The 72,089-nt window shown below is 38.0% G+C and overlaps 1 pseudogene; it reads left to right on the top strand.

Annotated features, from left to right (window-relative positions):
• Positions 1 to 11,610: 11,610 nt before the first annotated feature.
• LOC149197423 (uncharacterized) lies at positions 11,611 to 69,456 on the top strand (annotated as a pseudogene).
• The last annotated feature ends 2,633 nt before the right edge of the window (positions 69,457 to 72,089 follow it).

Genomic DNA, 72,089 nt, shown 5'->3' with positions numbered 1-72,089 from the left:
AAACCATCAGGGAATTTGTACAAGGATAAATCAGGAGGAGGCCTTAAATTTTGTGGAATTGAGTTATATACATTGTTAAATCTTGCACAATACTCCAAAACAGTCTCTTGGGGACCTCTTTTGATAGTATCATATTCCCCAAGTATGTGCAGAGGATCTTTCTTCTTCTCCCATCTACTAGTAAAGGCTTGATACAGTTCAGCAGGAGTTGTAATGGAGTTTGCATTCAGGGATCTAAACCAAGTTCTTACATCCCCAGTTAGGCTTTGAACAAACATCCTCATCCTGACACTGTCATCATCTATTTCATAGGTCTCAAAATGGTCTTGCATCCTCTTGGCATGCTGGGCAGCTGTCAGAGGGCCATTGGAGTCAAAATATGAAATTTTGGTTTGGTAATCTTGGGGTAGAGCTGCAGCATTAGCTGGTATCTGCAATGGTGCATATCTGTTAGCCATATTTACAGGGTTTAGAGGATTAACAGGGGCAGCTGGGATAATAGGAACAGTGGGTATCACAGGGGTAACAAGCAGGGGTGAACCTATAAGGTTGGTCAAGGGGATATGTGCAGTGGATGAAGATATGAGAGGGGGACTTTGAGATGTGTATGGTGAACTAGGGGAACTAGGGGTAGAAATGAAAAGGACCTTGCATGGAGTAGGTATAAGGCTAGGATGATCTGGCTCTGAAGTCAAATCAGCAGGCTGCTCCTGCTTTTGCTGCCTCCTAATGTTTCTTGGGATGGTATTTGGATTATCAACAATGGTAGGTGGATTTGGGTCAGGATTTGCCCTAGTATGCCGTGGATTTTTCTTAGGAGCCAGTTTCTAACTGTTTTTTAGGATTTTACAAGAAATTTTATATCTAAAAGGACTGGATGAAGATTTTGGAATGGCAATATATTCTCAGAGCTAAGATGAAGATTCCCTAAACAAGCTCCTCCCTAAACTGTTAATGTGATACAGAAACAGATTAAAGGCCTCTTGACTTATTTCAGGCTTGATAGTAGCTTATGGAAGATATAGTAATTTAAAACCTCAAACATCCCCAGCGGAGTCGCCAATTATGTTAACACCCAGGTTGTTCCCTATGACTCCCAATGGAATACAGCCGGGGTAACCACTAACCAATCTTTGGATCACAGTTTCTAGCCAAACTGTAATCAGAGAGGGCTCTCTCTTTATGATTTATCTCTGTTATGATGGGGTTTTAGGCTAGCTATTATGCTCAGGTTTTGGTTTATGTTTTTGGTTGAAGGATTTCTTTCAGGTCTTATGATATATTGTTTAGAGAGAAAAATACCATTGGGCAATGGAGTCTGGAGTTGTGAAATGATTTGATATGCAGGATTGGTGGTGTTCAAACTGCAGGGCCTATTGTGTATTTTAGACAAACAAAGTTAGCTTAAATGGTGATGTATGTCAACCAACAGAAAGCAATTAAGAATTTTCTATTAAGCTGGTGAGGTGAAAGTGAACACGCTGCACAGGAGAAAACTTGAATTCCTGTGACAAAGGCCACTGTGAAAGGTGTATTCTGAAAGTGCAGCAATTAAGAATTACACTTATCTAGATTACAGATGAAGAAAACATTCATTAACAACTCAGATTGAACTCAGGGTACTCAGTGAATAAATCCTGAAAGTTATTCTTTTTCCTTGTTGCTTAGTATTGAAAATCAGATAACATATATGGAATTTAACAAAACAAACAAATAACAGAGAGAGTTACAGAGACTTATTGTATGGTGAAATACACAGGAATCCAGCAGTTATCAACAGACACCAGAACGCATTCAACACTTCAGAAATCCGAGAAATTCCATCACTTTCTTTATTAAACTTCTGAAAGGATTACAGCACAAGAATTTCTTGAGGAGAAATCAACAACAACCCTTGCAAGCTCATGCGAAGGGGACTTTATAGGAAAGCTTATACAAAATATCTCAGGTATTGAGTCATCTGAGAAAGAAAATATCTTTATAAATTCGTACAGAAAGTAGAAAAGAAGTTATTGCAACTTTGAATACAGCATAAATGCTCTTTATGTCTGTCAGAGGATAATTTGACCTTTGGAGGTCATTGAGTCGGTTGAGCCGTTTTGCTTTAACGCTGAATAATGCGTCTTTATCTCTTGCTGCGCTGTATTTTCTCGGCCCTGCCACCTGTAGTTTTCTATTTCTGCTTTGTTGGCCGATACATCTGCTGAGTTGGCTCAGCTTTAATCTACAATGCATGCTGATTTTGTTAAACTGTGCTCTGCATGACAACTGATATTTTTTAAGAAACAAAAATTGGTGAGTGGCTCCCTGTTTACAAAATCTTTTGTATTGCATTTGTCCACCAGTCTTGCGTAGGGAGTTGATGCCTGAGAATGGCATCCATTGTCTCCTCTGCCTCTGTATACTTGAAGAAATTAGGAGCTACCCCAAACAGGTGATTGATCTCATTCATTATAAAAAATAGATTCTCTACTCTGTTATAGAGAGTCTGTCCTGTGGCTGGCCCTGTTTCCTCTGAGGTGTTGGGCTTCTCATTGATCTGACTGGTGGCAAATGTGTTGACCCTTTTAGCATATTGGTCATGTGTGAACAATCTCCCTGCGATGTTCAGCAAGCCAGGGAGTCCTCTGTTTTCTAACACCTGGAACTTTTCCAAAAACCTGTTCACCTCAGTCTGCATATCCTGGGTTCTTCTTTCCAATGTCTGCACTAAGTTTCTCAGTGTGAGAACCCTTTTGACCATTTGGATAGTCTCAGTTCTGTTTGTGATTCCCATGGTAGCTAACTGAGAACTTTTTCTATGGTTAAGTACATTGATCATTCTGGTGGCCACTTCAGGCATATTGCTCAATAAAGCTCTTGATCTGTGAACCTCTTTCTGTGCCTTTGGGATGAGCTCTAGTTGCTCATGGATAGTTTCGATATATTGCCATTGCTCATTGATAGATTGGCCAATGTTAGCCCACAGTACTATTTTAAGTTTAGCCACCACTTTATCTAACTTGAGCTCATTCTCTAGCTCTTTGATCTTGTCTTTAAGGGCTTTGATTTCCCTGCTCTTTTCTGCCACTTCTCTCTTTGATTTATCATGCCTGTCATTGATTTTGGCTAACTTTTCCTTGGTCTCATTTAACTCTGTCATTTGAGCTTCCAGGATTTGGATTTCATTCTTCAGCTTTTGCATATCCAGGCTTTGGGCCTGCTCTGTAGTTGTTGGCGCTGCTGAAGTAGATGTTGCTGTCTGTTCAGTTTGTTGAGGAGGAGGAGCAGTGATAGGAGCAGTTTCCTCAAGATTGATGATCTGAGGAGGAGGCTGAGAGGTCTGACCCTCTTCTCTTTGTTTCAATGCTGCTTGCAGGGCCGCTTGTGTAGCCTCAGATTCTCCCAATTTCTCTTGAGCTGAACAAGCTGTTTATAAATGGAGATCAACAAATCTGTGGTGTCCTGCTCATGCCTTTGTTGGGCTACCTCATCTGTCTGAGGGTGAATGGTAGCTGGGAGTTTGATTTTCTTCCTCAAGGCAGCCATGTCAGCATCCCTCAACTTCAAGATTTCCTGTATTCCTGAAATATCTTTGGGATCATGCCCAATTTCAATGATTATGTCCTCCAAGGACCTTATTCTGTTGTCCTTCGCCTGGGATGATGCCTTCTCCAATTCTAGTTGAGAGGCTGTGGCATTAAGGCTGCTCTTTAGTTTGTAATTTTCTAATGTTTCATCTGCCAAGGAGGCATACACCATCTCACCAGTCTGTTTGTGCAGTTCAATTTTATCCATTGGGTGTATGTCTTTGGCCAGGACCTCCAGGTTGGTCCTGAGGTAATCTGAGGCAGATTGGGGATGCAGTGCTGTGGGCATAAAATGACTCATGATCATTTTGCCTTCACTTACATCAAAGGCAGACATGAGTCTTTGCTGATTGGTAGGAGCCATGTTTAGCAGATGATTGTACAGCTGTATTTTGATGGGATCACTCCTCCTTTTGATGTCTATAAATTGTTGTTTGATGCTTATTTGTCCTCCTTTTTGCTGGCTGGAGGAGCTGACCTCCCCTCCCATAGTCCTGTCCTGTTCCTGCTGGAAGGAACTTGCTGAAGCTTCTCTGCTGGGTGGGCCCATGCCCAATGCTTGTCTTATTGCTATGTCATCCTCTGAAAAATCATTCAATCTTTGTCTTTTCTCTCCCTGGTTGATAGATGAAGTCAGGGGAGTTTCTCTATCCTTTTTTCTGCTTAAGTCCTCCTTTTGTGGAGTTTGGAGGACCGAGGCATCAGTGGTGACTTCTGGCCTAGGAGGCACTATGTTCTGAGCCTATTGGTCAGTGGAAGTTGGAGTATCAATTACTCTTTCCTGTTGTAAGGGCTGTTGTCTGTCATGTTGCCCTTCTTCTTGCTGCAAATCTTGTTGTTGTTGTTGCTCTGCCTGCTGCTGCCTTTCTTTATCTGCCTGCTCTTGAGTCACTGGAGGTGACTGCTCCTTCTCTTGATGTGGTTGCTCTGTCTCCATTTCCCTTTCTTTGCCTCTGCTGGATATATTTTCAGTGGCCTTGGTAGTTTGTTGTTTGGCAGTTGAGGAGGATGCAGCTGCTCCCGTTTGTGTGCTTGGAAGTGTGAATACCTGTGAACAAAGTTCAAGGTCAGCCATCTTCCTTAGATTCCTTAGTGCCCTCTTGTTTAGCTCTTCTTGTGACATGGGCTCTTCTAAGGTCCCTCTCCTCCATTTGTCTTGGTTTGCATATTTTTCAATGTGAGGGATAGTATGGTGATCATAGGCAGATAGCTTATATTTGAGCCTCCTCATAGATATGAAATGATTAGGGTCATAGGGGGCCCATAGGAAACTGGTTTGTAGGCCAAGGGCCTCAAGCATTCTCTCTGCTTCCCTCCATCCTTGCTCCCTCTCGTTATAGATAAAATGGCCAAGTTGTCTTTTCACCTTCAACTGTGCTTTTTTGCCTTTTCCTGAAAAGTGAAGCACATCAACTCTGCCAAATTGCCTAAAGTACTCTAGAGCGAATAGCCTCATAGGCACATACTTAGGTAATTTGAATGGAGGTAGATCACACCCATAGATCCTGATGACAGTGTGGTTTTGGTAGAAGTACCAATCCCCAATGCTGTAAGCTTTGGACAGCTGAAGAATTCTCTGCATGTCATCAGTGAGTCTCGGAGGAGGTGAGCTCATCAGCATTGCCATAGCTAGATGGATGAACAGATCCATGAATTCACAGTAAGTGTATGGAGACTCAGGTCTAATGTGGAAGACAGAAGACCAGTAGACCACTGATCTGGGATTGCCTTGGGCATCCATTCTTTTGATTGAAAAATGAAATTTCTCATGTTGATGGTACCAGATCAAATGGTAAATGTAGGAGGTGTATCTGAACATCCTATCTCTCCTCAAATTCATCAATTGCTCATGAATCTTGTCTGATATGTAGGTGGCATAGTCATAGCAGATTGGTGACTTGCCAGGAGCAAACATAAGCATCATTACCAGCACAGTTGCATCAATATGCTCAATTGAACTATATCCCAAGATGGGAGAAATCATATCTGCAAGGTCTCTGCCCAGCTCATTGAGATATACATGAAGAATTGGAGGGTACATCACAATGTCAGTTTTAATGTATAATTGATTAAATTTGATGATTTGGGCATCTGTCAGTTTATCCCCTTGTTTTATCAGGTTCACTAGTGACAAAGGGACCAACTTCTTCTGAGGGTTGAAGCAAAGCATGTCTCTGATAGCTTGAGGGGTAACATAGAAAAGTACTGAACCAGATGGGTCAACAACAACCCTCTGAGAAACATTATTGTTCAGGGATTTTCAGGGAACTGGTTGACCTGAGGGAGCTTGAAAATAGGGAGAGTCCCATAAGCCCAATATATCTGTCCCATTTTCATGCTTGGCCTTCAACTCATTCAACAGATGAATGTGGAATTTGCTGCTCATAAGCTTTTCTTCTGTAATTTGGTAATCCATATCTGCCAAGGTCTGCCATTTCAAGTTCTTTTGAGGGGCATTCAGAGGCTGAACATTTAGTACTACAGGTGTCTCCATTGCACAAGAGGACTTTGAAGTGAGTGCAAAATGGTTTTAATTTGAGCAGAGCAGTACAGAGGAATGCCTCTGTACCAGGGAGGTGAAATTATCAGGAACAGAGGGTAGTTCTAGTAAATAGCAATTGAAATACTATTTGCAGTGCAAAATAGGACAGATGTTTGGCCTCACTCTGTCTCTCTCAGTAGTTAAATTTGGTTTGAATGAGTCTGCCGCGATTGCGCAGTCAGAGCTTAGTTTTTTCAATGAAAATGCAGGTAAAACAAGGCTCGGCTAGTAGTTTTCGAGTTCACAACTGTCAAAGGGGCAGGTGCAGGGATTTCTGCCGGTGAATTCAAGAGTTTTCTCTGTTCTAAGCTCTTTCGAGGGACATAACAGATAAAGCAGGTACGTGAAGGATTTATGGCGGAAAATACCTGGTGAGGAGTAGGCAATGGTCACGGATGACTGTGGAAATGGCGCGCCTCCGGTCTCCTGGTCGGGTTCTGCAGGTTGGTGGACTTTGGACGTGAAAATCGCATGCAGGAGCAACAATGTCTTTTGCGAGAAAAATGTGAAAAAACGCGAAATTTCACCATATTATTGGCTTTTTGGACTTTTGGCACGTTTTTTTGCTGACGTCAGCATGATGTCATAAGTGGGGTCAGGGCCGGCTGACGTCATAGGTGAGGTGGCGAGCTCTGATTGGTCCACGGGGATGGTGAAGTGGCATGACAGGTCGGCAGACGGTCGGGCGCAAGGGTTGACGTGACGGCATGGTGGCAGTGACGTGGGATGATGTGGAGGTGACGTAATATAGGCGGAATAGCCGAAACCGGAAACAGCCAGCGGTTTCATATCGCACCGCTTATGGTACGGGGGGGAATCTGTCAGACGTACCTCCGACGAGCTGTGGCGAGGACGCGTGGCTGCCGCGTGACGTAACCTTTTTACGGACATCGGACGATATCTGTCGGACGTGAGACCCGCTCCGATATCAACGCTGACCGTCGGATCTGGAGGGCTCGATCCAACGGCTGTCGGGGAAGTGATGTGATGGGTAGATACGGCGGGTAAACGGCGGACGTCAGAGCTGCTCCGATGTGATAAGAGCCGTTGGATGCTCAAGATCCGATCGGACGGCTGTCGGGTCAATGACATGATAGGTGGATACGGCCGCGGGCGGAGGAATAAATATATTTTTTTTAATGTCTTTTCAATATATTCCGAAAAATCGAATATATGCGCCAACTTTGGTTAAGCAGCGGAAAGTGGGTTTTTTCGGGGTTTTTTGGTAGTTTCAAAGGGGTTTCATGGGTAAAGGGGTTTTGAAAGGTTTTTCCGATGCGCAATAAGACAACCTCAATACTTTGGATAATAGAACAAAATGGGTATTTAGGGGTTATTTTGTAAATGAAGTGGGTATAGGCAAAACCAGGTCATTTGTGAGACTCTTTTTAGCAAATGAAGCTTTTCAAGGGGCCAAATGAATTCAGAGGAGGGGAGGGGGTTAGGGTTAGGTTCATCAAAGTGACCAGATGCCATTTGATCCCTGACAGAGAACTTATTGGCTATAATGCCAAAAGGAGGGATATTTATACAAATTTTGGGGTTTATACACCATGGTGTTTAATATTAGTAGGGGAGAGGTGATATAGGGATTTATATAGTAAAGTTAGAGTTAATATGGATGGGGGGGATGAAGGGGGAAAACACTGAGTTTGTTTGTGGAACACTTGGTTTAAAGAGTAGATCAAAATGAAAAGATTTTTACACAAGAAATGTGGCTTTTGAATGAACAAGAACCACCATGAAACCATGATCTTCTTCCATGAATCTCAGCTGATGAGGGGATGTTAGTAATGAAATGGAAGGGGGAAGGAGGGAGGTTAGTCATGCTCCTTGATGTAACTTGATGAAGATGAACACCTTGTCAATTGATTGACTTTGCTTTGGTAAACCCAGTTAACACATCTGCAATGGTAAAGATAACCTTTCTGCAACCCAAACTACTTACCCAGCTACTTACCTAGCATTTTTTATTTCTTCTTGGAGGGTGCACTTGGACTTGCAGACCCTTACTTGCCTTTTCTTTTCTTTGGCTTTTTCTTTGTTTTTTCTATCTACTTCTACCCTTATATCTTCCAAGGTCCCAGATTAAGCCGTTGGGAGCCTTTTCTTCTCTACCTGAACTACTTGTCTGCCAAGATTAAACAGTTTGGACAGACTCCTTTCTCTATTCTACAACTGCAAATTTAAACCATGGAATGATCCAGATTAGACTGTTGGACCATCCATCAAAATTTTAAGTCCATACCAAGTTATAAGCATAGATTGGGTTCTCTTGGAAATATGTGATCCTTGAGTCATCAAAGCAGAGCATATTTGGTCCTTTCATAGCCAATCATGAAATATGAAACCTATTGGTATAGGTAGCTAACAGTGTGAAATCTATCAAATAGGAGGGAAGCACACAACAGATAATTGTCATTTGTTGCAGAAATATACACAAACACCCCAACAATTGTTTTGTAATTTCTGCAGGTCGGTAGGCCACGATGAGTGCACTTGCTGCAGTTACGAGCTAATGATGGATCGTACCCCTACCTATATGATGTAGATCAAAATGATAGCCCTCGACCCAGATGCAGGGATTGCACGTGTTGAATTTCAGGAGTGAGGTCAAGGAAGAGGTGGAATGGGACTAGGAAGGGGCCGCAGATAATTAATTTGTTATAATTATGGAGGACCAGGGCACTATGCCTGTGATTGTACCAATTTGACGAGGATATCCTGTTCGTATTGTGCTCAGTTTGATCATGAAACAATAGATTGTCCTACGTTGATCACAAGGATGTGCGAAAAAGGGGTCTCCCAGCGTCCCCCGACTCAGAATATACAAATGATGAGGTCTGAGCTGCGCGAAGAGGACCTGAATGTAAACATGATTCTCAAAAGTGGTATGCCCACGAGAGAGGATACGGGGAAGCATCCAGAGGAAAGTATTTGGGTTCAAAAGGCTCCTGCAAAGGAACCCGAGTTTGACTTAGGATGCGTAAAGGAGACATTCATGGAAGCTAAGAAGAGATTCATACAAGCCTCCACTTCAGGTAGTAAGGATCAACGAGAGCCAGGAATGGATCCTTCAATGCTCACTACCTTTCTAGAGACATGCATGAAATTTTTGCGGAATAGAAAGGTAGTTAAAGGACTACAGGAGTTGATTATTAGGTGCGTGGGGTTAGGAGAACCACACATAGTTCAGAAATTGGGGAAGCATGCATTGCCCACTGGAAAGGAAATGAGGTTGACTGCAAAGATTGGTGAGTATGAAATGGATCAAGTAATCCTACATCTGGGTTCGGATACGAAGGTATTACCAAAGAAAACATTGGAATGCATGGGCAGGCCCATGTTACAATGCTCCCCTATTCAATTACGAATGGTGAACCAACAAAAGATTTTTCCCACGGGGAGGTTGCAAGGGGTAACAATTGATATTGAAGGTGTGGGCGTGTAGGTGGTTTTGAAGTAATAGAGATTGTCGATGATAGCAATCCCTATCCTGCATTGTTAGGAATAGACTGGGCCACCAATAAGAATGGAGTCATCAACCTGAAGAAGCGTGAAATGATCTTCGATAAAAAGCATTATGCTTAGTAGTCCTGCTGGACCTAGCTGAAGGAGCGCACTACACTGAACTAGTGCGTGATGATGATAGCGACGATGATATTGATTGTATTTACAAGATAACTGCACGAGACCAAAATTGGGTGAATCCAACTGCATATGGGATAATCTCATGGGAGTGCGAAAGCTCTTGCACTTCGGATTCACACAAAGAAGTAGAGCGATGGCAGAATTGGTTGCATGAAGTGATGACGCTGAATTGCAACATGATGGTTAGATCACTACGTTGCGTGACAACAGAGGCAAGAGAACTGCCAACATATGATAGATTGATAGCGATGGATGAATTCCTAAGCAAATTTGAAAGTGCAGTACTAGAACAACAACGACTCTATGCGTTGAAATGGCACTACACACAACACCCGCATGATGGTGGGGTACATATCAAGGAAATTTTTAGGATTGGCACAGATGTAGAAGGATGATGTGCCTACGGTTTGGAAGCCCCTAGCTTCGAACAAGAGTTGGTCAGCAAGGACGGAGCAACTTGCGCGCCCACCTGTCTCGATGGGTACAGACATGTGCTGTGTAGCCCGCACAAGCACACCCTAAACTGAGGATCGAAAATCGGAACAGGATGTAGCAACAGCAAAGGCGACGAGCACCGTAAATGTTCCATGTGGAATCATTCAATAAGGTGTGCGGAGTTCTAAACAAGGCTCACCAGGCAAGAAGAACTAATTGGGACTTGTGCGTGCCAACGGTTCGATGGGCTTATAGGACCATGTGCAAAAACCTGAGCGCGGAGACGATTCCAAAACTAAGGAGTAGAGTCAAGACCAAATTTTTGGAGGAAAGGAATCCTCATGCAATAGCTCCCACAGTTGGGATAGTACGCGAGGCCCAGGACAAAGGAATTATGCAGCTATGCGAGGGCGAACATGTGTGGATTCAGGAAGCCATTCGGCGAGGGAACCTTAATCTTAGCGAACTCGAAGAAGATCAGGTACCACGGAGGAAGAAAATCATGTTAATGGATGTGGAGATCACAAGTATGTCTCGTTGATAAACTAAGAATGACAAGACAAGATACGGACAACCTTACTACTGCATTAGAAGATTGTCACCGACACTTTCTGACTCTGCTACCATGGCTGCAACCACACCTTACCAAACAAAGTAAGCAGGGTAGTGCACCACATAAGGAAGAACGTGTAGCGCCGAATGTCACGAGGGTAATTGAGGAGTGCCCATGGACTACACTGGAAGGTGAATTGAAGTCTTGCACAGGTGGTGCGACCACCTGACTAGCCATAGGGAGCACAATCTCAGCGCTCCAAGCAGTTGAAAGAGAGTGTGGGACTATAAAACAGTCTGTGGGGGAGTTGCGCAATAAGGAGGTTGCGCGCAGGATCAACATCTCACAAGGGTCGCGCCCGCACAGAGGGGGCTATGCTGCTGCACAGGTAGGCTTGGAAGTGACCATTGGTGCTTGGAGGCAGGAAATTAAAACATGAATTAAGAGCTAGATTTGGGATGATCTGTAGCCAAAAATGCATTAATGACTCAAAAATGGGGGGAACAGTCAAACTCAAAGTCGGAAGATGCTATAAAACTACCAAGGCTGGCCACGAGACAACACCTGTTTGTTTGAGATTTGTGGTGTTACAAAGAGCACAGAGTGTTGAGTGCCAAGCAGTGTTTGAGCCCCCAAAGTCATGAACAACTATAGATAGCTCGAACAATATGACAACTACCAGGAGAGGTGTGGATTTTGTTGAAAGTACCACCGAGGAAGGCACGCAAAGCCCTACGATGCTGGTGCAGGATGCACCAGAAATCCCCAAATCACCTCGGACGCTGAGGCCCAAGAAGGACAAGTAGATAGTGGCACTAATCCACATTTCCCCACAAAATCCGCGGTTTGGTAAACTTTCCATGGAGGAAAAGGGCAAGGCTATCAACCTTGAAACAGATGATGAGGAGGAGGATCTACAGGCCCTCATAGATGAGATAAAGGAAGATGAAGAGATGACAAAAGACATCCAGCCGGTGCGCACTGCAGCAAAACTTCTCGAATACGTTCCCCAATGGAAAGGGAAAGTTAAGGTACCCAAGGATATGGATGCCACTAGGAGCACACTCCAAACCCCGCTCCTCCCAGATGGAGTTCTATTTGAAGGCTTGGCCCTGGGCCAAGATCCCACAATGAAATTTGAAGACTGGGACCTCGCGGGCGGCAAAAAGTTCCCTCATTTACAGACTAAGAACCTCATGAAACAAATCAAGGAGGGGTTCGTTACAATGCTAGAACCGCAAAAATGGCTGCGCGGTGTGGAGAAGACCAGGCTACTCCACCTCCTATGGATTTCGCATTTTCACGGCACCAATTACGATCTTTGTCATCAAGCAGTTGCTTTGCCTAGTACACGATGGGTACTTGTGGTTGGAGGAGCCCATTCCCATCATGGCGAAGCTTATCCATAGGATTTCTTGGCTTCCCTGTAAGGGAAAGGACCCTGCATAGATAGCTGGCAAAAGCAGAGTTTTGGCGCTCGCAAAGGCCATGAAAAGGAAGTATAAATTGGAAAAGAATAAGAGAGGTTATGTAATTAGTAGCATTAAAGACAAGGGGGTGCGCGTAGCCACCCAACTGATGAGCAAAAAGTTGATGAGAAAATGTCGCGGCAATGAGGTACCAGCGCCTGTGATTGCATTGGCTGAACAATAAGTGCAGGGGGTCCAGTTCAACTAGGCTAAGTTCCTCTGTGAGCCGTTTTTGACCAAGTGTAAGGAAGATTAGGATCAGGGCAAGACCTTCCACTACACGTGGTTACTCTTGTCCATATTACTGGTGATAGGGGAATTGCCAGAGGACAGTCAGTTTCCTCATATTGAACAGGACTTGCCGAAGGCTGCCAAATATGCATCGCTCTAGACTACGAAGGAAGCCATGCAAATCTGCAATACTAAGATCTACTGGGTGCTCATGGAGGTGAGCATTTAGATGTGGATTAACAAAAGGCTGCGCCTATCCCCCACAGTGTACAACAGTCTGCAAACCTTTGCAGACTTCAAGGTGGATATGCACAATGTGTATATTAAGTTGTGTAAGGATGTGGCATAGAACTGGACCAAACTTTTCTTCATCGTGATTGATGATGCCATTTTTGTCTTGCTTGACTCATGGCCTCCTGAGTGGCATGCCTCGGATCTAGCCGATCGCGATAAGACAATGGTGCAAAAATAGAAGGATGCCACCAAGCTGTTGGCTCAGCAGAAGCATAAGGAGCAGTTGGCTGAGGAGGTAAGGGTTGTCCGCGAGGCAGCGAAGGCCGCCGCAGAGAAGACCAAGGCCATCAAAAAAGTAGCAACAACACAAGCAACAAGGGCCACCATGATGTAGGAGGAAGGAGGCCTCGACTTGACCAAGGGGTGAAAGGCACGGTCCCAGGCATGACATCTACAGCACTGAAACACAGTACAGAATGAGCAAGCCCACAGAAGAAGACAAAGGCTTCCAAACTGGATAGTGAACCTATCACACTGACAGAGGGTGACCTCTACGACATCGGCAACACAGTTCATGATGTCACCAAGGAAGCGCTCCAGGAAGCGATGACAGAGCAGTAGAATGTGTTGGGGGGCCTCAGGGCCCAGCTGCAAGAACTTTTAGTGCGGCCCCTATAGGCGGGAACAGTAGCTGCCTATGGTGCCGCTGGTACATCAGCAACAGAGCAGTTGCTGCAGGCCAAAATGGCTAACACCATCATGCTGCTGGAAGGAGCACTAATAGTAGAAATCACAAAGGAGAGAGCCGCGGTGAGTCAGATCAACGGACTTGGTCTAAACTTGGTTTCCCTTCTACAGGATACATTATACTAGCTATAGGACGAAGCGACAAAAGAACTTCGTGCTAGGGAAGGATGCACAGTACAAATTCTCAGCGAACAGAGAATCAACATCGAGTAGCTTAGTCTACAACGTGATGAAGTGTTGGCGTAGAATCAAAAACTAGAGCAAATGGTAGAGGAAGCATGTCGCCGCATTCTAGAGCTAGAAATTGCGACAGACCTCCTAGTTGGAGCGTGAATTCACAAATTGGCCAGTGGATTCCGCGGGGCAAAGGAGGAAGCAATGAGGATACAGCTGGACCTCAACCTTCAGATTTTCAAACTGTAATTAAAGGCACAGTCATCCATGCCATGGAAGTTAGGGAACAGTGCATTGGCACTATCCAAAAATGCCTAGGGGAAATAGGATAGGCAGTGCAGACCTACACTACTATGTTGGAAGAATCCTTCATGGTCCTCACTTCCTTACAAGAGGACCCCACCATATAGCTCCTAGAAATAGAGGCGCGGGAGCTTCAAGTGCAGTATGACAATGTGCATGGAACGACGCAGACAGTTATCCTGACCCAATGCCTGGCAAAGCTACAATAGGTGAAGGCATTGAAGGAACAGGTGGGTGCCGCGTGACAAAAAGAGGCAGTAATTAAAGCACGCATTGAGCCTTGGATTGATGAGGCCTTCCTCATCACTACCAACATCAAAGGAAATCTCACACAGATGAAAGTGATTCATGCCTTAAGATAGGGATTTTCCCTTGACAGCAAGCATTTGGCTGAAAGAGTAGAGCAGATCTAGCAGACGACAGAATAGTATGCTGCGGACCTTCGCATAGCATAGGCACAGTTGGAGGGGCTCCATGCCAAGATCGCTGCACCAGCAGAGTGACTCGGGACGAGTCACGATGATTGTGTTGGGGGCCTATTGGGCATGGGATCCACAGCAACATGTTTTTGTGGCTCAAAGCACAAGTTTTTTCAAGTATATTGTAAGACTTCGTGAATTGCGAGCGCGAAGTGCAAAGTCTAGGATGAGTCATAGGGTTGTTCGCCCTAAAATATTGTAATTTAATGTAAAGTAGTGTCGGCCTACCCATGGTCCGCGGACCATGGGATTTTATAAATAGAGCGAGGCTCTAAGTGTAAAGAGAAGTAATAATAGATAGAATAGCGAAGGCATGGTTTGAGGTTAGAGCTGAATCTGAAGTGTACTGGGTCATAGTAGTAAGAGGAGGCTCTGCAGCTAAGTGCACAGAGACCTATAGAGTCCGTAGCTAATTACGCAGACCCCTGTAGCTGAGTGCACAGTGCGGAGGCTTGTCTGTACTTGGGATTGAATGTTAATAAAGAGAAGTTTACTTTGTGCATCTCCTCTTGAATCCATATTTTGATGTTATGCATTACTTTACTCTGTTTACTTACTGCGCGAAATTGATAAATACTTGTATGAATGCTTATATATTAAAATAATCTAAGTAATCAGCTAACAGATCCTAATTAAGGAAGACTTGGGAAAATAACATGGGTCGCGCTGCGGCTAGAACTGTGCGAAGACATCATCGCAGGGCGCCGGGTGCCCGTTGATGCACGTAGCACAGTAAGTGTGAAGGTTGGACCGTGTACCAATCACCTCCTACTAGACATCCCCAAGGTGCGGAAACTTGGTTCTAGCACACTCCCATACTACTTTGGGTGAGACCTCAGTTTGTGCTCCACGGACTGTTGTCGAAAGGGCTAGTAGTATCGGGATTTGCTTGGCTAAATCACTTTTGAACCTGGGTTAGGCCCCACTAAGTCAATAGAAATTATAGTGAATTATTTAGGTAGAGAAATAAATATTCTAAAGAAATAAGTCGCAATACTCAAAGCGAAAATCGGCAGCATAGAACAAAAGAATCAAATAGATCTCTCGGTGAGACAAGAGATAAAAGAATTAAAAGAAAAAATCAAGCAACTTGGAAAAATGCAACCTCCATTAGAAGATCTTGATGAAAAGGAAAACATTAATATATTTGATACTCAACATATGTAAGGAATTAATCATGATAATTTCCATACAACGTCAAAAATATCACATCCTCATAAAAAACAATGATCAAGGGCCAAAGTTTTAAATTGAAAGATTTGATAGATTCGGGCTCTACACTGAAAAATTCTAAACAAAGAGATCATCCCCAGTATTTATTGGGTCCATACAAATCATTTTTCTATTGGGATAGGGAATAAGTTAATGCATATGGATTATAAAGTACCTAAAGAAACTCTATGCTTTGATCACTACTGTCTAGATATGAGATTTCTAATTGCAGATATGCTAATGCGCTGCATTTAGGAATGCCATTCCTTGTAGTAGTAGAAGCCCATGGATCTATGAGAATAGAAGATGGCAAAGTAGGGTATTTTATCACAGTCCCATCCTTCCCTAGAATCTGCAAGACCAAAATCAAACGTAGGATCACCCTTCCATTTTTATCCACTCCACAATTGTCCAAAATAGTCCAAGTAGTAGAAACTATAAAAAGAAAGCAGAAAAAAATCCAAGAGCTGGTTGAAGGGAAAGTACCCCTAGGGTCCTTTGGGCTAAGACTCTACCAGACTGAAAATTGCTTATTCAAAGAAACACACACACACAGCCATTTTTTTTACTTTTAAGCAAATCCTAATGTTTAGGGTACATACCTAAGGTCCTACGTTCGAGAAGACCGTTAGGGTGCAAACCCTTCTTGGAGTTCCCTTCTTCTTTCTTTGACCTGCAAGACAAACAAATCAAAGAACACAACAGTACATGTATAGAAGTTTATATATAAATCATCTTTATGCTATAAAGTTAGTTATAAAAAGTCTTTAAGTAACCACTTTCATAAGAATTCAACACAAGAATCTCATAAGCATAAAGAAAGATTATTCGGGAACAAAGACGTGTTTCTTTATATATAAAGGCAAATAAAGTACATATATCGGAAAGATATCACCTGAACACCTTCAGCAGGCTCCAAGCAAGCTTCCTCCCGGATTCGTTCCAGCCTCGAGCCTCCAACAAGAGCTCCTTCCAAGTCTTACTCAATGATGATGTCAAGGATGAATGATCACCAATACACATGGAAACAAGGGTTTCCTATGCAAAATGGGGGAAGTGCAGAATGCACCAAGGACTTCAGACCTGGTCTAAGGGAAAAATCTCAGCATAATAATCTTGCTCTCCTTTCTCTCTCTCCCCTTGGCCTTCCCTTTGATGTCTTTTTATACCCTCTCCAAAGTAGTTTTTTAGTTAGGAGTTGGTTGGGAACAGTTGGGCCACGGGCACTAACAGGTGATCCAGCAGGTAAACCCGCGATCACCGCCCGAAAAAGAGGAAATTATATTTTTTTAAAGTGTTTTAATAGATACACGCGGTTTGGGTATGACATACCCGCGTGTACACGCGTTTAACACAGGGCAAAGTCGCGTATAGGGAATAAAACACTGTTTTTTAAATTTTGGACCAGGTCTGGAAGGAGGGGTTGCCCTAGGCCATAAGTGCAGCATCACAAACCATAAGAGTGAGATTTGGAGCTATAACAGATGCCCCCTAATGTATGAGGTCAGAAGGGGAACATGATGGCCGAAATACATTAAGTAAGTACAAGGAAAGGAACTCTGCCGAAAAACCGAGGAGGACTTCACCAGAATTCAGCCTGCCAAGCCACCGAAAGGAGATCAGAAAGAAACACTGTCTGAGGCGGGCATACCCATGCTCAGGAAAAGTAAAGCATGTCCGCATATCAAGTACGAGCGGATCCACTAAGTATACAAGTATAAATGACTGTAAAATACATAATGGATCATCTGATCATAATGAGTAAGTACATGTCTGAATATCACATATAAAACTGTCAATGATGCTGAAAGATGCAACGGATCACTGAAATCAAAGACTGATCCCATAAGGTACCAACTGAACATGATGGAATAGGATGGTACTATACTGCAAACTCAGGTGCCAGCATATAGAATGTCGCTATGACTGACTGCAACATATAAGGTGGAGTGGTATCAACTAGCAGCAACAGGAGCAACTGTCAAGTGAACCAATGAATGCTGATACAACCTGAGGTCTTCACCGACCGCCGTGGTACATTTCTACACCATGGGAATAAATGATCTGAAGTCGACCATGTGAGAAATCGTTTGATTACCGGTCATTGATGTATACCGTTAACAAACGCGAGACTACTCACCGATAATGATAATGAGCGTCAAGGTACCCAGTACAATCAAACAAGTGTGAATAGATGAGCTGAAGTCGAACACCTGTAAGAATCTATCAATCAGGAGACAATGATGGTTTCCCACTGTCGATAGCGAGGAATCTGCCACTAATGACTGCAAACCCCAAGGTACTGCCAAATGGACTCTAGATCTTTGCCCCAGAGCAATGAGTCGGAGTCGATAGGGAAAGATCCGCTAGAAGGAAGGCATTAAGGCATCCTCCATCAATCTAGCGCGAGTGTAACCCATAGGCCAATAATGTGGAAGGAATCGGACGAAAAAGATGTAGTAACCCAACCGAAGTACGTTTCCGGCGTACACAAGATGTGGCTAGCGCACGGCAGAAACCCTCTGAACCAACCAATAATGAAAGCTGACACAGAGGCGAGGTATCCACCAATAGGGTCAAATGGAAACCAAGGTACTGCACGAATCCCAATGTGTGATAATGTATGCTGATGTCGAACACAAGGGAAACCACTCAGTCAAAGACCCATGATACTGATCGATGCTGAGCACAAGGTGACCTATCAATAATGAAAATAGGGCCAGGGTGCGGTCTCTAGGTCTGCCCTCAGAGCAATGTGTCGTCGTCGATAAGGACAAGACCCGCCAGCAAGAAGTCAATGGGGACCTTCTCAAACCGGCACGAGTGAAGGACCAATATAACTGATGTGATGATAGACATGACACTGACAACCAGGGATGGCCGACTGAAAAACGAGTCAAGAGACACCGCAGAAAGGCCGACTCAGGCTAACTTCCCTTCAACAAAAGCACGACTCAATATGACTATGTGGCAGCATAAAATGAATCTGTATAAGTCCGTCATGCAGGAGGCATGAACGAACCCTCCATATGATTGGAAGAGATAACCAATTGGGGGAGAACTGACTCGATAACAAGGTTATGGCTTACCTAAGTCAAACTAAATCCCACCCATGCGGAGGAGACTTTGCTTTGAGTGCTTTGTTCAAGGGCGACACGACTGACTCTAGCTGCCAACAATAAATGGAAATAACGTCCCTGTTCCCGCTCTTTTTGGAATATTTAATTTTTTTGTCTTTTTCTGATAAGCCGGAAAAAGAATAAAAGAATGTTATGGTACAGTGGAAAGAACGAGTGTCAGTGAAACAGATGATCTAGTTCCTGGGAAAGGAACGTTCCTATGCTCAATGCAGGGAGGTGAAAAACTGGTCAGTGACACTCAGAGGTATGTTCCTTCCACGGATCAAGGTATGTCAAGCTGCAGAAGTCAAAGGTATGCAAGGTTGATTTTGCAGACGTCATGGTCAAAAGTTGGCTTAAACACGAGTCCAAGTGAAGCCGTCTCTAGGCCAAAAGGTGCAAATAGTCAACATGCAATGCAAAAGTACAACTCAACACACATAGGAGCCTCTAGGGTATAAGGCCAGAACGAAGCGAGGAAGCAAAGAGGAATGAGTCTTCAACGCATAAGTCATGGCGGGACTACAGAGGACTCCCGAGCCTAGGGATGAAAAATCTGCATGAGTGCCAAGCGACAATAAGGTACTAACTAGGGCACCCATGATAAGGTAGGCTCTACCACACAAGTCATGATACTTCTAAGCAATGAGAAGGTTCCGCACCAGACCTTGGTGGGGTCGATCCTAAGACCAAATGGAAAAGGAAACTGATAAGTGCACAATGCAGGCGGAAGAACCTAACCTATATGCTAGTTTCGAGAACCAATACCTGTCAGAACGGACCAATCATAAACTTCCAAAGGAGAAATCTTCCAAGTTCTGAGAACATAAATAGGAACACTAGACACGAAGTTAATACATCCCACATATAAACTCCATATAAAATCTTTGTGTTATAGGATACAAAACTTGAAAATGCGTACCTCATATATACAATATGGTACAGGGAACAACGCAGCCTTGTGGCTTATGCATAATAGTTCTGCTGAACAACCCCTTTGCAGGGATCGGACCAAGGACTCCTTTGGTAGTCATAACTCATGGCTTCAAAGAATTCCTCCTGTGAAGGCAAAACAAGATCTGAGAAATCATGAGAACTACAAGGATCAAAAGAGGGAATTAAAGGGTCCCATGTCCCTATAGGAAGAATCTCTCGGTCAACTGCCGGGACCAAGTCCCAAGAAGGAGAATAATAAGTCAAAGGATCCTTCTTAGAAGCAATTGAACATTGAGGCTTCAATGCCACATAATTGACCCGTGGCGGGGTAGAGTCTACTTGAACACTTGGAACAAACCAAGGGGCATTCTGCAGTAAAGTCGAATTAGGGTGGTGATTGTCAGATGCAAGCTGATCAACAGTGACAATATTCCCATTATGAGGAAAGCACATTACTCGAAAGAGTGAAGACACCACAGCATTCATAGCATAGATATAATCACGCCCAAGTAGCATATTAAAGTCTAAAGGGCTATCAACCACCATCATATCGATTAAGACAGTCTTCCCACCTAAAGTGATAGGCAATTGAGGAAGAACACCCATAGATTCACCAGGCCTTCTATCATAGGCTAACAACTGACTCTGAGCTGTCAACAACTTTGGGGAACCCAAAGCTTTCCAAGTCAAAGAGGATATAATACTTGTAGAGGATCCTTCATCCACCATACATCGATAGACATTTGTGGAATTAACTCTGACCTTTATTTGAAAAGGTACAGCGGAAGGAAGACGAGGCTCAACAAGACTATCCCAATCAAAGGAAACACTCTTAGAACTTGGAGGGGGAACATTCGAAGAAACCGGAATGCCCCCTATACTAGAAGACTCTGTACTAGAGATCAAACAGACTCTTTTGTTAGGCACTTCACCCCCCAAAAGAGGAGTGTAATCGGCCAGCGATTGCACTGGCTTTACCACATTTTCAACTGATGGTTGATGGGATTGATGAGAAACCATATCAAGTGTAGGAGTAGAAGTACTTTCAGACTCGGACCATATCCTTTGAACCTCTGGAATACCAGGGCATAAATGAGTAAGATGGTCTCCCTTGCATATCTTACAAGGGAACTTAGGTTTAAAACTTCTACGTCCAGGTTTCTTATCAACCTCCATTCCGCCAACATGACTAGCAGTGGTTTGCGGAGAGTCCTGAACATGACTTGCAGAGGTCGGTGACTCTTTGCTAGTATGACTCGCAGTGACTAGACTCATGTCCCCAGCATGACTTGCAGCGGCTGAAGACTCATCTCCAACATGACTCGCAGAGGTTGAAGATGACAGGATAGAATTATTCTTCTTCTTTGACTTCCTTTTTCTCCTTTTTTTCGATTTCTTATTACAAGAAGGAGAAGAAGAAGGAATCCCAGATTTCTCTTTGAAAGAAGATGAACAATTAGCACCCATATGATGCCCCTGAAATAAAGCATTTATCTGAGAAGCTTCAAGAGCATTTGGAATATTCGGAGTGGACCACAACCAAACGGGTAGTCCAACATTCAACCCAGGAATATTCAAAGTGGCCATCAAGGGAGTACCAACGTTTCCAAAGAAAGGAAATGCACAAGGATCCCCTTTTGGAAGGGTACCTTGGTTGGTTTCCACAGGAATATTAGCCATATCTAAGTAATCCAAAGACCCTTTCCCTTGCGGGAATATAGAAATAACTCTTCAAAGAATATGGATAAGCAATCAAAACCTTTGCCCTTGAGGAGGCAACTCCACAACTTCTGAAAGAACAACCAAAAGCCTTTCAAGATCGGTAGAGTGGCAAGCCAGTCACTCAGACTACAAAGTCCAAAGGTGACTAGACAAAAATACCTAAAGCCAACTATATACAAGGAGCAAAGAGCACACACTATAAAGTCCCTAAAGAAACAGCCAGTCAAACAACTTTCAAGTATTTCCGCTCCGGGTGTTGAGGACCGGACACCAAAATACAAGAAAGTGGAGTCAAAGGGCCTTCCGAAGATAGTCTGGGATGATGAGGGCCCAGTCCTATCAGCGAAGGTATCAGAGGAAGTTACGCTGACCTCCTAACAACAGCCTGCGCCGGTGCAAGCCCCCAAGCTTCGCAAGGGTGCCCTCCAGAAGTACTGTCGAGAGTGATACAACGTCGACCTCAGGTGCCACGGGATTCCCCTCCGCAGCCACCTATGCAGATCCCTAGGAGAGGCAACTATGGGTACCAACTCGTCGCAGAAGCCAGGCGGAACAGTCGTGAGGTGAGTTCGGACAAGTAGGAGAGGGGGTATCTCTCTTCCCTGTCTTCACAGACCCTCGTGCTTAACTCCCAGATCCGGAGCTTTCCTGGTCTTCCTAACGCTGTTGGATTTACTCTCTTTAATCAGACTCTTATGTTTGACGTTTTGTGTGGCCTTGGAGAGTTAACTCTCCACTCGCCTAATCCAAGGCCCTAAAATCCTAAACTTGTTGGTGTAATAACTAAAACAAAAAGTTCTAGTGGATTTTAATTAAGCGCTTGATTTTATTAGGCTGTTCTTTAAGTCAAAGGTAACGAAAGTGAAACTTGTGGTGTTTTTAGGACGCAAAAAGAAACCATCCTAACTACATGCACATGCACTTTTTCGTTTCGATGAAGAGCAATTTCTATGAGGTTCAGATGTACTTCAAATTAAACAAAGTTTTTTGCTTTCTTTTCAAACTCCACACTCACAAAAGCTAACAAAACTATGCATGCCTAAAAGAGGATGCAAAGCTATGCTAATGCAAGAACTATATGTGAATGCAAGATTTTAAGACTACTTTGCAAACAAAGAAGGAAAGTTGTTGCTTTACCAAATTTTGTCTTGCCACTAAAATGCTTAGATAGAAGATGATGTGTTACCAATCATTTCGTCCAAACAATAAAAACAAGTTTTAAGATAAAAACAAAGCACTTTCACTTCGCTAAAAAGGAAATCAAATGAAAAGCAAGTTTAAGAAAGCGAAACTCAAAACTTTCAAAAGATTTTCTTTCAATCAAACCAAAAAGTCTTTTTCAAAGGAAAACTCTCAAAAATACTGACACCAATGATTGATAAACAAACAACCAAACACTTTTGTGAATTGACACCTTTCAAATGATGAGAACTCAACAAAAATAAAATGTGTTCGAAATCGCTTTTGACAATCAAAAGCAGCAATGAAAGTCCAAGAAATCAAAAGACAAGTTTCAAGAAAATGGTAACAAACAACTTTCCCGAAACGAAGGAGCAAATGGTCATAAAAATGATTTCGTTAAGCAAACAAAAATGTCATGAAAACAAAATGGACACAAAGATTGAACACAATCTTCCCACTCTGCCGAAACAGAGCAATCAAGATTCTTAAACAGAAATCTTGTGTGTCAAAAATCAATGACGCTTGCAATCAACGAAAAACAAGACTAGCACTCCTTATAACTAGAGAGAGTTCGAAACAAGATGCCCCCTGTTCAACAGAGAACTGTCACTGGGAATTGACTGTTTTAAACTGACCCAAACCACCAGACAGACATTCAGCAAAAGAAAAATTATAAATCTTGAAAATTATGTGATATACGCGCCTGCAATTATTTGCAGAATGCGTGTATACGCGACTGTAACTAAGGAAACCTGCGTATACGCGGGTTTACTTAGTGAAACTTGCGTATATACGCTTCTGTAATCTAGAAAAAGTGCGTATCTGAAGTCTTTCAAGAAAAATAAAAAAACACAAACTGAAAAACTGGAAAAGCTTGGAGTTCAAGAAAATATCAGACAGTCAGAACCAACAAACAGAGGGACTGAGCCTTGATTGGCTTGAGGACTACCCAAACTAGGAACAACAAGAGTGTTGTCCCCAGCGGAGTCGCCAATTCTGGTTGAAGGGAAAGTACCCCTAGGGTCCTTTGGGCTAAGACTCTACCAGACTGAAAATTGCTTATTCAAAGAAACACACACACACAGCCATTTTTTTTACTTTTAAGCAAATCCTAATGTTTAGGGTACATACCTAAGGTCCTACGTTCGAGAAGACCGTTAGGGTGCAAACCCTTCTTGGAGTTCCCTTCTTCTTTCTTTGACCTGCAAGACAAACAAATCAAAGAACACAACAGTACATGTATAGAAGTTTATATATAAATCATCTTTATGCTATAAAGTTAGTTATAAAAAGTCTTTAAGTAACCACTTTCATAAGAATTCAACACAAGAATCTCATAAGCATAAAGAAAGATTATTCGGGAACAAAGACGTGTTTCTTTATATATAAAGGCAAATAAAGTACATATATCGGAAAGATATCACCTGAACACCTTCAGCAGGCTCCAAGCAAGCTTCCTCCCGGATTCGTTCCAGCCTCGAGCCTCCAACAAGAGCTCCTTCCAAGTCTTACTCAATGATGATGTCAAGGATGAATGATCACCAATACACATGGAAACAAGGGTTTCCTATGCAAAATGGGGGAAGTGCAGAATGCACCAAGGACTTCAGACCTGGTCTAAGGGAAAAATCTCAGCATAATAATCTTGCTCTCCTTTCTCTCTCTCCCCTTGGCCTTCCCTTTGATGTCTTTTTATACCCTCTCCAAAGTAGTTTTTTAGTTAGGAGTTGGTTGGGAACAGTTGGGCCACGGGCACTAACAGGTGATCCAGCAGGTAAACCCGCGATCACCGCCCGAAAAAGAGGAAATTATATTTTTTTAAAGTGTTTTAATAGATACACGCGGTTTGGGTATGACATACCCGCGTGTACACGCGTTTAACACAGGGCAAAGTCGCGTATAGGGAATAAAACACTGTTTTTTAAATTTTGGACCAGGTCTGGAAGGAGGGGTTGCCCTAGGCCATAAGTGCAGTCACAAACCATAAGAGTGAGATTTGGAGCTATAACAAGAGCTCAAGCATATCAAGGCTAATCTGAAGATTGAAGAGAAGTTGTAGAGAAAATAAATCAAGGATAAGGTAAAAGAACTGTAGAAAAAATTTCAAGATTAGGTTTCTTCTGAAAATCCAACAACAATTTGGAAGAGAAAAATTCATTTTGTTGTAATTTTCATACAAGTCATCCTATGAAGGAAGACCTTGTAAAAGTAAAGCTATTCTGATGAATGCCAAATCCTTGAAAGGCCTATAGGAGATAAGTCTATAATGTTGTGCATGCTATCATAATGAAACGATGTTAAGGAAGGGGAATAAGAGATTTCAATGCAAAGATAGCTCGTCCAAGTGATAGTTTAAGAAATGATTTGAGTAGGATGATGAGATCATGTGGCATTATGGGAAATCCAGGGTTCATTCTCTTTAAAACCTACACCATCACTAAATATGTATGTTCATTCTCTTTATGCAAAAAATGTGGGCTCAACATAGGCACTTCATCCTCTATCAAATTATACCCTTCCCTATAAGGGCCACAACACATCACTAGAGAAATGCCATCAGAATGTTTGTCAACTTCCACTGTAGATTCTATATGGCAAGAAAATATGAGGTGGCTAGCATTGAGTATGTTTTCAAGTGAAAAACATAATAACTCTCCAATGAATATCTAAAGGTAAAGTTTAATGAATGGGCCCTGGACACTAGTTGCCAACAAGATATAGGGATCACGTTCTTATAACTAGTATGTTAAATGTTATTGAACCTTCTAATTATAAAGAAGCAAGTCAATATATTGAATGGATGGCAGCCATGGAAGAGGAATATGAGTCAATACTTAAAAATAAAACCTGGGATCTAGTTGAACTACCTATAGGCAAACAACCCATAGGTTGCAAATGGTTATACAAGCCAAAATTTAAAATAGATGGGAGCATTGACAAATATAAAGCTAGGCTGGTTACAAAGGGGTACTCGCAAAAGGAAGGCATAGACTATGAGGAAACCTTCGCCCCTGTAGCTAAATTAAATAAATTAGAACGCTAATTTCTTTAGCTACCAAACATCATTGGATGATACACTAGCTAGATGTGAAATCTGCATTCTTAAATGGGGAATTAAAAGAAGAAGTGTATCTAATGAAACTTGAAGGGTTTGTTAAATAGGGGGAGGAACACTTAGACTATAGATTGAAGAAAGCATTGCATGGACTAAAATAGACACCCAGGTCGTGGTATAATAAAATTGATTCATTTTTCCTACAACGTAGTTATAAAATAAGCAAGAATGACACTAATTTGTATACCGTGTTTAATGAAAACAGAAAAACTGTTTTGATTTCTTTATATGTAGATGATCTTATCATTACAAGAAATGATGATGAACTCATTAAAGAAATCAAAGAGCAGATGTCACTAGTTTTTGAGATGAAAGACCTCGGAGAGTTACACTATTGTTTGGGTCTTGAATTTTAGAGGGATTCTACCCAGTCTTTTTTGTCTTAGGGAAAGTATGTCAGGAGTTTATTGAAAAATTTCGGAATGGATCAGTGCAAAGCTTCATTAGTGCCTTTACAAAAGAATACCAAACTTCAGAATAATGATGGTTCTAAGGAGGTCGGTGCAACACTATATATACAACTAGTTGGGAGTCTAATTTACTTGACTACAACTAGGTTCGATTTGGCTTTTGTAGTCAGTGTATTGAGCCAATTCATGTCAAAGTCTCTTGAGAATCATTGGGTTGTAGCGAAAGACGTCGTAAGGTATCTTCAAAGAACCTTAGACTTTGGTATTAAAGATATTGATTCATTTGGTGTTAGATTGATAGGTTTCTCAGACTCAAATTGGGTCGGAAATCGAGATGACTGATGATCCATAACTGGATATGCATTCAACATTAGGTCCGGGGTCATTGCATGGAGCAGCAAGAAACAAAACATTGTATCCTTGTCTTCAGCAAAAGCAGAGTATCAAGCAATATGTGCAGCAACATTTAAGGTAGTTTGGTTGAGGAGACTTCCCCAGGATGCCGGAGCATAACAAAAAGATGCAATTTTTATCAGATGTGATAACCAGAGCTCAATCAAAATTGCAAATAATTCAGTGTTTCATAAAAGCACAAAGAATATTGATACACAGTTTCACTTTATTAGGGAGAAGGTTCAGTAAAAGGAAATCCATATTGAATATTGTAATACTTGTGACAATGTTGCAGATATTTTTACTAAGCCTCTTGGAAGAATTAAATTTGAATTATTTAGGGAGATGTTAGGAGTGCTGGTGAACCCTTTCTCCATTAAGGGGGAGTGTTAAAGTTAATGGAGAAATGTATTCTTGGAGTGAGTCAGTTCATTAGTTGCGTGTAACACTTCGATTAGGAATTTGTTCCTATTTTCTAGGTGGTTGTTCTAACCTCCCTATTTGTGTATAAATTATTTATTCATGGTGATTAATGTTGAATGAGTAGAGCGTTCTGCCAGAGAAAGTCTCAAGGTGAAGCCCTCACCTCATAGATGCTCAGTTTGATGAATAAATTATTTGTCTTCAGTTTTTAACAAATCATTGATGACTTGTCAACTACTTGGTGCGCTTTGATAAACTAACACATTTTCTAAACAATATATTAGCAGTAACTAAATGAGGTCACAATTTCCTTTTGACATAATAGAAATTTTAACTCAGATAAATTTTTGGAAATCTTGATCACTGTAATTAAAATTTAAAATTTTAAGTATTTTGAATATTTTAAAATATTTGATAATACTAAATCTTTACCATTTTTAAAATTTCAAACACTTTAAATTTTTTTAATTAGATTTTTTGAAAGAAAAAATCGCTAAATTCCAATCAAAATTATTTCCCAACGCCTATTTTTGATATTAATGTTGCCCGAAAAGCAAAGACCCAGGAATATCTCTGCATGTTTCTCTCCTCGATTCTCTCCTCGAGTGGCTTAAATGCTTTTGTATTTCTGTGACATTCGCCGCTTAAATGCTTTTGTATTTCTGTGACATTCGCCGCACTTATTTAATTGAAATTTGAAATGTATACTTTTGTTTCGTATTTTTTTGTTCTTTTGTATTAATTTGAGTTTATTCTATTTGTTGAGTTGGAAGAATAATTTTTCCGAAATAAAATGTTGACAAAAAAATATGTGTTCAGAGTCGAGTAAATTTGGAAAGCTTATAAAATTTTCAAATAGGAAATTGAATTGAATTATATATGTATATGCAATATTTTTTTTAATATAAATAATAGTATGTATTGATGTTTAATAATATTTTTATATGATTATTTATGGATTATACATTAATGAGTTTGTCTATGGTTTAGTCGGGGAAGAGAATGATGAAAAATAAAAATAAATTATTCCAAAAAATATATTTTATATTATTCTATAATAACATTTTATTAGCGAATATTTTTTTTTGAATGGCCAGATCTCTATCTCTCCTTCCAGTACAGTTGGAGGTCAAATATAGTTGTTTCCTGGTACAGTTTCTCGATCAAATATAGTTGTTTTTTAGTCAAATATAATCGTTTCCTGGTCAATTATAGTCGTTGGATGATCTGCTCTCCCTATTTAAACTGTTGCCATGATCTGGTTCCTCAACTTGTTCTGATGATGAATTACACTTGTTGGTTCGAAACGCGTCGACAAATGTATTATTATGTGATTTCCACGAAGACTCTGCTCAAAAAACATGGATCACAGAAGCCTTAATTCAACTAGTGAATAAATTATTTTTCTATTTAATATAAAAACCAATCTACACAAAATATAAAATTAACTTCCATATATATAGATAATAATGTATATTTAATATGTATCATCTTTATTAATTTTAAATTCACTACTTTACAAATTTATATAGCTTTTTAATGATACATTTTATTGTTTTGTTTTACACTAATTTTATATATGCCATTTTTTTTAAAATAAATAAATTATTCCAAACAAAAATAAATTTCATTTTAAGCTTTACACTAACTTTTTTGATAATATTTCATTAGTGAATAAATTATTTTTCTATTAACATGGAGACTAACCCCACACTCCTAACCTATTAAACATATTTTATGATGATGATGATGATAGTTAACGTCCGCTGAGACCAAACTTTGGTCTATCGGACCTAAAGAAACAAATTATTTAATTTGATTTAAGATTTTATTCCTATACTCAAAAAGCTTGGAGAGAAGCCTCCCGAGCTCACTATAATTTTGACATTGTAAAAGGCTAGGAAGGTCAGTATTGCAACAGAGATTATGAAATTGAGATCTAATGTGGTTGTCCGCAAGGCACTCTGAGAGGAAGTGATTTTCATCCTCGATGTTCCTATTCTCACATAGATGGCAGATCCTTTCCATCCATGGTGTTTTAGGAACTGTGCAATGACCTGTTTCACTATGGAGCTCATGAGATTTCGTTCTAATCTTTGCTATACTAATTTTCTTCTTTGAGCTAGTTAAAATAGAGAGATATTTTTGATCTTCTAGGGTGAGGTTGATGACATTCTTATAATAACTTAATTTTCTCTTAGCCGCTAAATCTTTCTCACACCTCATTTTTTCTTTGAACTTAGAAGTAACAATATTTTTAATGTTATTAATGTTTTGAAATGCATCACTTTCGTTGATCTCCCAATAGTGTAACCAAGCCCTCGTGTCTTTATACCACCCTCGTTTGAGCCTTAGGTGATTTTGGGTGGAATTTAAAGCTAACTTAGGAAGTCTATGATCTCCTATGTTATTGAGTTTGTGCTTGTACAACAGAAGTCTAATCATAACTAGGGTCTTGATAGGGGAAATATCTACTTCTATAAGGAGAATAGGATAGGGTGTATTACTTTTAATTTTTAGGTTATACGTTATAAAACACTTCTGGATTTGCTCAATCTTTCTCTAGAATTCTCTAGAGATGCTGCAACCCCAAACCTCACATCCATATAAGATAACAGGAGTGACTAAAGTTTCAAAGAAGAACTTCTTTTTATCCCATATTACAAGGTTTGTTGTTTTACAATTATTTTCAAGACCAAAATAAGCTTTCCACCCCCCATTAATCCTATTCTCAATGCTATAGTTCTAGTTGAGCTTATGATGAATATCAATTCCTACATACTCGTAAGAATACACTTCCTCCAATTTATTATTGTCATACATAAAATTAGCGTAAGTGTCCTTCTTGGATTTGATAATCATAACTTTTTTTTGTCAATGTTAACAATGATACCCATGGTAGAGCAGAAATCCTTACGAAGCCTGAGTTGCTTATCAAGATCAAATGGGCAACTTGCGAGAAGAAAAATATTGTCAGCATAGAGAAGAAGGATCATGACTATCCCAGCTAAGATCGTGCCAGCCCATCCTGCTTCCTCTAAATAGCCTTCGAGCTTGTCGATGTAAATGCCAAATAAAGTAGGGGAGAGAGGGCAACCTTGTTTAACTCCAATTATAAACATAATATCTTTTTTATTTTATATTTTTGTTAATAAAAAATATAAATATTTAATGAAATAACTTTATTTTTAAAACATCAAAAAAATATAAAAATATCATGTACAACTTTCACAGATCATTATATGTTTTATTTATTAAAAAAATATTTAATACAAAAGCTAGTCATGCTTATTAATTTTGATGCACTAATTTTATATATGCCATTTTTTTTAAATAAATAAATTATTCCAAACAAATATAAATTTCATTTTAAACTTTACACAAACTTTTTTGCTAATATTTCAATAGTGAATAATTATTTATTTATTTATGATAATATTTCATTAGTGAATAACTAAATTTTCTATTAACATGGAGACTAACCCCACACACCTAACCTATTAAACATATTTTATGATGATGATGGTTAACGTTGGCTGAGACCAAACTTTGGTCTATTGGACCTAAAGAAACAAATTATTTAGTTTGATTTAAGATTTTATTCCTATGCTCAAAAAGCTTGGAGAGAAGCCTCCTGAGCTCACTATAATTTTGACATTGTAAAAGGCTAGGAAGGTCAGTGTTGTGACAGAGATTATGAAACTGAGATCTAATGTGTTTGTACACTCGATGGCTCATTTCTTGACGACTCTTATCACGGAAGCCCTGACGAACCGAGTTGTCAATATCGTAATATTGCAAAGTTCATCAATGATGGTTAGAGGTGGTTACATTTAAATAGAGGTCAAGTGATAGCTAGAAGTTGTGGTGGTGAAAGAGCAGTGTTTGCGAGATTCTAAAGTGGATGTGAGTGCTAATGTAGAGTAGTCATACAAAGATTATCCTTGTTGTTGTAATATATATTAAATAATATATATTTGATATGTATTAGGTTTGTTATTTTTGATTGACATAAAAATATATTTATTATTTGAAATTTAATTTTCTTTCAATGATGTATTTAGATTTGAAACTTAGGCTACTCAAATGTTTACTATGGATGTAATTTTGGAAAATATCAATAATAAGGTTTGAGTTATATATATATATATATATATATATATATATATATATATATATATATATATATATATATATATATATATATATTATATACATATATATATATATATATATATATCTATATATATATCATAGTTATTATTTAACTTATAAACATGTAATCTATTTTTCTAGTATTATTGGAAGTAATGCGTCCATGTGTTGTGAGTTGTCATTGTGAATTATCAAGAGTAGGTCTATAAGATGTTGATTCCTATGTTATGAGTTGGAGTCGTGATCTAGATGTCTCAAATTGAGTGTGTTATGTCCTATATATTTGTAACTGTTGTGATGAATAAAGATATCAAGTGATTTGTGTGTGTCATAATGTGCTCTCTCTATTTTTCTAACATGGTATCAGAGCTAGTATTGGCTTGACTCCCTCAAGGGAGAGCCAGGAATATGTGACAGATCCTGAGTACTATTATTTCTATACATATTAGTATAGATTGTTGGCATTATGACACAGGTTTAGCGCTATGACACAGGTGTTTCCCTTGATGGCAACTCACTCAGATGAAAGCTCTCAGTTCAGGCTTTCAGAATGAAGGAAAAGGAGATATACGCAGGTGTCCCTTTACCAAGTTGCACATACACGCAGGTTCACCGACCAAAAGGTGTGTATGCGTATACATGCACTTTTACGCAAGGAAAGGCACATACATGTTGGAGAACTTGGTTTTGGTGCATGGTATTTGGTCCATGGTATTGATATCCATGGTATTGGTCCAAGGTATCTTGTCCAATGTTTTGACCCTAGGTATTTGGTCTAAGGTATTGGTTCTAAGTGGTTTTGGACCATGCTATTGAGTAAGGCCTAAGACTATAAAAGGAGAAGGAGATCATTAGGCAAAAGCACTCAAGTATTGAATGTCTAATGATGAGAAAGATCTAGAATACTAGTCATTGGGTTATGGTGCAAAGTTGTATCTGGATCAAGGAGGAACCTGAGCGCTTGAAGAAGGATAAGTTCTATTGATGGGTCAAGATCTTAATGCTTGAAGAGAAATATCTTTGCATGGTTTTGATATTTTATTGGCACATGTCATAATCTGTAAATTTGATGATCTGGGTATAACTGATGTCTAAACAATTGTAAAGGTTAAATCATCTTTTATGGATCTGTACGCAAGTTCAAGGTAGCAAAGGCACGTATACACGCTAGTTCGTCAATTCAAAACAACATATACGCAGCTTTGCCTTCATATAACAGCATATGAATGCAGGTTCGACACATTGAAGTAGCATACGTTAATGCAGATATATTTGATGTTTGATTGATGTTATTGATGGATCCAGTTTGAAAATTTATGAAATGTGGTCCCTGGAAGAAAAGAGAAGGTTGTAGCCTTCTGTAGGTCAGCACCTACGTACTAGTAAACACATCAGCTAGTACAAGAGCTAAGGGGATTGTAGCTCCCTTCCAGGAAAAGTTAGAGAATGAGAGAAGGTTGTAGCCTTTTGCAGGAAGAAGCATGCGTACTGGTATAAGTCTGCACCAGTGTAAAACTTGTAAAAAGAAGTTTCTTATTAAAGAAATATAGAGACGATTGTAGCAGGTGGTTTTCACCCACATTGGGATTCCACCTTATATCTTGTGTTCATGTGTTTGATTTCCTGTTCTGTTTACTACATTTGATTAATAGTTATATGGTTCTGATACATAGATTAAAGATAAACTAACTAAATTATAAGTTTGCAAGGTATACGTTGGTTGCTCTAAACACAGTTGTGTATGCATGCAAGTTTCATTAACAGAAGGAGCATATATGAATATGTTTATGGAAATGAAATATTGTTAAATTGCTAATACTAATTCACCCCCCCCCAAGTATTATTTCCAACAATTGGTATCGGAGCAGGTCCTTCAAAAGAAGTTTGATCGCCTGAAGGAAGATATATCATCATGGGCAGCTACGAAATAGAGGGATCCATTAGCCCACCAATCTTTGATGGGAGCAACTTTGTCTATTGGAAGGTAAGAACCACAGCCTATCTTCAATCTCTTGGAATAGATGTTTTGGAAATTGTGGAAGGAGGATATACATTTCCATCAGCAATTCCTACAGATACGGCAGGTAAAAAGTAGTATGAAATAAATGTCAAGGCTATCAATACACTATTGGGGAGTATGTCACAATCAGAATTTGTCAAGGTTATGCAGCTCAAAACAGCCAAAGAAATATGGGACAAGATGTTCTAAGCTATGAAGAAGACAATCAGGTAAAACATGCAACACTATAATCCCTTAGAATTCAATAGAAAACTCTCAAAATGCACAATGATGAAAGTATAGCTCATTACTTCCTACTTATAGATGAGATTGTTAATTGCATGAAAAACTTGGGTGAAGAGATAAAAGAAGTTACTTTAGTTGAAAAGGTTTTAAGATCCTTGTCTTCTAAGTTTGAATCAAAAGTTTCTGCCATAGAAGAAAATCAGGATCTTCAGAGTATGACTATGACACAGCTGCACGAAATCCTAACTGTTGTTGAAATGAGAAAAGGAGTTTCGTCAGATATGATAGAAGCCGCATTCAAGGCTTCAGGAAGAGAAGCACTCAATGAATCGGGACACATTTCAGAAGGAGAGGAACAAGTAAACTTTGTCAAAAACCTTCAATGAGGTTCTGGAAGATTCAGAGGTAAACTACCTTTCAAATGCTTTGCTTGTGGAAGAGTCAGTCATTATGCAACCAAATGTCCTCATAAAGATAAGCTTGATAAGGATAAGGAACCGAAAAAATGGAATAGAAAATAGAATGTAAGTAAAAAGAACCACTATACGCATGACGATAGCGATGGTTTATCAAATAGTGATGAAGATGAATATGGTAATGATTATAGACTTTTGATGGCTTTTGAAGATGATTATTTCTTGGATGCTTTAGATGAATATGGTCACTATGAAGAAATTTCTAAACATAAAATATGTTTAGAAGAAAAAAGTATGATTATAGATACTCTGACATTCCAACTTGTTGAAAGGAAAAAACATAATGAAAAGTTAGAATGTCAAATTGTGGGTCTGAGAAAAGATATTGAGAAAACAAAAGCTCTCAATCTTATATTTGTGAAAGGATTAGAAGCTTTAGATAAAATTATCAAAGTGCAGTGTTCTCCTCTGATAAAGATAGGTCTTGGATATACTAAAGAAGCATCTCAACCACAGAAGCCATCAACCTCCAAAAGCTATTTTGATTCAGCAAGGAGAAGTGAACAGGTTGACAATCGTCAGCAAAGGCATAAAGCAGATCATCAGATAAATCGGGTTCAATCTACTTCAAGGATGAATAGAATCTATAAACAACCACAGGTAAATCAGTCTCAATTTGCTTCAAGAATGAATGTCAATGAAATCTACAATCATCAAGTCAGTAGATTCGATAATCGCAAGAATTTCTTTAATGGCCAATGTTTTTCATGTCATAACTTTGGACACAAAGCTGCTCAATGTATTTCTTACAAGACCATCATGACTAGAGAATCATGAAATCAAAGGAATGTGAATGGGATCATGAAAAGGACCTACAATAACTTTTCTGCTCTTGAAAATGAAATAGAATGCTCTATCTGTAAGAACTTCGGTCATGAAGATTCTGAATGTAGGAGTAAATTTCGGAAAAAATCTCAGAAGGAGCAAGCTTCATTGGGTTCCAAAACATGGAGAAAGAAAGAACCGCAAACAAAAATATGTGGAATAGCCTTGTATGTAGAAGGACAAGAAAATAAGTGGTATATCGACAGTGGATGCTCGAAACACATGACAGGTGATAAAGAAAAACTTCAGTCATATAATGCCTTAGAAAAGGAAAAGAAGGTCTCATTTGGTAATGACACTCCTACAATCATAAAAGGTAAAGGCTCTGTTCTCTTAAAAGAAAAGGTTAAAGCTGAGAATGTTATGTATGTTGATGGTCTAAAGCATAACCTATTAAGTGTCAGTCAAATGTGTGATCAAGGAAATGAAGTAGTATTTCGATCAAATGGATGTGTTGTTCATGAGCTAGATACAGGAGAAATAGTAATCAATGGTGTAAGAAATCCAAAAAACTTGTACATACTCAATGGAGGACAACAATAGTGCTATGTAAGCAAAAATGATGAACACTGGCTATGGCACAGAAGACAGGGGCATCTAAGCTTCCCTCAAATGAGAAAAGCATGGAGATACCAGGCGGTTCGTGATCTTCTGAATACCCACATTCCATAAAATACAATATGCAAATCATGTCAATTTGGTAAGCAAACCAGAAGACATTTCCCTGAAAAGGAAGGATCAGCTAGTAAGCCTCTTGAACTTGTTCATACTGACTTATGTGGACCATCAAGGAAAAAGTCACCTCATGGAGAAGAATATTTTATATTGTTCATTGACAATTTTTCAAGGATGTGTTTGATAGGACTTCTAAAGCATAAAGACAAAGCATTCAAAAAGCTCAAAGCTTTCAAAGCTTTGGTTGAAAATGAATCAAATCACAAAATCAAATGCCTCAGGTCTGATCAAGGAGGGTAATTTACCTCGGATGAATTCTTTGACTTCTATGAAGAACGTGGAATAAGAAAGTAATTCTCTACTGCAATAACTCCTTATCAAAATGGAGTGGTAGAAAGGATGAACAAAAATGCTCAACAAATGGCTCGTGCTATGCTAGATGAGTCTGGAACTCCTGCAACCTTCTAGGGTGAAGCTGCATTTGTTGCCGTCACTATTCTCAACAAAACATATGTTTGGGTAAATAGCACTCAAACTCCACATGAACTTTGGTGTGGTAAGGCTCCTACTGTAAAATACTTCAAAGTTGTTGGAAGAAAATGTTACATCAAAAGGACTGATGAAAAACTTGGCAAGTTTGAACCTAGAGCAAATGAAGGCATTCTCCTTGGTTACTCTTCCCGAAGTAAAGGATATAAGTTATAATAAAAGTCTTGGGAAAATTATTGAATGTATTGTTGTTGTGGTTGATGAAGCAGGAAAAAATCCAAAACGAGTAAAAACCAAAGATTATGAAGAAGATGAGGACTATCCTTCCACACCAAAATAAAACTAATTCTGAAGAAGAAACCAGTGAGGCACTAGAAGAATAGATAAGGGTAGAGGAAAAGACTCCATCCAAGTATTTTCAGAAGAATCATCCAGAGACTCAAATTTTGGGGTAGAAAGAGGTAGGTGTGCAGACAAGAGGAACTATTACAGAAGCTTCAAGCTATTTAGCATTGCTTTCCTTCGTCAAATCGCAAAATGTAAATGAAGCATGCAAATATGAATGTTGGGTCAAGACCTTGAATGAATAACTTGAGCAGATTGAAAAGAACAATACTTTGGAATTGCTTCCTCGACCTAATGATAAGAATGTCATAGGAACCAAATGGATATTCAAAAGCAAGTTGAATGAAAATGGAGAAGTTATTAGAAAGAAGGCCAAACATGGTTGTAAAGGGTATGCTCAACAAGAAGGTATAGACTTTGAAGAAACTTTTTCACCTGTTGCTAGACTTGAAGCCATAAGAATGCTTCTTGCTCTTTCTAACTTTTAGAAGTTCAAAGTATATCAAATGGATGTGAAATATTCCTTTCTTAATGGAGACCTAGAAGAAGAAGTATATATTGAGCAACCAGACAGATTCATCCTTGGAAATGATCCAAAACTTGTATGCAAACTCAGAAAGGCTCTCTATGGTCTAAAACAAGCTCCAAGGGCCTGGTATTATCATCTTGACAAATACCTTCATCAACAAGGTTTTTCAAAAGGATCAACTGATAGCAATCTATATATAAAAATTGACAATGATAAATTGCTAATACTTGTTGTGTATGTTGATGATATCATCTTTGGTAGCAATGAAGAAGCCATGAGTCAAAACTTTGCTTTGGTAATGTAGAAAGAATTTGAAATGTTCCTGCTTGGTGAGCTCACATATTTCCTTGGTTTACAATTTCAACAAAATAAAGATGGTATTTTTCTATCACAAACCAAGTACCTCAAGCAGATCTTGAAGAAATATGGCATGGAAGATTCTAAACCAGTATGTACCCCTACGGTAATAGGATGTAGCCTCAACGCAAATGATGGATCAACAGCAGTACATAAAGCAACCTACAGATCCATGATTGGTAGTCTGCTCTATCTAACAGGTACCCGACCAGACATCATGCATGCAGTGGGAATCGTTGGAAGATTACAAGCCAATCCAAAGGAAACACACCTTCAAGCAGTCAAAAGGATTTTCAAATATCTTCAAGGAACACAAAACTTTGGTTTATGGTATACTAGAGATAAAGATCTTACACTTCATGCATATACAGATGCAGATTGGGCAGGAAGCGTGGATGAAAAGAAAAAGCACTAGTGGTGGTGCATTCTATATGGGTTCCATATTAGTTTCTTGGTTCAACAAGAAATAAAGTTCAATTGCATTATCTACAGCTAAAGCAGAATATGTGGTTGTTGCATCTTGCTGCACACAACTCCTTTGGATGATGCAAACATTGCAAGACATTCAAATCACATGTACTCCACCCATCTCTATTCTATGTGATAATACAAGTGCAATCAATATTTCAAAGAATACAGTCATGCATTACAAGACCAAGCACATACCTATCAAATATCATTTTCTCTGGGAACAAGTGCTTGAACAAAAGGTCAAATTGGAGTATGTTCCCTCCAAGGACCAGGTAGCTGATATATTCACCAAACCACTGCCCAGAGAGACATTTGAATACCTCAGACAGAAGTTGGGAGTAGTTGATGCATCATCTTGCCGTTGACCTTCATCTGTTTCAAAGAACAGTGGTTGTACACGAGTTTCATGAAGCGTATCCGTGTACATATGCAGGTTTCTGTGGATACAACTTTGCATATGTTGGTTTGAAGAATATCAGTGGGCCAGACTCAGGATGAAAAGAGTTTAATATGGGTCTGATAGAGACCATCTGGGACAGGTTCAGGGGGAGCATATACTTCTAATAATGCATTGTTGGCATTATCTTAGAAGATCTTGGTACAATTTAACAGTTGTTTTTTATTTAGGTGGAATAGGTGTAGAGGGAGATCATGGTTGCCAGTCTGTATGGTGATTGACAGATACTGCTAATGATAGTTGTTGATGACTGTTTAGTCAATTTAGTGTTATCTAAATTGCTAGTATTAATTGTCAACCCGGGGCTCGTAAGCTGATGAAGTGAAGGTGTACTATATGTACTTAAGTAACCTCTTAGAGTTTTTCTTATCGTTGGGGGTGTTGTTGTGGTTAATTATGTTCCTAAGATGGAGTGATAATTTATAAACAAGTGAGTGATGGTGTGTGTGTAGAGTGAATCCTAAATGAGTGAAAGTGTGTGTTTAGTGATCTCTAACTACTTGCTTGAAAGGAAATGCTTGAAAGGAATAAATGAACTGAAATAACTTGAAATAAATTTGAAAGCAAATGACCACTTCCAATGGCACTAGACACCATTCAAGCTGCTGCTAATAAAAGAAAAGAAAGTCACTTTTAAAACCCAAAAATAAAGATTATCTCTCTCTAACTCGATGCTTCAAAGCACATGTACTGTGTAAAGCACGGATAGAAATTAGCTTAAGTTGAATTAAAAAAGTGAGAAAAATCTGCTTGAAAGACTAATGATAACGGTTTGCTCTTTCTAATTCTCTACTTCAGCCATATGTACTATGCAAAGTATGATTAGAAAGTAGTGAAAGAATAGTCTAAGAAGCACTTAAAATCAAAACTCTACTTTAAAGACTAGTGGTAATATTTTGCTCTTTCTAACTCTCTACTTCAGCCATATGTACTATGCAAAGTATGGTTAGAAAGTAGTGAAAGAATAGTCTAAAAAGCACTCAAAACTAACTGCAAGTTAGTGATATTCTGATCTTAAAAGATAACAGTTTATGATGAAGACCATTCATGTGTTAGCAGCTCTTTGAGAAATAAGATTAAAAATCAGCTATAAAAACAAAGGCAGCACTTGAATTTGTCAACTTCAAATACCATTAGTTTGTAAAGCAAACACACACACATAAAAATAAATCCCGGGCTAAAAGAAACCTGCAAAGAAGTAACATTGATCAGCTTGAAAGAAAGGAAAACAAGTAAATGAAACTATACATGCTTAAAGAAATGAATAGGAAAATAAAGAAGTACTGCACATAAAATACTTTACAGAGGCTGAGATGAGCAGGGGCCCTCTATTCATTCAGCCACAAGAAAACTCAGAGATCTGGAAACTTCAAAACGGTGCTATGTCTATTCCTCCATTTGCAAAAAGTGTACAAAACAGAGTGCTAGAATAGCACTAAAAAAACAGAGTTCACAACGCTCTTAAATTTAACACAAGTTCAGAAATTACAACTGATAAAAGTCTGATGAGCGTACGCAGACGCAGCTATTTATAGAGGTTTCTAAGATAGCCTACTCGTACAGCTAATTAACTGAAAAACAACAAACTGTCATGCGTATTTATGGTCCCTTGACACATCATACGGCTGCGTGGATGAGTTTAATGGTTCTGTCGTCATGGGTAATGAATCCCATGTTGGATCATGTCCCCTGCCACCTGTAGAACGTGGACAAGTCACCGTTTAAGATGACGTGACCTAGCAGCTCACAATCACCGTTAAACAGCCTTGAGTTGACCGTAACTTGACCATGGGTAAAGATGACGTGGATGGCTGGAAAAATGGGACAGGAACCTCGAGCACGTTGATACCTAAGTGCCCATGTGGCTCATCTGGCAAACCGACACGTGGAACATTGCGTTTAACAAAAAGGCTGCAGGATCTTCAGATAGCTGCAGGATCATCAGATAGTTGCGGGATTCCTGCAAGTAAGTCAAAATCTAAACAAATAGTCATCCATTAGCAAAACTTGCTTGATCATGCTTAATGACACCTAATGTAATGATCTGGGTGGTTTTATAGTGAAAATGAGGAAAAAGTGAAGAAAAGATGAGGAAAAACTGAGGAAAATGGTAGACAAGTAGGTGTAGAGTAGAGGCTCTACATACCCCCACTCCGAGGGTATTGCATGTCCTCATGCAATGAAAACACAATTCAATCCACCTGCTGGGATGCCTCAGCTAAGACATCCAATCTCCTCTTCTTCCTTTGTGTGGAAACATTAACCTTTGGTCTCTTGAACATGCATCTGAATTTCAAATTGATTAAGGCTCTGTTCAGCCTTCTACATCTCTTCTTGAGTTTGCTGTTTTTCTTCTGCCACATGCCCATGTGAAGCAAGGTGTTATCTTGGATTGCTTTGGCAATATCAGCTTGCTGCTTCATTTCTTCATTTCTCTGTTTAATGTGACGGTTTAGCACCTCAAGTTCATAGATCTCTTGTTTGAGTAAGTCTATTTGCTGCTCATGAGGTATGACATTACTTGGGCCAGCAGTGTTCTGCTCCAATGTTTCAAAATAGTTGTACACCTCTTGTTGAACTGGGTCAACAATTGGTGACTTCCTTGGACTATATTCATGCTCAATTTCAGTTTCAAACTCCGGCTGAAATGGACTGTCCTCCCTTGGAGGAGTAGCTGCCTCACGTTGTGGACTATCCTCAAGGTCTGTTTTTATAGCACCCTTCTCAGGTGTGCTTAGATCAATGAAAAGTGTCCTTGTGGCCTTCCCTTTATTCTGCAATCTACTACTCCTTCTTACAGTGGCAACACTCTGTGTTTCTTTTTGTGCCTTTTTCCTTGGTTTTTGTACTTTTACTTTCTTGGAGAGGGCAATTTTCTCATGGAGTTTAGCTAACCTTTGTGCTAAGGGCTGGCTATCTCTTTCTTCATCACTAGAATGCTCTGGAGTCTGATCAGTTTCTTGAATTATGGATTTTCCCTTGTCTTGTTTTTGTTTCTTTTTATCTTCTCTTCTCTTTTTGGCAGCTTCTTTGGCAAGTTCAGCGAGGGTTTCTGAGATAATCTCTTGAGCACTGTCCTCAGTAGGTTCAATCTCAGGTTCAGGATGATGTACTTCTATTTCCTCTACAGTTTGTCCTTGAACAGTTTCCTCTAAGATATCAGTCTCAGAGATACTTTCTTTTCTCTTCCTTCTGCTTTTCCTAGGTATAGAAGTTTCTCCAGGTTCTTCAAAATGATTCCTTACAAGGAATTTCTCCCATGTGTCTTGTTTTTCTTTTAATTGTTCTTCCACCAATAACTTAACAAGACTATGATGACAGAGGTAAGCTTCAATGTTTCGTGGATTCCGTTGGGCCATGGAACACATTTTCCTAAGGCTTTGGAATAGAAAGTAGGGAAGATTTATATCATGTTCTCCTTGAAATTGCAACATAATTTTACCATGATAAACGTATAATACCCCAAATCTCCCTTCACACGTGAAAAATTTTTGCACTAACAACAGTAGAATTTTCCATTCTTCCTTAACATGAGAGATAGGAATTCCTTTGGTGAAAACACTTGTATCCATACCTGGGTTTTTAAAAATCCGCTTCCATTGTTGATCCTGGACTGCCCGGTTTTTGAACCAATGTTCACCGGTTTGTGGAAGAGATGTAGCCCTTGCTATGCTTCCCTCACTGACTGCAAATGTTAAATCGCCCACCTCTACTTGACTGTCTTTATCCTTGAATGACCTTGCAAAGGCTTTTGTTACTTCTTTGTGGTAGCCCTTAAACTTCTTGATGCACTGTAGCCAATTGGCTTTTTGAAATGCCTCCTCAACCTGAGGGTATGCCTCCAAGAATTTCGAACCTTCTGGTTCAGCCCTTAAAAGTTTTCCCATTGACTCCTCAGCTCTGTTTAAAACACGACTTTGATGGTGGCTTTACACAGTAATTCCTCGGTTCTTGTTCAGACTTTGTGGAACAGAGGATATATGGGTGCATCAACAGCCTCAGACACCGAGAATTCACGGCTTGAATCAGAGTTAAGTGGTGGATAACAGCGTGAACACAGTGAAACGGTGACTAGCAGTCGTAATACAACTGTATCACACGTTTACTGGCTATACAGCAGAGAGAAAAACAGAGTATGGTTTATGGAGGTAATCGTAGTGAGTGAAACAGAATAAGGGAGATGATAGCGTGAAATGGAGTGTTATGAGCACAGAGGGTTTCGAAATGATGAATGGAACGGCTATATTCTCCGATTTCGGCTGTGGATTAACACATGGCTGCGGGATGAGGACTGAGAGAGACGTAATACGGTAGGTTACGTCATTAGGGTACGAAACCTTAATGACAAAAACAGCCATATGTGATTTCAAAAATCGTGGGTATTATGAGCTGGTAGACGTGGAGGATTCGTAGATTTGTGGTCGTATGGGAAAAGAAAATGGGTAATCATTACAATTAGTGGCCAACAAGACATAACCCAGAAAATTCTGCGTAATGAAATAACTATAGGTTTAAAATTTTAAACATACCTCAGATCCGCATTTGATTTGGCTTCTGATAATTTGCTACTAACCTTTTGTCAACTTTATTGCTAGCACATGATTCTTTCCTCCTTATCTTTGATGATTTTGAACTGTAAATATTTTCTTCAAACAGACTGTGTTTCTTGTGCAGGTGCAGAAGGCTGCAGAAAGGCTAAACGGCTGCAGAATTGCCAAATCGCTGTAGGAACTGCAATGGTGTCTTCCAGCTGCATAAAATACTTTAGTTGCCTGAAAAAAAACTTTATTAATGAAATGAAATGGAATGAATGAATGAATGAATGGGTGGAAAGCAGTGAGGTAAAGTGAGGATGGTGAGATGGAAGGAAATGGTGAGATGGAATAAATGAAATGAGATGAAAGAGAGAGAGAGAGATTTTTTTTTTTTTTTGGAAAACATGAGGTGTCAGGTGACCCTGATTTTCACCTCATGTTTTCTGCATGAGACTGCCAATCAGAGATTGGTTTTCAGGCTCATACATTTATTCATTTTTCCTTCTTTTTTTTTTCATTGAAATTGAAAGAAACAGAGATTAGGCTGATGGAGGAGAAGAATTCTTCTCAACCAGCCTCATTTCAGAATCGCCTTGGAATAACTTAACAAACTCCTCTTTTGAGAGTGGCTTGTCGTAAACTTTCAACCGGTGGCCATTCACAATAAAGGGAGTTTGAAGTTCATCAATAGTCTTCACTCTAACTGCTCCATTATTAAAGACTTCATCAATCTCATATGGCCCAAGCCAATGAGTTTGAAATTTTCCTTTGAAGTCCTTAAATTTTGAATCAAACAAGAGTGCCCAATCACCCTTTTGAAACTTCTTTTCTTTGATATGTCGATCATGCCATTTGCTTCTTTGGTGCTGAACTAGATCGGTCCTTAGAATTGCATCTTGTCTCATTTCATCTAGTTCGTTTAACTCGTCCATTCTGTGCTTCTGGGCTTCTGATAAGCTCATCCCCAATTGAACTGCTGTCTTGAAGGTCTTGATTTGGAACTCAATGGGGAACAGGACTTCCTTCCCATAAACAAGTTCATAGGGAGAATGTCTTGTGGTGTTCCTCCATGTAGTTCTATAGGCCCATAAGGCTTCAGGAAGCCTTTCTGCCCAATCTCTTCTATGAAGATGAACAGTCTTTGTGATGATGCTTTCAAGAACTTTATTTGTAGATTCTACTTGACCATTCGCTTGCGGATGGTATGGAGTAGATGTTCTATGCTTGATCTTATATTCCTCCATCAGCTTCTCCATCATCCTTGATGTAAATTGGCTTCCCTGATCTGTTACAATTTCTCTTGGGACACCAAAACGAGTGAAAATATCCTTAAAAAGAAATTGAACAACTGAATTTTCAGTAGCAGAAGTTAATGCTATAGCTTCTACCCACTTGGTAACATAATCAGTACAAACCAATATATATCTGTTTTGCTTAGATGGCAGATTAATTGGTCCAACAAAATCTAGAGCCCATTTCTCGAAAGGTTCGATGCATACCTGTGGCTGTAGTGGCATTTCATTTGAAAGAGTTGGTCTCCCAATTCTCTGACAACTGTCACACCTTTTAACATATTGCTTCGCATCCTTAAAGAGAGAAGGCCAATAATATCCTGATGAAAGGATTTTATAGGCAGTCCTCTTATTAGAAAAATGTCTGCCACAAGGTTCGTCATGACATGCCTTAAGGATGTCAGGCATTTCATCCTCCCGTACACATCTTCTGATCATCAAATCTGGCCCTGTTCTGAACAATTCATTAGAAATCCAAGAATAATGTGAACTATCCTGAATGATTTTCCTTTTTTCATTAGGAAATAAATGTAAAGGTAACTTTCCGGTAACTAAATAATTAGCAATATCAGCATACCAAGGGGTTTTGTTAGTTACTGCAAACAAATACTCATCTGGAAATTTATCCTCTACAGGAGAGTCCTCATTAGTGTTTTGGATTCTAGACAAGAAGTCAGCTACTGTGTTCTGTTTACCTGGTCGATCTAACACAGTTATGTTGAATTCTTGTAAAAGCAAAAGCCATCTTGTAACTCTACCATTAGTGACTGGTTTGTTCATGAGGTATCTAATGGCAGAGTGATCAGTGTGGACAAAGGTTTCATAGCCGGTTATATAGTGTCTAAACTTGTTTATAGCATGAACAACGGCTAGAAATTCCTTTTCAGTAACAGTATAATTTAACTCAGTAGGAGTCAAATTCTTACTCGTGTAATAAATGGCATAAGGGATCAAATCCTTTTGTCCCAAAACAGCTCCTAAAGCTGTATCTGAAGCATCAGTAGAAATGTGGAAAGGGAGTTTCCAATTTGGACCCCTTAGAATGGGTGCTTCAGATATTCTAGTCTTTAAAGCTTCAAAGGCATATTGACATTCAGGATCCCACTTAAATTCACAATCTTTAGTAAGTAGTTTGAAAAGAGGGGATGCTATCTTAGTGAAGTTTTCAATAAATCTTCTGTAATAACCAGTAAACCCAAGAAAACTTCTAACATCTCTTTGGCAATTTGGAACAGGTAACTTAGAGATGACTTCTACTTTAGATCTATCAACTTTGATTCCATCTCCTGAAATATGATGTCCTAAAACAATCCCTTCAGTAAACATCATAAAACACTTTTCATGACTTAAAGAAAGATTTGTTTCCTTACATCTTACCAGTAATTTTTCCAAATTTGCCAAAGCTTCTTCAAATGTATTACCATAGACTGTGAAATCGTCCATGTATACCTCTACACAATCATGAATCAGATCTGAGAAGATTCCTAGTACAGCCCTTTGAAATGTAGCGGGTGCATTGCACAATCCAAAAGGGAGTACTCGATAGGCAAAAGTTCCCCAAGGACAAGTAAAGGTGGTTTTGTCTTGATCTTCAGGTGCTACCTGAATCTGATTGTAACCACTAAAACCATCCAAGAATGAGAAATACTTTTTACCTGCTAAAGTGTCTAGTACCTGATCAATAAAAGGTAGAGGAAAATGATCCTTTAAGGTTGCCTTGTTCAATTCTCGATAGTCAATGCAAACTCTCCATTTACCATTCTTTTTGGGCACTATAACCAAGGGAAAAACCCATTGGCTATCTGAAATGGGGTAAATGAAGTTTACCTTGAGCAATTTCTGAAGTTCTTCTTTCACAATTTCCCTAAGATTTGGATTCATCCGTCTTTGTGGCTGCCTAATGGGTCTGCTGTTTTCTTCAATATAAATGTGATGAATACAAGTCTTAGGGTCGATTCCTTTCATGTCAGTATATTCCCATGCAAAGGCAGTGGAATGTTTTTGCAACAGTTTAGTTAATTCTTCTTGTTGTAGTCTTTCCAAGTTCTTGTTAATGTTTAATGTTTTTCCTGGAAAGATTTCAACTGTAGAACTACCAAACTCTTCCATTGAGAAGAGAGACATCTGTCTAGAGGAGAGATATTCAATGTCTGCATCTAACTGAAACTGTGAAGAGTCATATTCTAAAGGTATCTCAAAATTTTCTAATGTATTTAGAATTTGACTGTCCTCACTGATCTCAGAGATGGTTAGAACAGGTTGAAGAGTATCCTCATCATCAATCCACTCATCTTCTCCTATTTCTGTTATTGCCTTTGCGGGAGGATACAAGTTGAATTTCTTGGTAGAATTACCATCTGATATATACATGTCTCCAGACCTACAACTTATGAAAGCATCAGGTGTGGCCAGCCAAGGTCTTCCTAAAATAAGAGGATGTCCTCCTAGATTGTTCTTGGGAGTTAAAATCATAAAATCAACTGGATATTCCCAAGAGTCTAGTGAGACTGGAATGTCTTCCAATACACCATCAGGTTTAATGATTGATCTATCTGCAAGTTGTAACAAAGTAGGTGTAAAGAGAAGGTTAGGAAGTTTTAACTGATCCATGGTCTGTCTACTCATAATGTTGATAGCGGCTCCTAAGTCAATCAAAGTATTTGGGATTTCAACCCCATTAATATGAGTTTTAACAATAGGGCTACCGGGATCTACATATTTTTGCATGGTAATTTTACCCATCATAATGTCTGCAATTTTTCCAACTAGATGTATCCTTTTGGTATCTCTGGTTCTTTTTATTGTTTTTTTTCAAACTCATCTCCTTTATTGTCTTTGCTAGAATGGGAATCTCCTTAATGGCTGTTAACAAGGGAATCTTGATACAGACATTTTTCAATTCATCTAGAAAGCTATAGTCAGGCAACCAAATCTGCTTCTCCACTCCTTTATCAATTTGCAATCTTTCAGGAAAAGGAGGAGTAGCTGAAGATGTGGGTTGCTCTACTAAGGGAGTTGATTCTTTTTCTTTTTCTTTAATGCTTGGGTTTTGAAGGGATACTTCAGAACCCTTATTGGCTTTGAGAGATTCTTCCTCAGAAATGCTTGGTTGTTGAGCACTTGTAGAAGGTTGGTCTAGGATTCTACCTGATCTGAGTTGGACCTCATTGAGAGGAACAACCATATAGGTAGGGAATGGTTGACCTTCCATGAGTGGTTGACCTTCCATCACGTAAGCACTTAGAGGATTCCTATTATTGGGGTTTGGTTGAGGTTGAGAGGGAAGTTGATTTGGCCTCTGTTGAGATTGTAACAAGAGTTGAGAATTTTGATTTTGTGGAGGAGGTTGTTGTTGTTGAGGGAATGGTAATGACAATTGTTGACCTTGATTTGGAAGTTGGGGAGCTTGCTGATTTTGAAAGGATTGAGGATATTGATAGAATTGGGCAAATCTCCCATAAGGATTTTGCATTTGCATGCTTTGCAACCATGCTTGGAAAGGATTTTGTGGTTGTGACCAAGGTTGTTGCCAAGGATTCCAATTTGGTGGGGGTTGGAAATTCATAGAGTTGTTAAACCCTTGATTTTGCTGCCCCTGCCAAGGTCTTCTTGCAACAAAACAAAGGGATTCAAGCGTACTTGGATCTTCTTGAAAGACTCCTTTGAGGGCAGGGATTGAAGGACATTCCTTGGTCTCATGGGTTTCTAAGCAAATTACACAGGTTTCCACAACTTGTGCTTCCAAGGGACATTCCCTTAAAGCATGCTTCTTTCTACACTTCGGGCAAAAGATAGTCATAGCCTCGGCTTCTGCTTTTTGTTTATTTTGAATCTTAAGGGTATCAATTTGTTCACTAAGACTCCCTAAGATGTCAGTTTTAAATTCATCTAGCATATTACCGATTTCAGCCCTACTCACTGATCCTGTTGCAGATTTATTTGCCCTAAGGAGAGAAGGATCTCTAGGCCCTTTTTGAGTTTTTGATTTGCCCCTTGAGAGATGGATACAAAGTTCTGCTATATCATTGAGAGAAAGTTGAGAAATATCCCCCTTCCCCATCATGTTTAAGATATCTATCCATTCATCCCTAATGGCTTTTAATAAGAGGGCTTTTAAGGTCTCTTCATCCAAGGTACTCATTTTTGCCCTTTTTAAATTATATTGAAATCTCTCAAGTAAATCTTCTAAGCTCTCATCTTCTTTTTCCATCATTTTAAAAACCTCGTCCTTATGATTAGTAGGCATACAATAGTCCAAATACCTATCCAAAAAGGTTTGTTTCATTTCATCCCAGGTCCTAATGGATTGAGTAAGTAACCCCATGAACCATTTCAAAGCTTGATCTTTTAATGTTGATGGGAACAGTTTGAGTTTCTGAGTATCATCCAGATAGTCATAGGTTCGACACACAACTTCAAATTCAAACAAGAATGTTTCAGGGTCCTCAGTTCTTAATCCATGAAAATTTGGGAGGACGGATGGTGATATGTTTTTCATGGTGGCTCGGGAGTCCTCATTAACAATGGGAAACCCAAATGAGTTATCCCCATCTCTATTTCCTCCAATGGGACCTCTACCTCCTCCATTGTTATTGTTATTTCCTCCTCCTCCTCTACCTCTACCTCTACCACCTCCTTCTTCCTCTGCCATGATGATTCTCCTAGGGATTTCAAAATCTTCTGGTTCTTCTACAAAGGGTGAATGAGAAGAGATTTCGCCTTCCTCTTCAGGTGAGTCTATTTCCTCAATTACAATTGGTTTTCTTGTAGGAGAAAGAGAAGAGTCTCTTCCTAGTTCAAACTCAATAGAAGGTATAGGAGAGTCAACTCTTGGCTCTTGAATTTCAGGACTAGGAGTTTCGGTTGGAGATAAGGGAGGTGTCTCTTGTCTATCTCTTGAAGCAGATGGACTTGTAAAAATTGAACTTCGAGCTCTAGCTAAAAACCTTCCCCTAGAATCTCTAGCTCTATGCATGTCATTTTTTATTTTATCTTCAAGTCAAGTTAAATAGTTCTTTTTCTGATCTTCCAGTTCACTCTAGGTGCAAGAAGAGAGCATACTCAAGAAACTATTAAATCAATAACTTTCTCCTTTCTGATCCTCCAGATCACTTCAAAGTGCAAGAGGAGAGCATACTTAGATAGGCTATTAACTTCTTTCCTTGAAACTTTATATTTTTTTTTTCTTCTAAGAATATGGCTACTTAATTTCACTTCCCCGGCAACGGCGCCAAAATGTTTAGTCAATTTAGTGTTATCTAAATTGCTAGTATTAATTGTCAACCCGGGGCTCGTAAGCTGATGAAGTGAAGGTGTACTATATGTACTTAAGTAACCTCTTAAATTTTTTCTTATCGTTGGGGGTGTTGTTGTGGTTAATTATGTTCCTAAGATGGAGTGATAATTTATAAACAAGTGAGTGATGGTGTGTGTGTAGAGTGAATCCTAAATGAGTGAAAGTGTGTGTTTAGTGATCTCTAACTACTTGCTTGAAAGGAAATGCTTGGAAGGAATAAATGAACTGAAATAACTTGAAATAAATTTGAAAGCAAATGACCACTTCCAATGGCACTAGACACCATTCAAGCTGCTGCTAATAAAAGAAAAGAAAGTCACTTTTAAAACCCAAAAATAAAGATTATCTCTCTCTAACTCGATGCTTCAAAGCACATGTACTGTGTAAAGCACGGATAGAAAGTAGCTTAAGTTGAATTAAAAAAGTGAGAAAAATCTGCTTGAAAGACTAATGATAACGGTTTGCTCTTTCTAATTCTCTACTTCAGCCATATGTACTATGCAAAGTATGATTAGAAAGTAGTGAAAGAATAGTCTAATAAGCACTTAAAATCAAAACTCTACTTTAAAGACTAGTGGTAATATTTTGCTCTTTCTAACTCTCTACTTCAGCCATATGTACTATGCAAAGTATGGTTAGAAAGTAGTGAAAGAATAGTCTAAAAAGCACTCAAAACTAACTGCAAGTTAGTGATATTCTGATCTTAAAAGATAACAGTTTATGATGAAGATCATTCATGTGTTAGCAGCTCTTTGAGAAATAAGATTAAAAATCAGCTATAAAAACAAAGGCAGAACTTGAATTTGTCAACTTCAAATACCATTAGTTTGTAAAGCAAACACACACACATAAAAATAAATCCCGGGCTAAAAGAAACCTGCAAAGAAGTAACACTGATCATCTTGAAAGAAAGGAAAACAAGTAAATGAAACTATACATGCTTAAAGAAATGAATAGGAAAATAAAGAAATACTGCACATAAAATACTTTACAGAGGCTGAGATGAGCAGGGGCCCTCTATTCATTCAGCCACAAGAAAACTCAGAGATCTGGAAACTTCAAAACGGTGCTATGTCTATTCCTCCATTTGCAAAAAGTGTACAAAACAGAGTGCTAGAATAGCACTAAAAAAACAGAGTTCACAACGCTCTTAAATTTAACACAAGTTCAGAAATTACAACTGATAAAAGTCTGATGAGCGTACGCAGACGCAGCTATTTATAGAGGTTTCTAAGATAGCCTACTCGTACAGCTAATTAACTGAAAAACAACAAACTGTCATGCGTATTTATGGTCCCTTGACACATCATACGGCTGCGTGGATGAGTTTAATGGTTCTGTCGTCATGGGTAATGAATCCCATGTTGGATCATGTCCCCTGCCACCTGTAGAACGTGGACAAGTCACCGTTTAAGATGACGTGACCTAGCAGCTCACAATCACCGTTAAACAGCCTTGAGTTGACCGTAACTTGACCATCTTTGACCATGGGTAAAGATGACGTGGATGGCTGGAAAAATGGGACAGGAACCTCGAGCACATTGATACCTAAGTGCCCATGTGGCTCATCTGGCAAACCGACACGTGGAACATTGCGTTTAACAAAAAGGCTGCAGGATCTTCAGATAGCTGCAGGATCATCAGATAGCTGCGGGATTCCTGCAAGTAAGTCAAAATCTAAACAAATAGTCATCCATTAGCAAAACTTGCTTGATCATGCTTAATGACACCTAATGTAATGATCTGGGTGGTTTTATAGTGAAAATGAGGCAAAAGTGAAGAAAAGATGAGGAAAAACTGAGGAAAATGGTAGACAAGTAGGTGTAGAGTAGAGGCTCTACAATGACTATCATAGACTTATTTTAGATATTTTGTCTCTATGTCATGTATATCTTTTATTATCAAGGTCATGTAATGACCTATTTTGTCTCCCCACCATGCCTGGGACGAATGATGTAATGTTCTTGTTTTATCATGTATAAACTTTTGGTGCATCCCCACTTGGTTGCGTGGATGAGTCAATCTTGGTATATCCCCACTTGGTTGGGAGATGCATATATGTATGAGTCTTTGGTGATAGGAAGGTCATTTATGATGTATAGGGTCATGCTCTTCTTATAGAACATCTTTTTGCAGACCTTGCTTACAGTCAGGGGGAGCATGAACAACACACTTCAGCATATCAAAGAATTCAGCATGTACTCAGGGGGAGCATAACACTTTTCCCTTGATGACAAAGGGGGAGAGTGACTTGGGGTTGCCATCAAGTCCAAAGGGGGAGATTTTTGGCATTATGACATAGGTTTGGCGCTATGACAAAGGTGTTGTCCTTGATGGCAACTCACTCAGATGACAGTTCTCAGTTCAGGCTCTCAGAATGAAGGAAAATGAGATATACGTAGGTTCCCCTTGACCAAGTCGCATATACATGTTGGTTCGCTGACCAAAAGGCATGTATGTGTATACATGCACTTTCATGCAAGGAAAGGCGTGTATGCGTATACACGCACTTTCATGCAAGGAAAAGCGCATACATGTTGGAGAACTTGGTTTTGGTCCGTGGTATTTGGTCCATGGTATTGAGATCCATGGTATTGGTCCAAGGTATCTTGTTTGACGTGTTGACCCCAGGTATTTGGTCCAAGGTATTGGTTCTAAGTGGTTTCGGACCATGGTATTGAGTAAGGCCACTCAAGTATTGAATATCTAATGAAGAGAAAGATATAGAATTCTGGTCATTGGGTTATGGTGCATAGTTGGATCCGAATCAAGGAGGAACCCGAGCGCTTGAATAAGAATAAGTTCTATTGATGGGTCAAGATCTTAAGGCTTGAAGAGAAGTATCTTTGTGTGGTTTTGATATTTTATTAGTGCATGTCGTAATCTATAAATCTGATGATCTAGGTATAACTGATGTCTGAATAGTTGTAAAGGTTAAATCATCTTTTACAGATTTTTAGGTAGGTTCAGGATAGCAAAGGCGCGTATACACACTGGTTCGACAATTCAAAACAACGTATATGCAGGTTTGCCTTCATATAAAAATGTATGAATGTAGGTTCGACACATTGAAGTAGCGTACGTCTCATAAAATATGTTTTAGCTACTTCTGTCTATTGTTTTAGTGTTCTGGGTTCTGGTTACTGTTACTGTAGTCTAGTTACAACATTTATAAAAGTGATTGTTTGATTCAGTTTTGGTTGGTGCAAAGGAGAATGGTTAATGCAGATATATTTGATGTTTGATTGATTTTATTGATTGATCCAGTCTGAAAATTTATGACACACGGTCCGTGGAAGAAAACAGAAGGTTGTAGCCTTCTGTGGGTCAGCACCTACGTACTAGTAAACACATCAATTAGTACAAGAGCTAAGGGGGTTGTATCTCCCTTCCAGGAAAAGCTGGAGAATGAGAGAAGGTTGTAGCCTTCTACAAGAAGAAGCCTGCATACTGGTATAAGGCTGCACCAGTACAAAACTTGTAAAAAGAAGTTTCTTATTAAAGAAAGATAGAGACGATTGCAGCAGGTGGTTTTCACCCACATTGGGTTTCCACCTTATGTCTTGTGTTCATGTGTGTGATTTCCTATTTTGTTTACTACATCTGATTAATGGTTATATGGTTCTGATACACAGATTAAAGATCAACTAACTAAATTATAAGTTTGCAAGGTATACGCTGGTTGCTCTAAACACAGTTGTGTATACACGCAAGTTTCATTAACAGAAGTTGCTTATATGAATCTATTTATGGAAATGAAATATTGTTAAATTGCTAATACAGATTCACCCCCCCTCTATTGTTTCTATACATATTAGTATAGATGTGTGAGAGTTTATTTTTAGTATGTGAATTTTTTTTTTGATCCTGTGTGTAGATTTGTTTGTTGTTTGCAGCTTCTTCAAGCATCGTCGGATCCTTTCGTCATCTTGCTATCTATAAAGTTTTGTTTGTGCTTATCTGAACGGAACCTGTAAAGGAGTTAAATTCATGCCTTGATGGTTTTGTCAAAAACGTGTTGACAAACTATACATGCTGCTACATGGATCTGGACTTGAGATATGGATATGAGATCTGGTGTGGGGGAGTTTCAAGTGGCCAGTGATATATGTAAAAAGTGTTAAAATTGGAGGCAAATCTCAATTTTTTGCTTCCACAGGGAAGATATCTCTGCGTCGGATGTTTCTATTGTAATATTGTTTCAATCTCAAATTTTGGAGGTTGCATTTTAAACATATTGAGGTTAGTCAACTCAATATGCGAGTGTAAATTTGTTGGAATTGACCACTCTAACAAATGCTTTGTGAAGAGGAAAAAACTCCAAGATAAATATTGAACTAGATGAACAACTTTTGACGTGTGCGAATGAACGAAGTGGTGACTTGTCTATGCTTGGATGACAGTTGATAGTTTGATGAGATGTCTTTGTCAAGTAGTTTTCTATTTCTTTCAATTATGGCTATAAAAAGGTGGTGGTTCTTAAACTAGAAGCCCCAGTGTCTGAAACATCAATTCTTGTGTGTTAGTGAGGTCAAGTTGTTTGATGAACTTTTGAACACATTTAATGTCTAGACCTCCATCCTAGCAACTAATGGATCGACAAAAGATAAATATCTGACAGATGGTGGTTGTTCCATATGATGGCTCATTGCTTGACGACTTGTATCATGGAAGCCCTGACGAACCGAGTTGTCAATATTGTAATATTGCAAAGTTCATCAATGATGGTTAGAGGTGGTTACATTTAAATGGAGGTCAAGTGATAGCTCGAATTTGTGGTGGTGAAAGAGCATTGTTTGCGAGATTCCAAAGTGGATGTGAGTGCTAATGAAGAGCAGTCATACAAAGATTATCCTTGTTGTTGTAATATGTGTTTTCAATGTTTTCCATGTAAGCATTTTGTAGGGTATTGGAGGTATTGCTTCCATGTGTTGTGAGTTGTCATTGTGAGTTATCAAGTGTTAGTCTAGAAGCTATTGATTCATATGTCATGAGTTGGAGTCATGATCTATAAGTTTCAAAGTCAGTGTGTTATGTTGTAATATCCCGAACAACGAAATAATCAACCAATCTGGCACACCTAGGTGTTCTAGTTAAAATTAATTGCAAACAAAACACTGAACACAAGGGGATTTAAAAATGCAGCATTTATATATATTAATAACTGAAGGAAATGGTACATGTCCAACAATAAATTTCAAGCCCCTGCAATCGCATGCACAAATGGTTATCAAAACAAAAGACAAATGCATTGAAGCACAATCGTGGACCCTGGATGGATCCACCAGATAAAATAACACCCATGGGGTTTTCATCACTAGGATCAAACTGGAACTGGCCACGCCAAGTTCTTAAGAAAAATACAACAAGATAAATAAACCTGAATGATCCAAATGATTAGCTTCTATCCCCTTTATAGGTTTGATGGACTCTCTAAAGACCCTATTTTATTATTTTCCCTTGAAAACCGAAGCCAAATACCAGGGGTTAATACCATGGGAAAATTCCACGGTAAATACCATGGACATGTTCGTTCATTTTGACCAGATTAAGAAAGGGAATATTATAAATCTTCCTGCCCAAAGATTTCTTACCCTCAAGCAATTAATTGATATCTTCAACGGAAGCATTGATACCAGGATCCCATACAACCTAGTGTGTTATTCCATACCTCCATGCTACATGATCCCAAATGGATCCTTCGGTACCTGGATCCCAAACAATCCTCTTACTAATCCTTCCATCGATAGATTCATCCGGATCCCAAACAATCCTCCGACCAATCATGGCCCCAATGGATTCTCCTAGATCCCAATACCACCTATGTCCTAGCACCTGTGGGTTATGGTACCATCTCAGCCCTCCACCACTGCCCAAGCCAAAGGGCCTAAGCTACAATATGCCCTTGGCTTTGAGTGTCCTCCTAGGAATCAACCCATCAATAGAGTACCAACTCATAATTTCTCGCCAATCCATGCCTTGCGAAGGTTGAATACTTGCAAATCTACTATGTTGATGTTGTTCGGTGCTCAACTCATGCTATTCCACTTGGTCAACCAACATAATTCATTTGGAGAACTCTGCCCTGCTCTTCCCAATGTATAAGGGGGGGTTGGTGGTGTTGAAAGACTTATCTATGCACTCTTGTAGAAGGCTCCTCTGGAACTCCCAAATGTACTCCTCTTGTTGCCTTGTGAGGGACTTGAGTCATTCCTCAACACTAAACATTTGGGTCATTGATTTGGTACATACCCCTATGAGCTCCTCAATTTTTCTATTCTCCTGTAAGATACTGTCTCGGACTGTCCAAATTCTTTGCGTCAACATCATAAGATATATCTTGAAATGCATGATCCTTTCCCAAAAGTCATCTACTGGAAATTCTTGTGCCCTAATGAATGTCTTTGTATATGTCTGCGTCAGATTCCCCCATGACGACAACTTAAACTTGAACCTTTGACCAACCCTTTGGTATGGTTCATTTTTCACATTATGTCTATCATGTTTCTCCTCATGATCATGCTCATCATGTTGGTTCACTAATTTCGACTCCTCACTCAAATTTCCCTGGCCTCCTCCATCTGTGAAGACGATATGTTGTTCATCCTCTCTAATTGTTGAACAAAGATTCACTAGTGGACTGCTACCTATACTTGATTGTTCATATTCTTTATGGACGTCCCCCTGGAGACCTATGGACTCATTTGTATAGGAATCTACCTCATCAATATAATTAGGTAGAATTCCTCATGCACTTCCAATTACTTGTCATCTTGCAAGTCTCCCTGAATAATATCACCTTGTTGCTCACCATCCTGAAGATCAATAGACCCAACTACTAAAGACTCCCCATGATCTAAAGGAATCTCCTCCTTTTCTGTCTTTGTTGCCTCTTTCCTATCACGTGGACATGAACGGTTAAGGGCCCAAGGTCCCTTGCAGATAAAGCATAGTCCTCTCCTCCTTAGTTCATTCTTGTTGTAGGTTTTGTTCTTGCTTTCTCCATCAATCCTTTTGAACTCCTTCCTAGTCAGCACCCTTCTGAGCAATTTTATGTTTTGTTTGACCAACTTCTCGACTAGATCATAGGAAACTTGTGATATCATTGGTTCGTTCCTTCAAATGGTCAACAATTTCGATCTCAGTATCTTGCATACATTGGCATCTTCTTTTAAGACCAAGGACACAATATTCTGCATGCATGTCTTGACATGGTCTGAGTGAGTAGATGTAATAATGGTGTATAAGTTTTCTAGCCACTGAAAGATCAACTCATCGCACTCCAAATTTGGCATGAATGTGACAAAGTTTAACTCTACCATCAGTTCTAGAATTTTGTGCTACTTTTGAAAGGTAGGAAGCATGATGTTGTTCAACCCTTGAAGGCTTTCTACAATTAGCTACAATTTCTCTCTCATGATATCATTGTTGTAAGGTGGTAGCGGCGATGTTAAAGCTATGATCCTGCTGAGACAAGAGGTAACTATGAGTCTAGCCTTTTCACAAGAATGCTCCAAGAACATCGGTTGTATCAAAGCAATCATTGATGGCTTCAAGGCCCAACCTGACCTTTTCCAATTTGATTGCTCTATCAGGGACATCATTATATCTAATGTGTCCAACCATAAGAGTATATATTCAGAGTTTGTATACTGCAATTTGGATCCAAGTTCAAAGAGACACTTGCTTTTTACATATTCCTTCTTGATGTCCTTTAACTATTGAAGGATAGCATGAACCTTTCGAGAGAAAGGCTTGTTGTTCTGTTCTTGCTTCTCATCTGTAAGTTGTTTCCATTTTTTATCCGAAGAAGTATTGTAGCCCAGAGGATCGACTGATGTATACCATGTTGATTTATGAGGTGCTTCCAAAAGTAAAATGATGACATTTTGCCTTGGCATTAATGGATTATTATACTTAGCCTTTCTTTTCTCTCCTTGACTCTCTTCAATAAAGTTGATTTACACCCCTTTTGAGAAATCAATCTATACTGGTTTTGAATCTTCAACCTCCATAAAGAAATTAAATCCTACAAATAATAATATAACTGAATACAACCGTCGTTGGTGAAGAAATCAAAACCTCAAACAAATTCCCAAAAAACACAATTAGTTTTAATGCTCAAAATATTTCTCCACTCTCCCTTTCTCTCTTTCCTTTTTTTTAATAACTACCCCTTATTAAGAAATTTTTCCTCATATCCCCTACAAATAAGTATCTAAGCTCTTGAATCCAAATAAAAATTTCCAAACATAAATTGTGGTTGATGCACCCCCATATAAACTTGTTTCCCAATGCATTTGACCAGTTTTCCACTCAAAGCAATTACATCACCCACATAAGACGAAAGGTTGCATGATGCTTTGCGGGGCCGTTCTGTCAGTCTTCAGCAAAATTGATCCCATGATAAAAGAAAATATCGGGATCGCGTTCCCTCCACAGTATACCTCCAATCAAAAGCGTGTCACTTTGGGGGTTATGGAGTAAAACCCATGAAAAATTGAACATCTTGTAGGCTTGTACTAGATCTGATTTGCCATTGACTCTGAAGACCAAGATTTGCTTTAATGGAGTCATGATCCTAGTGGTTGCAGCGCAAGCCTAGGCTTGCTGTAACAGTCCATCACTTCCCATTGGGGTCCCATCAATTCACTCTAGTGACCATCCCTCCTGGAATAGACCAGTCCAGCATTATCTTGATTCGCTGATATATCTGTCGATCTAAGAGACCATTTGGGTTCTGGTGGCTAGAAGAATCAGTTGCCATGCTACCATGGCCTCCTCCCTAAGCTTCATACTTGTAGTTACCAGTATTACATGCCTCCTACTCCTCCCTAATATTCATACTTGTAGTTACCAGTATTCCAGTATTGCATGCCTCCTACTTGCAATCAAACATGGATATGCCTACTCTATTTCAAAAGAAAACAAGGATTTTGAAATACATACCAGCAATGACACTGATGGCGATCTCGCACTGTCTGTAGTAGTTGCAGGGGGGAATTCCATAACATACACGAATTTAATTGTCAATGCATAGTTGCTGCACCATATCACTCCATATGCAGTCGTTCTAGAATGTGGGGAAATTAAGTCAAATCTCCCTTGGCCATGCAACGAGCTGAATAGACGTTTTTCACCCACAACAATGATGCGCTCAATCTCCTCTGCACCCACTGGGCGGATCTGGAACTGTGTTGCGTCCTATTTTCGTTGTCTAGATAGGCTAGCACTACTGTGTTGCGTCCTTATTAGAATCCTAGTCCAAATGGCTCTAGCTAGAATTCTAAATCCGTTCTTTTAGAAGAGATTTACCGTTCGAATCCTACCAGCTCTGATTACTAAATTCAATCTAACTGGCTCTGACAATTATGTATTTTTGCTTTCATCTGGATGAAAATTTCATTCCTGATAGAGATTGTAGCATAGTGAGATATTGCATTCCTGATAGAGATTTTACCCTAGTGAGATATTAAACACTGTAAATACATTTGACCTCCCTCTAAAATTATACAATTTGCCTAGTATAATTGCCTAATTTGGCCTCTTGTAGCTCCAATGAAATCAATCTACAGTTCTGTCAATAAACATTCTCAGTTCTGTTCCCTCTAAAATTATACAATTTGGTCTCTTGTAGCTCCAATGAAATCAATCTACAATTCTGTCAATAAACATTCTCAGTTCTATTCCCTCTAGAATTATACAATTTGGCCTCTTGTAGCTCCAACGAAATCAGTCTACAATTTTGTCAATAAACATTCTCAGTTGTATCTCCAATGAAATCAATCTACAGTTCTGTGAATAAACATTCTTAGTTGTCTTCCCTCTAAACTTATACAATTTGGCCGCTTGTAGCTCCATTGAAATCAATCTACAGTTCTGTCAATAAACATTCTCAGTTCTGTCTTCTCAGTTCCCTAAATTTGACCAAAGAGGCCTCTTATAGTTCCAATGAAATCAATCTAAAGTCCTGTCAATAAACATTCTCAGTTCCCTAAATTTGACTTCAATTTTTGGTGATAATGATGCATCTTGGCCTCTAAAAAACCTATCTAAAGTGATAATGCTGCATCTTGGCCTCTAAAAATCTGATCTACAATTCTGTCAATAAACGTTCTCAGTTCCCCAAATTTGACCTCAATCTTTGGTGATAATGTTGCATCTTGGCCTCTAAAAATTAAATAGACTCGTCCTCCCAAAAATTAGACAGACTCGCCCTCCCAATATGTGAGAAATTCAGCCTCTGTGAATAAATATTCTTAGTTCCCTAAATTTGACCGCAATCCTATCTACAATTCTGTCAATAAACATTCTCAATTCCCTAAATTTGACCTCAATCTTTGGTGGTAATGTTGCATCTTGGCCTTTAGAAATTAGACAGACTCATCCTCCCAATATGTGAGAAATTCAGCCTCAGCCTCCTCGGAGGAATTGCTCTTGACCCAATTAGAGAAGATTCTCGACCTTCTAAGGGAATGAACACATCCTATTAAAATTCGACCCCCAATCTAGAAATAAATTCCACCAAAGTTCCCTGCATCAAAACCCCCAAATAACCTTGCAAATAATTTAGAATTTGCCAATAAAATCCTCACGCTGGCAACGTGCACAACTCTGATACCATTGTAATATGCCGAACAACAAAATAATCAAAATGTGGCACATCTAAGTGTTCTAGTTAAAAATAATTGCAAACAAAACACTAAATGCAATGGGATTTGGAAATGCAACTTTTATTTATATTAATAACTGAAGGAAATGGTACATGTCCATACAAGAAATTTCAAACCCCTATAATGGCATGCATGACTGCTTATTAAAAGAGAAGACAAATGCACTGAAGCATGATCGTGGACCCTAGATGGATCCACCAGACAAAATAACAGTCGGGGAGTTTTCGTCCATGGGATCAAACTGGAGCCAGAGAAAATAACATCCACAGGGTTTTGGTCGCTCGGATCAAACTAGTGCGGGAGAGGCCAAGTTCTCAAGAAAAATAGAACAAGATAAATAAACCCCCATGATCCAAATGGTTAGCTTCTATCCCCTTTTATAGGCTTGATGGACTCTCTAAAGAGTCTATTTTATTATTTTCCCCAAGGAAAATACCATGGGCTCATACCATAAGAAAATACCATAGTAAATACCATGGACATGTTCTTGTCCATTTTGACTAGATAAAGAAAGGGAATATTGCATATGTCTTATATATTTGTAATTGTTGTGATGAATAAATGTATCAAATAATTTGTGTGTGTCATAATGTGTTGTCTCTATTTTTCTAACAAATACAACTAGTGCAATTATATAAATTAAATAGTTGGCAGGCATCAATATCCATCAATCTATAATAAGCATCTAAACACTTATTTTATGATACATCTCATTGCTAAAGTAAATAAATAAAAAAATTATAAAACTAACTAACTCATAAATTTATTTTATAATTTTATAATTATTATTAACTATAAAAGAGATTTATATGTAAATTAAACATATATATATAATATGGAACAAGATTAATAATTTAGAAATAAGATTTATTACAATACCATGATTCAATACTATAACATGTCAATACCACATCCTAAAAACAATAAATCATATTCAGAAATTTATATATTTATTAAAAATTATGAAAATATTATATAAAAATTAAATTTATACTATCTATTTAATAATTAAACTAAAATTCTAAAACTTATTTTCCTAAATAAACGCAGGTATAACTACAATAATACATCATACCTCATGTATATATAATATCATCCACGACTGCCCATATTCATAGAAATAAGGTTTTAAATCAAATTTAAATTTGATTCAAAGTCATTCACACAAGTTAAGGAGACATGGTGCAGTCTTCCTTGAATTAGATTCAAAGTCATACACACAAGTCAACTTTGAATTAGATTCAAATTCAAATCTAATATTTGTTAACCACTTGTTTCTAAGTAGTTTAATTAGATTGTTTTTATTTAAAATTATGAAAATTCCGGTTAAATTTTCATAAAAATCTAAATTATTGTTAAATTACAAAGTGTTGAATCTATTTTCAGTGTCAAAAACATAATTCAAACATTATTAATGTAAAACTTTAAAAAAAAAAATTATCAAAATTCTAACCTTTTTAACCATCCAAACAATTCTTCGAAAAAAACGTTTCCCTTTTTATTGGTCCATTTATAATAGTTAATAAAATCTACTTTGCCTAATAGGGCTCGCTTATATCCCAACTTTATATAAGTATTTTGCTTAATATAAAACTAAAGGAAGGGAAAAAAGAAAATACGCACGGCTAAGTTTTGCCACCTGAATATCATCAAATTCCACATGGATTTCGCTTGTAATCATAGAAATGCCATTGAATCCGACATACATCATTAAATGGAGGCCATAGATCGTGGGTGAGATGCAACGACATGGCTCATGGAATCTCGCCATAGGTCATCTTCTGCAACATTCACACCAACCCCTCCAAGCTTGTCCAGAACTTTTGTAAATATGGCGAGATACTACGAAATAATATCATTCTTCTCCATCTTAATGTCTCGAAGTTTGTCATTGAGGGTCATTTTTATATGGTCAATGCTATTCTCGAATAGCTCTATCAGTGCCTTCAACATTGTGAAATGAGTTTTTTTTCCATGGAGATTTGAGACAATGTGGTCTCTCACTTCCTCCAAGATTATTCTCCTCGCCTTGGTTACATCTTTCTTCCATTGGGGTAGGTTTTGGGCATCAACTGATCCTAATTTTGGAATGTCTATCTTGACATATTCTAGCAATTTGTTGTCATCAAGCACTACCTCCATGTTATCCTTCTGTGCAATGAAATTGAAGATGCCTTCCAAGGCATACTCTAATCTCAGTTAGTTGAAGGTAACTATCCTAACTCTGAAGAGATCCTGCTACATTGAAGCTACAAATTCAAACTTCCTAAGGAAAAAACTTGAAATTCTTGTTCTAATGTGAATCGTGCTCTGATACCATGTAAAAATTTCTATGGTGATAGAGTTGAAACTGCTCAAGAAACTTGATCTAAATGAAGAGTAACAATTCTACTCTATTACTTGGGGGAAATTAATTCACAATTTAGAACAACATTCGCAAACATGCATTAATCACATACACAAGTTAACAAATTTATCTAGGGGAAACCAACTCGTAAAAACCCCTTAAGTCTGATTGCATTAATTTGATGAATAGAGAATGTATTAAAATTGCTAGCTTGCTTTGAGCTCAACTTGCAAGTGAATAACCCAACTCTTTTCTCAATGAGAAGCTCTAACCCAAACTTGGTCAATTTTTGCCTCTACTTGAGCCCCTATTTCCTTAAGCAAAGACTGAGGAATTAGGCCCATATTTTTTAGGAATTTCCCTCCAATTGATTGCACAATTCCCAAGTTTGATCCACTAATGCATGAAACACTTGTACACTCAAGATTTATCTACAACTGATGTTACACTACCCTAGAATCTCCACCACAGTTGGGGAACTCTAATTCTCTACATGCACTAGCTATTTTTGGTTGATTGATCAGTTAACTGGATGATCACTAACATGGCTCATGGAATCCAGACATGGGGAACCCAGACGTTGGGAATCCAAAAGTTTAATTTTAGTGAGATTTTTTGGTAGGTGTTTTTCGTTTAATTTTAGTGAGACTTTTTGGTGGTTTTTTATTTTATTTTTTTTAATCTTGAAATTATAAGTTTGATGAGTAATTTTTGTATAATAGAAGTGCTTCAAAGTGTTTTTTAGAATATAATCAAAAACCAATTTAAATAATACAAATCAAAATTGCACTTTAAATTTGAGACATCAAAAAAATCTAAAAAACTACATTAAAAACAATTCCTTTTATAATAAATATTAAAAATGGATAAACAATTTAACTGACGCAAATTAAGATTTCACTTAAAATTTGAAGCATCAAAAAAATCCAAAAAAAAACTATATTAAAAACAACCAGAAGATGAATGGCGCGAAGATTAAGTGCTAACCATTTATTAAGCCGAGTTTCTTAAAAGGGTTTGATTTATGCACGTGGATGGTTTCCAAAGATGGGAATTAGTTTTTCACATGCCCTAAAGGTGGCAAGTGGTCTTTCAAAATTTCACACGATTACCTTTAGCGGTTGACACGTAGAAAAACGATGGAGAGAGAAAACGACTTTTATTGCATGCTCTCAACTTGATATGAGTCGTGAAAATATCTACGCGAAATTGTGTGATAACTTTTGGATCAAGCGGGATTGATCAACAGTGGAGATCAACCAAGCTTGTTGGCAATAGGGTGACGTGACAGCCATTGGATTGGGCGGAGCAGATCAATGGTAGAGATTGTCCGGTTAGTTGATGATCGAGTGACATGATAACCATTAGATCTAGGAACGAGATCGAAGACAAATATTTAACACGCTAAAGAGAGAATTGATGTGTGTGCAGAGGTTCGTGGAATGGCGGAAAGGTAAGGTTTAAGTGTGACATATGAGATATTTCTATTATACAGGAATTATAATATAAATAAGCAGACTAATGTATTATGGGTTAATTTTGGGTTTTAACCAAAGTGTAAAGACTAGGGTATGGTTGATAACTGCCAGAGATGGAAAGTAACCCAAAGTTGTAACTTGTGGGAGAGTTAAATGAATGTTTCTGGATAGAGTTAATTAAGGAGTTTTTAACTTTGATTTGTGAAGATTTTACTAAGTATGGAATATTAGAAATTCCTGGGACACATACACAATGTATATGACATGCAATTTTATTTGCATAATGTGGTTATATGCGACTGCATTATTATGGTATGAGCATCTTAGGCTGGTGTCACTTTCAAATTTTACTTAGCCAACCTCATAGATCCAGGCTATTTACCGAGGTGTTCTTATTATAGGGATTGGAATTCGAGTCTAAGTTACAGGTCATCATACAAGAAAAGTAAAACATAGAAGTTAGCGTGTATAGATGTAGCTTGTTGAATCGAAGCAAAATTCATTCATTCTTTCTCTGATAGAGAAATTGAGTGTATGTGCAAGCCTCTTTTTTTTTTAATGCAATTCATGCAATATACTCCCTTGATCATATTTTACTTGTGTTTTATATCTGAATTCATTAAAATTGTTTCACATCTCATCATTCTCTTATATGATTGCATATTTTAGAGCCTAACACAAAGGTCTCATGTAGCTCGATTACTATTTTTCAAAAGTGATGGTTGTTGAGTAAAAGGGGCAACAGTTGCCTCCATGCAAATGGGGAAGGGATTTCACTTTGGAATTTTTAAGTAAGGTTACAATTCAGAAGATTAACTTGTATACGATTTGTCGAGAACGCTAGAGAGCAAGTCAATTTTATTTTGGGAAAAGATAAACAAAAATAAACAGTAAACAACTGGGCCATTAAGTGTATGAACACAAATTCTGATTATGAAAGAATCCAACCACAACATTCAGTTGAACAGATATAGAGTAAAAATCCACACAATAGTTAGTTAAAGAGATACAAAGGGAAATCCCATAAAAAGAAAGAATAAATATGAATTTTGCTCCTAATACCAACTAACTATTAAACTCCGGAAACTATTCTTAGAATAGTTACATCGGTTAAACCTTTGCATAGTATAGTGTTCTAAAATGGTAGAAGGATTATCTAATGGTATATAGTAAGCAATGGGAAATACAAGTGTGTTGAACACTGGGTAGTGGCCAATACAAATCCGAGTCAAATGCCAATCATCATGTAGAAGGATTATCTAATGGTATATAGTAAGCAATGGGAAATACAAGTGTGTTGAACACTGGGTAGTGGCCAATACAAATCCGAGTCAAATGCCAATCATCATGCTTTTTATGGCACATTCTGATGTGTTAACATTTGCTGCCAGAGAATTGATCAATGAAGCCCACCCTAGCTTGTACAAGGCTATTAAAGTTGGGGAGTATGTAACTAGCTATAAAAGCCAAGATTTTCATGGAAAGGGCCTGTTGATGCTCTTCTTATAGACCAGGCAAAGCAACCCAATGTCTAATCATTCAATTACATTTCCATAAGATGTGTATACTATGTTGTAAGTTTTGAATGGAAAGTATAATTATAAAATAGTTTGGTTTGTGAATTTTCAGTTTTTAAATTCTACAGAAAAAAGGAAAGAAATTTACTAATTGTATATTCAAGTTTATTTCCATATATATATATATATATATATATATAGATACATACATTGAAAATTTATATAATAAATTTTTATTATGAACAATATATCAATAAAATGTACTCTTTTAATGTGTATGGTGAAATATTTTTTTATAACCTAAATTGAAATATTCTATATATACACAATTTAATTTATAGAGAAAATGTTTTTTCACTCAAATCTGGTAAGACAATTTCAAACATACATTTCCAATAGTAACTAAAATAATAAGATTTTATTGTAATTATTTACAAGTAGATGAGGAATATCCGACCATAGAAAAAAATAGCAAATGAGATTTAAGTGGAAGCAAGATGGACAACAACATAATTTTATGATAACCCGGATTTATGATGGACAACAAATCACTATCTATTAACCTAAGAAGCAAAAGGTGGTGAGGGAACTGGACAGAAGAGATGATTTTTTGGAAGGTTGTGTTGAGTAGTTCTTACATAGTTAATAAATTGGTGAACAACCGTGGAAGAACAACAATAGAACCAAGTGCAAAAGTTTTTAGGGAAATGAGAGGATTCTCAAGTGTTCAATATGGTCATTGAGGCATAATATTTTAATGGTGGAAGGAAAGATTACCAATAATAAGAGGATAATTTGAAAAAAACACAGATAAAAAGTTTCTTTATATATAGTATTTGTTTCTCAAATTTAGGAGAAAAGAGACATTATTTTACGGTTATCTTTTCTTTGGATAGAATTTCCTCTCTTGATATTTGATTCTTCAATCCATAAAAGCAGTTGGATCTCTATTTCAGGTGACTCAGATTTAGGCTTTTGTAAAACTTTTCATACTTTTTGTTTTTTTTTGTTTTTTTTACTTTTCAATGATTTTGTTTGTTGAAGGACCTCTAATTAACACCAATATAGTGTAAAAATAGTATAACTATTAATATGATAAAGGATTATTAATTAAACAAGGGCATATGAGGTAATTAATTCTGTATTGTCTAACTATTAATTTTTTTAGAGATTTTGGTAGCAATTTTTTTTTTGGGTCAGATCTTCAATTTTGTGGTGAGTTTTTGATTGCATATATGAATTCAGTAAGTTGAAAGGGAACTCAATTTTAAGGAGTTCACAACTCAAACTTGTGATTTAATCTTGATTTTGGGCAATTTTGATCCAAAAATGCACCAAAAAAAGCTCTCCAAAGAGTCTAATAGGTAAACTAACCAATCAGTAGTTTTTTACAATTTATTCTTGAAGTGTTTTTGGAAATAATGTTTAAAGTGGATGTCTAACGATCCCATGTTAAGGAGATTTTGGTTGGAATCCAACAAATGATTTTTTGTTAAATTAGTTATTTTGTAATTTAAAATCTATTTTTAAATATTTCAATGGGTTCTGTACTTTGAAAAATTTAGATATTAGAATTGTGTAGAGTTTATAGATTAAGCTTATAATTCTAACAAATCTTGGTGAATTTTACGCAAATTTGATCAGAAAATATGAAAAACAAAAGCCTCCAAAAACATGTAACAATTAAACTATAACATTTAAAATTATATTATTTTCTTATTTTAAATATAAACTTGTGAATTTAAAAAATAAAATAAATTTAATTATTTTAAATAGCAATTTTAAATTGGTTTCATCACCCTACTTACCAAAATAATAATAATAATAAAATTATTTTTAATTAATATTTTAGAAAAACAAATTCAAAAAAAAGTTTTGCCACCTGAATATCATCAAATTCCACATGGATTTCGCTTGTAATCATAGAAATGCCATTGAATCCGACATACATCATTAAATGGAGGCCATAGATCGTGGGTGAGATGCAACGACATGGCTCATGGAATCCAGACATGGGGAATTGTTTAAAAATTGGATAAACAACTTAACTGACGCAAATTAAGATTTCAGTTAAAATTTGAAGCATCAAAAAAATCCCAAAAAAAAAACTATATTAAAAACAACTCCTTTTATAACCAATATTAAAAATTGCAGCAATAAAACCAGAGTTAATTCGCTGGTCATGCAAAAGTTAAATTTAAACAAATACTTGATGAGTCATGCAATCGCTGGTCGTTAAATTTAAGTCATGCAATACTTAAATTCATATTCAGATAACCCTTGGGAGATCAGTTTGTTGACGGAACAGCTGGCTGTATCATGCAACAGCTTCGGTCTGTGTTCTCTGGTAAGCGATGCAAAACGTAGAATAGGCAGAATCCCATCAGAATATGACAACATCGTCTTCCCTCAAATTCTTGCTTGCCACGTAATCCGTCCAACCCTCGATCAACACAAAAGATCCGCTGCTTCTCCATCGCCTGAACATCAGTCCAATTCTTGGCCCTTCACTATCAAAATCCTGCATCCGTTGCCTTCAGTGATATCTCGCTTTTGTAATGAAGTGAAGAATTCCAGACATGTATGGGCTGAATGAGTTGGAATAATTAAGCGGCTGAACCTTTTATTTGCGTCACTGGCAGTCAAAGCTTTTGAAACACCTATCGTCCATGACATCAACGTTTGGCATGCTATCGTACTACTAGAATCCATTTTCTACGTGTTTTATTTACTAGTCAATGTTAGGCATTACATATGAAGTATGAGATTTTTTTATATATCTCAAAAATGAATCCTCTAATTGCCCAAATATGCAAATGAATTCTCTTCCATGTCTTAGAACTATTACTTGGATATGTCTCTTTGATTGATATGGCAACCTTGAATGGACTGTTTTATGGACATGGGTGTTCTTCTGTTTTAAATTGAATTCATTTATAGTTTTCTTTCATATTTATGCCCATGTCATGTTCCTGCGATGGTAAATTCTTTTTTTTCATTCTTATTTTCTTTCATTTATTAAAAATTGTTATTTGTTCTGGTTTGATATGCATTTCCAATTCTTACAAAAAATTTACTGTTTGGAGAAAGGGAGTGGTATATTTTCACTCTCAGGGAGAGGAAGTATCCAAATGGTTCTCGCCCCTACAGGGTTGCTGGCTTAGGATACTGGAAAGCCACAGTTGCAGATAAAGCCATCACTGCTAAGGGCAGCAACAGGCATGTTCGCATCAAGAATGCTTTGGTTTTATAACCTAAAGGAAACAAGACTAATTGGATTATGCATGAATGTTGCCTTGCTAATTCTATTCCTGTATATTCATGTGTGTCAATAGACATTTTAGGTGTTGCTTGGTTTAAAACACCTATCAGGTTGGATGCCATTATGGCCTCGTAATTACAGCGCCCACATCAGGTAGACTCTAGAGGATGAATGTAGCTTTGGAAAAATCAATTTGGGAAATAGGGGGTTGTTTTCTATATTATAGAAATCAAGGGTTTTCTAATTTAATCCAAAGGCTTTCAATAAGGAAAGCTATAAATATCAAATATTATTTTTGTTTTCCTCAGTCTAGTTTAAAAATGAGGGCTTGTGATGGGTTTCAGTGATGTAAATTTAGCTCAAAGTCATTTATTTTCTCTTTTGGTTTATCCATATTTCTGATGAGGAAATTACTTCTTGTTGTATTTGGATGATTAGGTACTTTGTCGAATATACAACAAGACGAGAAGTACGGAGAAGTTAGCTAAGGAGAAAGAGTGGTCCTTGGAAGAAGCAATGAAAAATTCCATGAAGAAATTGATGAAAAGGTGCTAGGAATACTACCCATGAGGAATACTATAATGAACTCGAACATTGAGCATTCATAAAGAACTTCACAAGATTCAAATAAATCTGCCCCATCTCCAAATTGCGGAATGATCTCTACCCATGATTCAAGAACTTTTTCCATTACATCCATGAGCTACAACTCAAACCCCATTTTTGAGCAGAATTTGAAAATTTCAAATGCTAGTATTGCTCTAATGGACCTTCCAGGACTTGTCCCATTTTTCAACTGTCTGACTAATCACAGGACAAATTATGATTCAACATATTTAATTCCTCCTATTCTGCTCACTGATTCAAGTTGTTCCATGTAATCGTTGCATGATCTTAAATCTGATTAAGAAGAAGTGCAAAGAAGCTATAGGTTGGAAGAATTGATGTTGCAGCAACAACAACAGGAGGAGAATTCTAGTTTGAACCAATCAATGTTCAAATTTGCCTTCGAGAGTCTACAAAACCCATTCCCACAGTTAGACCAAATACAACCTCCCTCCAACAATGATCCTTTCCAAGATTACTTAGCCATCCTCACATCTCCAGGATACTTACCGAGGTGCTCTTATTAGAGGGATTGGAATTCGATTCTAAGTTACAGGTCGTCATACAAGAAAAGTAATAATTAGAAGTTAGTGTGTATAGATGTAGTAGAATTTTTTTGAATCGAAGCAAAATTCATTCATTCTTTCTCTGACAGAGAAATTTAGTGTATGTGCAAGCCTCTTTTTTTTAATGCAATTCATGCAATATACTCCCCTGAGCATATTTTAATTTTGTTTTATATCTGAATTCAATTTTAGACCCTAACACAATGGTCCCATGTAGCCTGATTACTATTTTTCCAAAGTGATGGTTACTGAGTAAAGGGGGCAACAGGTGGCTCCATGCAAATGGGGCAGGTAGTCCCATGAATATCCTCTCTGAATGATATTATAGTCATATCGACATGCAACAAAATTCTCAATAAGGGATTTCACTTTGGAATTTTTAAGTAAGGTTATAATTTAGAAGATTAACTTGTATACAATTTGGCAGGAACATTAGAGAGCGAGTCAATTTTATTTGCAGAATAGAAAAACAGTAAACAATTGGGCTATTAAGTGCTTGAAGACAAATTCTAATTCTGGAAGAAGCCAACCACAACAGTCATCTAAATCGAGACAAAGTAAAAACCCATACAACAGTTAGTTAAACAGATACAAAGGGAAATCCCATAAAAAGAAAGAATAAATATGAATTTTTCTCCTAATACCAACTAACTACTGAACTCTGGAAACTATTCTTAGAATAGTTACATTGGTTAAAACTTTGCATAGTATAATATTTCTGAAATGGAAGAAGGATTATCTAATGGTAGATAGTAAAATCGATACAAAGTAAAAACCCATACAACAATTAGTTAAACAGATACAAAGGGAAATCCCATAAAAAGAAAGAATAAATATGAATTTTTCTCCTAATACCAACTAACTACTGAACTCTTGAAACTATTCTTAGAATAATTACATTGGTTAAAACTTTGCATAGTATAATATTTCTGAAATGGAAGAAGGATTATCTAATGGTAGATAGTAAAATCGATACAAAATAAAACCCATACAACAATTAGTTAAACAGATACAAAGGGAAATCCCATAAAAAGAAAGAATAAATATGAATTTTTCTCCTAATACCAACTAACTACTAAACTCTACTGAACTTTGGAAACTATTCTTAGAATAGTTACATTGGTTAAAACTTTGCATAGTACAGTATTTCTAAAATGGGAGAAGGATTATCTAATGGTAGATAGTAAGCAGTGGGAAATACAAGAGTGTTGAACACTACGTAGTGGCCAATACAAATCTGAGTCAAATGTCAATCTTCATGTTTTTTATGCCACATTCTGATGTGTTAATTTTTGCCACCCTATAATTGATCGATGAAGCCCATCCTAGCCTGTACAAGACTATTAAAGTTGGGGAATATGTGACTGGCTATACAAGCCAAGATTTTCATTGAAAAGGCCCTCTTGATGCTCTTCTTATGGATGAGGCAAAGCAACCCAATGTCTAATCCTTCAATTACATTTCCATAAGATGTGCATAAGATGTGTACACTATGTTGTAAGTTTTGAATGGAAAGTATAATTATAAAATAGAAATAGTTTGGTTGGGCATTATCGCTTTGTAAATTCGACCAAAAAAAAAAAATTACTAGTTGTATATACAAAATGTAATTTCTCTTCATTAATGAAATTATGATTGTTCCTATGGGGAAAAAAATATATATATATATTTATTATGAACAATATATCAATAAAATGTACTCTTTTAATGTGTATGGTGAAATATTTTTTTTATTTGAAATATTCTATATACACAAAATTTAACTTATAGAGAAAATGTTCTTTTCACTCAATTCTAGTCATACAATTTCAAGCATACATCTCCAATAGTAACTAAAATAATAATATTTTATTGAGACTATTTACATGTAGATGAGGAATATCCAACCATAGAAAAAAAATAACAAATAACATTTAAGCGGAAGCAAGATGGACAACAACATAATTTTATGCTAACCCAGATTTATGGTGGACAACAAATCACCATCTATTAACCTAAGAAGCAAATGTGTGGTGAGGGAATTGGACAGAAGAGATGATTTTTTGGAGGGTTGTGTTGAGTAGTTAATTGGTGAACAACTGTGGAAGAACAACAACATAACTGAGCGCAAAAGTTTTTAGGGAAATGAGTGGATTCACAAGTGTTCAATATGGTCATTAAGGCACAATACTTCAATGGTGGAAGGCATGAGTACCAATAGTAAGAGGATAGTTTGAGGAAAAAAAAAGATAAAACATTTCTCTATATATAGTATTTGTTTCTCGCATTTAGGAGAATAAAGACAATATTTTACTATTATCCTTACTTTGGATAGAATTTCCTCTCTTGATATTTGATTCTTCAATCCATAAAAGCACTTGGATCTCTATTTCAGGGGCCTCAAATTTAGGCTTTTGTAAAACTTTTCATACTTTTTGTTTTTTTTTTTAACTTTTCAATGATTTTGTTTGTTGAACGAGCTCTAATGAACACCAATATAGTGTAAAATAGTAGAACTATTAAGATGGTAAAGGATTATTAATTAAACAAGGACATATGAAGTAGTTAATTCAGTATTGTTTAACAATTAATTTTTTTAGAGCTTTTCGTAGCAA

Source organism: Pinus tabuliformis, chromosome 2_2 (assembly GCF_031772625.1).
Source record: "Pinus tabuliformis cultivar Carrire ecotype Pingquan chromosome 2_2, CPIR1, whole genome shotgun sequence".
Taxonomy (NCBI): domain Eukaryota; kingdom Viridiplantae; phylum Streptophyta; class Pinopsida; order Pinales; family Pinaceae; genus Pinus; species Pinus tabuliformis.
This window is presented reverse-complemented; position numbering and strand designations above follow the sequence as displayed.